At 39.3% G+C, this 70,178-nt stretch overlaps 6 protein-coding genes across 10 annotated transcripts; 3 read left to right on the top strand and 3 right to left on the bottom strand.

The window, feature by feature from the left end:
• Window positions 1-1,280: 1,280 nt before the first annotated feature.
• Window positions 1,281-21,902, top strand: LOC102711905 (endoplasmic reticulum metallopeptidase 1). The gene is made up of 21 exons (XM_006658422.3): window positions 1,281-1,587; window positions 1,680-1,765; window positions 2,779-2,880; window positions 3,714-3,820; window positions 3,916-4,016; window positions 4,589-4,676; window positions 5,902-5,990; window positions 7,274-7,413; window positions 7,497-7,656; window positions 7,805-7,940; window positions 9,164-9,260; window positions 11,895-11,973; window positions 12,636-12,695; window positions 16,115-16,233; window positions 17,021-17,145; window positions 17,399-17,620; window positions 18,642-18,802; window positions 19,617-19,774; window positions 19,874-19,956; window positions 20,043-20,128; window positions 21,527-21,902. Exons 1-21 carry the CDS (start codon window positions 1,309-1,311, stop codon window positions 21,668-21,670), a joined length of 2,622 nt encoding a protein of 873 aa, XP_006658485.2. The 5' UTR covers window positions 1,281-1,308; the 3' UTR covers window positions 21,671-21,902.
• Window positions 21,903-28,018: 6,116 nt separating this feature from the next.
• LOC102710799 (nuclear pore complex protein NUP54) lies at window positions 28,019-33,204 on the bottom strand. Its single transcript, XM_006657561.3, has 9 exons — window positions 32,683-33,204; window positions 32,538-32,591; window positions 32,385-32,444; window positions 32,174-32,284; window positions 29,847-29,912; window positions 29,685-29,771; window positions 29,480-29,581; window positions 29,199-29,348; window positions 28,019-28,858 (listed from the first exon to the last, which is right to left on the bottom strand). The coding sequence occupies exons 1-9, from the start codon at window positions 33,103-33,105 to the stop codon at window positions 28,721-28,723; spliced, it is 1,191 nt and encodes a 396-aa protein (XP_006657624.2). The 5' UTR covers window positions 33,106-33,204; the 3' UTR covers window positions 28,019-28,720.
• A 6,000-nt stretch (window positions 33,205-39,204) lies between these two features.
• Window positions 39,205-44,609, top strand: LOC102710511 (UPF0235 protein At5g63440). Of its 2 annotated transcripts, none has more exons than XM_006657560.3 (7): window positions 39,205-39,537; window positions 41,227-41,341; window positions 43,329-43,482; window positions 43,565-43,661; window positions 43,795-43,883; window positions 44,038-44,106; window positions 44,191-44,609. In XM_006657560.3, exons 1-7 carry the CDS (start codon window positions 39,423-39,425, stop codon window positions 44,248-44,250), a joined length of 699 nt encoding a protein of 232 aa, XP_006657623.1. In that variant the 5' UTR covers window positions 39,205-39,422; the 3' UTR covers window positions 44,251-44,609. The 2 variants fall into 2 exon arrangements, with proteins under 2 accessions (XP_006657623.1, XP_015694905.1); XM_015839419.2 differs by having other exon boundaries at window positions 39,209-39,537; window positions 41,241-41,341.
• Window positions 44,610-45,835: 1,226 nt separating this feature from the next.
• LOC102710222 (S-adenosylmethionine carrier 1, chloroplastic/mitochondrial-like) lies at window positions 45,836-50,096 on the top strand. 3 transcript variants are annotated; one of them, XM_040526010.1, is made up of 12 exons: window positions 45,836-45,995; window positions 46,151-46,253; window positions 46,680-46,762; window positions 47,125-47,201; window positions 47,626-47,716; window positions 47,848-47,901; window positions 47,975-48,070; window positions 48,166-48,255; window positions 48,799-48,850; window positions 49,229-49,290; window positions 49,377-49,457; window positions 49,659-50,096. In XM_040526010.1, the coding sequence occupies exons 2-12, from the start codon at window positions 46,175-46,177 to the stop codon at window positions 49,782-49,784; spliced, it is 891 nt and encodes a 296-aa protein (XP_040381944.1). In that variant the 5' UTR covers window positions 45,836-45,995; window positions 46,151-46,174; the 3' UTR covers window positions 49,785-50,096. The 3 variants fall into 3 exon arrangements, with proteins under 3 accessions (XP_040381944.1, XP_006657622.1, XP_040381945.1); XM_006657559.3 differs by having other exon boundaries at window positions 45,837-45,995; window positions 46,146-46,253; XM_040526011.1 differs by having other exon boundaries at window positions 45,837-45,995; window positions 46,146-46,224; window positions 49,659-50,053.
• A 2,662-nt stretch (window positions 50,097-52,758) lies between these two features.
• Window positions 52,759-58,955, bottom strand: LOC102711636 (uncharacterized protein At4g15970-like). Of its 2 annotated transcripts, none has more exons than XM_015839464.2 (3): window positions 58,422-58,955; window positions 54,211-54,591; window positions 52,759-53,525 (listed from the first exon to the last, which is right to left on the bottom strand). In XM_015839464.2, the coding sequence occupies exons 1-3, from the start codon at window positions 58,761-58,763 to the stop codon at window positions 53,040-53,042; spliced, it is 1,209 nt and encodes a 402-aa protein (XP_015694950.2). In that variant the 5' UTR covers window positions 58,764-58,955; the 3' UTR covers window positions 52,759-53,039. The 2 variants fall into 2 exon arrangements, with proteins under 2 accessions (XP_015694950.2, XP_015694951.2); XM_015839465.2 differs by having other exon boundaries at window positions 54,211-54,588.
• A 5,678-nt stretch (window positions 58,956-64,633) lies between these two features.
• Window positions 64,634-66,787, bottom strand: LOC102711364 (pentatricopeptide repeat-containing protein At1g71490). Its single transcript, XM_006658420.3, has one exon. It carries the CDS (start codon window positions 66,750-66,752, stop codon window positions 64,656-64,658), a length of 2,097 nt encoding a protein of 698 aa, XP_006658483.2. The 5' UTR covers window positions 66,753-66,787; the 3' UTR covers window positions 64,634-64,655.
• Window positions 66,788-70,178: the final 3,391 nt, after the last annotated feature.

Here is a 70,178-nt window from a genome sequence, read left to right as displayed (position 1 = left end):
ACGTAGATCGCTTAAAGTGGTCGAAGAGATTAACCCAAGATACAGAAGTAACTCAAACTGAATTGATACGATAACTAGCAACCGTACAAGCCAATCAGAAGATCGGACTGAACCGAGACAATTCTAATCTAGGCGATACGATTACCGTGGCCAGCGAAACGTAGCACTTACCCCTCCGTCGGAGATCGAGACGATGCAGCCCCGCGTTAGGTGTCAAGTTCCGCCGGTGTTGAAACCTCGATGAAGAGGATGGCGATGAGCCGAAATTAATTGATCTATATTATGAGAAGTAGATGATTTACAATGATCCCGGACATATATATTTATACCCTCGGGGTGAATAGTATTATGTCGAACACAACAAACAACTCCTAATATATAAAAGGAAATAACAAACTCTATCTCTAACACGACACATGTCTCCTAATAGATAAAAAGAAATAACAAGTCTCGATCGGACTTTAGCTCTCTTAGAGATAAAGGAAAAAATCCTAAACTAACTCTAACTACTAGATAAAATTACGTCGCCAAGCCTTGGTTTTCACGGTTCCTTCTTGAATTCGGACTCTTCTGGATAAGATTTTCATCTGTTGATTGCGCTTTCCTTGATTGAACCCACTAAGGTAATTTTTCAAATTTTGGTGTTAACAGGTGGTTGGGCGCTGGCGCTTCATCTGTCGCAGAGTGGGCCCCATCCCAAGTGGTCCGAGTGCCGAGGCGGTAGTGGCGGCCTGACCCCTCCGGCGCCTGTCCACTAAGATGTATTCCGGGCCCGACCTCTCGAAGCCGCACAACTTTGTTGGGGCCCGACCTCCCCTTTTAGTTGGTGGGCCCACAGTCGCCTCACGCCACCCAGGATTAGTGGATACCCCGGGTCCACTTCTTCGATAGAATTAGAGTGGATTTGGATTGGATTAATGTATATTAACAGGCTTATCTGTACTTGGTATCATGTGATTATGATTCAGCTCTCACATACAGCGTCCGTGATCTCTGAAACTGCGTTCCACAAAACCCCTGGGCCCTTCGGACTTTGGCGCTGCACGTTCATACACGGCTTTTCTCAGTCCCAAGCCGGCTGGCTAGCCGGTGGCCGGCCAGCTCCGATTTTCCTCCTCGAGTCAACAAACGCACGCGACGAGCCTACAAAAACAAATCGAAAGCAAGCCGCCACCAACTCCTGAACCAAACCCCACCACCTCACCCGACGACACCCCAAATCAAACAGTATACTAGACTAGACACGGGCCACCGCACCACCCCCAAGGCCCCAACACCCCAATCACAAACCCGCACCTCCCCCGAATAATGATTCCTCCTCCCTCCCCCCGGGCAACGGCCGCCGTCACGACGATCCCCGCCCCGCCGCCGACGATGGGGAACCCCGCGCCGCGCCGGCGGGCGGAGCCCGCGCTCGTGCTGCTCGCCCTGGCCGCGCTCTACAGCGCCATGTCCCTCGTCGCCTACCGCGTCATCCACATGCGCCACGTCGCGCCGCTGCCCGCCGACGCGCCGCCGGGGGAGTTCTCCGAGGGCCGCGTGCTCCACCACCTCCGCCACCTCTCAGTCGACATCCCCGGCCGCCAGGTCCTGCCTCCTCCTCCTGCCTCCGTCCTTCCGCGCCCTTCGCTTGCGGCTTTGCGTCAACGAGTGTAGTTGCTGTGTCGTCGTTGTTGCAGGAGGGGAGCCCTGGGCTGGAGGCCGCGGCGCAGTACATCAAGGGGCAGCTCGAGGAGCTCGCCGCGCGCGCGGGGCCGGAGTACAGGTGAGTACGGATGAAAACCCCAGTTCCTTTTCTTCTCCGCATGTTTATGATGGCTTTTAATCTACAATCTCCAGGTATTTCTGGAATTGTGGCAATGGCTACTGGCGTTGCGTTTTTTTTTGTTCTTCTGGAGGGTTGATTTATGATTGCAAACGACACGATGAAAGTATACTAGGATGTGCGTTCGTGGGGTACTGGGCCCGTGCTTGCTCCCTTCTCACATGCACAATGAGATTACACCAATTAATGTTGCACTGAGAACGTTTTGCCTTTTAGCCTTTAAGCATTATTATGAATGACATCCATATCGGGACCTCATTTTGTCTGTCTCTCTGTGCCTCTGTGGGACAGTGAGAGGCTGAGGCGATTTGTCCTGGAACAGAAAAGTACGGAGATATGTGGTCCAAGTATAACACAACTAATAGTAGGAACCGTTTCATTCTGGCTTGAGTTACCGCAGGAGCTCTCTTTAATGGCCTTCTGTAGGAATGCTGTCAGCTTTTACCATCTTTGTGGTATTGCATTACCACACTGGGACCAGACCTAGCAGTGGCCTGTATCTTGGGTTGTATATTTAAATATACTTACGTGGGCCTTCTGGTCAATGGAAGTGGCCTGTGCATTGAATATTTCATATATTCTCCATTTTTAACAATTTTAGTTTGTCAAAAGTAAACCTCCAGTGTAATAGACGATGAATTAATGATGTGTCCAGTATTTTGACCCTCTGGGCTCAATTATAATCAACAATAGTATTTTTCTTCTTTGTGAATTTCTAAAATCATGTTAGATTCATGTACCCAAAGATGTGTCATGCTAAAACCACAATTTCATACGGCTTCAAAGTTCATTTAATCATACAATTATTGTTAATTTACATGTGTCACTAATCACTTTCAACCACTGGAAAAAATCACTCTGGTGCAGGATCTATGCAGCTGTAAGAACAAGTTTTATTTGATTTTTTTCTATCTATCATCATTTATTGATATTGCCTTTTCTTTTGCTCGCAGAATAGAGGTTGAGGAAACACTTGTTAGTGGTTCATTCAGTATGATGTTTTTGCGCCACAGAGTAACTCTAGCCTACAGGAATCACAAGAATATTGTTATGAGGTACTCCAAAAAAACATATAATTTTATTTTCTCCTAAGTTACAGTATTATTTCCTTTTTAATAATTAATATCATGACTTATGCTCCATGCAAAACTATGGATATGGTCATATGAATTCAATCAAACATAAAACTATTAAATCACAGTCACACCTTTGCTTAACAGTTCTTAGAGGATGTTCAACATTTATGTCTGTATGGTCATCTTCTTCAGGGACAGTCACTACAACTGGGAATAAAACCCAGGGGGTTCAACACAAACATTTAACAGGAACCACAGCATGGTTCATTTAATTAGATCATTTTGGGGAAACACCAGCAGAAACACACTGCTTTTTGGAAGAGTGTAATACCAGCCTTACTGAGCAGGATGCACTCCCTCCTGTTATGTGACATTTTGTGTCTAGCACAGTAAATGTAAATATTCATTTGCCACCACAATTTTTCAACCAATAAACTACGACATGCCAATGAAGCAATTAATAGTCCACAGGCTCATTTACTGGCAATGAATAGTCCACAGGATCATTTAGTGGTCTGATTTTTTGAACAACTACAATTTTTTCTTTCAGTAAAGGTATCCAACATCATATATATCTAGGCAAAGCTGGTTATATGGATGGTTGCCCATGGTACTTGTCCACACTCCAAACTCTTCTAAAGTTCCTTTGAGATATTGAAACCTTGCCTCTCACATCCATGGGCCACTCAGATTTGGTGTTGAAAATGACATCTGTTTAATATGACCATCGTACTTTGTTGGTTTTGGACATAATTTTCACATGAACTATAATTTAAACAAATTATCATCTAAGATATAATAATTAATTACAGGATTTCATCAAATGTTTCAGAAGATCAGGATCTAGCCTTTTTGGTGAATGGACATTTTGACAGTCCTCTTGGATCTCCTGGTGCAGCTGACTGTGGTTCTTGTGTTGGTGAGTACAATGTCTTTCTTTGTTAGAAGAAATATGATTCTTAATAAGCAATCTGTCATTGGGCATGATTTATATTCGGAATATTCGTTGTTCAGCATCTATGCTTGAGTTATCACGGCTCATCGTTGATTCTCGGTGGGTTCCTTCTCAACCAGTGATTTTCCTTTTCAATGGAGCCGAAGAACTTTTCCTTTTGGTATGTGACTGCTAATTATCATGCAAATATTAAACTATGTGTGCAATGCCAATGTATATGATTCATAAACAGAAAATAATTTGTGTGACTTTGTTGTTCTGGCAAAAGATGTCCTGTGATTGCTTAGCTGGATAGTATTTGAAATGGTCCATACAAGGATGGTGATTTTCAATTTGATGAACCTTAGTATGGAGCTAATTTGGTCCAATAACAGACTAAATGACACTTTTGATCCTTGTTAGTTGACCATCTTTTATCAATTCATCTATTGCAGAGAAGGATTTTCGCATGAACATTATATAAATGTTGGTATTGTTGTGTGGTGCCATGACCTCTGATATCTTCAGTGCTTTTTTGGTCCTACTTTATCATTACACAACGGGCAGCTCTCCTGCCCCTATGTTTCTGAAAAAGGAAATGTGAAAAAGACATTTTCTTTGTATGTGTTAGAAACTGTAAAATGTTGATAGAAGGAAAAGAAGAATACCCGTGTCATTTTGTTATCTGTTAATTGTTCATGGAATATACCCAAGGAACTTATCTGCTCATATCCTTTGATGCTGCTTAATCAGGGTTCACATGGTTTCATAAAGACACATAGATGGAACAACACAATTGGTGCTTTCATTAATATTGAAGCTTCTGGAAGTGGTGGTGCTGGTATTTTTTTAATACTTATATGTTAGATTGTGTTTTTGTTCAAGTAGAGGTGAAAATCTAAACCAGGTTTTATCTCATATGATAGTCTTATTAAATGAAATATTTTTTATTGTTTGATATTATGGTTCTATGTCAATAAATCATCTTACTGTACCTCAGTAATTCAGTTGGTGATATTTAGCAAATGTTAGTTTCAGTTCACGTATTCTTAGAAGTTAGAAGTAGATTGCCTAGACGAGGTGTTCATGTCTCTACATGGCAGCGATGTGTTCGTCTCTGTGCTGCAATAACCTATTCATCACTATTCTGCAGCACTTATACATAGATGATTAAATATCGTTCACTAGTTTAACTGCTGATTAATCAACTGTTGCCTTTTTAGGTTATTAGTTATCACCTTCATGTTGTGTCTATAGTGGAAAATTCTCTATACAAATGGTACATTACATCCTTGAACAAGTAAACCTATTCATTTGGGTGCCCTCCAGAAATTAGCAAGTTTCGTGAGTAGTCTTTTCTTTTTATAAATTCCCAGATAACTCACAATAAACTTATTTATGAAAGCGAACTTATATTTTCTGTGAAAAAAGAAAACACATTCTCCTTAATCTGTATTGTTTTGGGAAGTGGCCATGTTCAGAATGAAGAAAATCTCAACATTAATGTAGGCATATGGCATCTTATTTTAAGAATCCTAATTACATGAAATGTTTTCTTATGTTGATATGTAACTTTATTTGAATTAAAAGCCCACAAAAGTATGCACTTGTGCCATTTCAAGGATTTCAAACTAGTTGCTGTGCATTAGTGGTTCTGAACTAAAACTCTAAAAGGATTTGCAGAATAGTTTAAGAAGCAAAGTGCTACTTACTCCGTTTCACAGCATAAGACTTTCTATGCTTGCCTAGATTTGCAGAATAGTTTAAGAAGTAAAGTGCTACTTACTCCGTTTCACAGCATAAGACTTTCTATGCTTGCCTAGATTCATATGGATGCTAATAAATCTAGACATATATACAAATCATATACATTCATCAATGGATGAATGTAGGCATGGCTAAAAGGTCTTATAATATGAAACGGAGGTAGTAGTTATTTATATCCATGATATCTCCAACAATCATAAGTACTACTATTTGAATGCTCTTATTGTATTGTTGATTGACTTGTATATGTTGATTCCACTCTGAAATCTGATCCAGTGCGCTTGTCTTATGGCAACCAGATTTAGTTTGCCAATCTGGACCTGGATCTTGGCCTTCTCGTATTTATGCTCAGACTGCGAAGTATCCTATGGCAAACAGTGTTGCTCAGGTTCTTTCTTGTGGGCTTTAATTCCTTGTGTGAATTCTGGATAATTATTTACTTTACTTTTTTCAAAAAATAAACCATTTGCTTGTTTTAGATTAGTTGCATGGTTCCATGGGCCAGTTTGACCTAGCTTCAGAAAATCAGTTAATTCAAGGCAACAAATTATTGTGTTTATAAGCCCCTAGTCCTACTAACTATTACTATAGTAGGAGCTTTCAATCTTGTAATAAATATCCTGTGGGTGCTGTGGAAGCGTCACAATGAGAATATCACTGGCCAATGTTCATCGAGGCAACAACTATGTGATCTGACCTACCAAGAATTTAGAAAAGAAAAAAAAGTTATCGTGGTAATGATATCTGATTTAGTGATTTTAGAAAACTTTAAACAGTAGAGACATAGACAAGTTGTGTTTTCAAAATTTCAAAATCTTTCCTTTTAAATTACTTTTACAATGGCATAGGAATACTGGCATGATTTGTATCTATAAATGTTGTCATGCCATATCAGCTTACTGGTAACAACAACAAACATATTCCATGTTTTACAGATGCACACCATTAGGGTTTAGGGTATGCTCCATGCACTAAAGTAAGAAAATATAAACAATTTAAATTTGTTCAGATACAGATTACTCATTTCCATGGCTTGCTTTTGTTTCCAATTCCCATGTATATGGACTGTTAAGTTGCCATTGTGTCAAAATATGCTGGCTATGCTAATGTGTAGAGTATAAATCTGTATTTTGTGGTAGTTTTGTCGAAGTATCTTTAGTTCTGTGAAATTTACTCTTAACATATTAGAATAAAATCCCAGCCTTGTGCATTACAAACTCCTTGGTTGTTATGTTTGGGATGTGCCATGTATGTATTTTCCTAGATATATCATGTATGACAACATGAACCCATTCTTTGACAATGGAAAAAATGTAACCATAAATATTGATCTAAATGCTCTGTTAGTAGGTGCTAAGCAACACTTATTTAGGTGCAGAGAACAGTTCTGTTATGTGATCTAAACAAAATTTTAGGCTGTTAGGCTCTAAATATCTTTAACAAAAATCTAGTTATGGTAAAACCAGAAATGCAAACAACCCTTCTGCCATCTGGTGTCCGATGGATATGATTCCTCTTGCTAAGTATTAATGTACACTACACTTGCTATTGGTCCACACTTTTGATGGATCTGGATAACTTATGTGCTATTGAGCTTTAATGGTGTTGCAACTAGTCAATTTTACTTTGTGGGTTTACCTTCTAAGTTTTGATTGTACTTCCTATATGCAGGATATGTTTGGAATAATCCCAGGTGACACAGATTACAGGATATTTGCTGAAGACATTACGAACATTCCAGGACTTGATATTATCTTTGTTCTAGGTGGTTATTTTTACCATACTTCATATGATACCGTGGACAACTTGCTGTATGTACTAAACTATGCCATGATAATATTTCCAATATTTCACATGAAATAGCATAATTATGGAACATCATGTTCTCTTTCAGTCCTGGAAGTATTCAAGCACGTGGGGAAAATTTATTCAACCTAGTGAAGGCTTTTACAAATTCTCCCATGTTGAAAGGGCATGTGCGATCTAATGAAGCTTCTATGCCTAAAATGGATGATTTGAGAGCTATCTTTTTTGATTACTTGACTTGGTTCATGGTATGCTGACTTTGTATTCTTGAAATTTGCAGGAAATCAATAGTTTTGTGTAGCTACTAGATATTATATACAATATTAAAGGATAAATATGTTACTTTTGTCTTTATTTGTTCATGACCATAATAACATCCTTTATTTTTAAATCTAGGTTATTTATCCTCGTGATATCTCTTTGGTTCTTCATAGTCTTCCAGTAGTCATTTTCCTACTTGCACCACTATTCCTGAAATTTCCAAACATTACCTTGACGTCATGGTTTCTGACTGTTCTGGATTTAATGAGAGGTATGTTGTTGCACATCCATCAATTTCTGCAAATGGTATATATGCTTTACATTGTACTTCCTAGAATGCTGCTACTGTAATGAAACCTTTGATGTTGTACTTATATTTGGTGCTCAATAGCCAAGTTGGGTCATAACCTCGGTGGTACTTATTTCAATGCAACTTGGCCATGCTTGCCTGTGCTTCATGTTTGCTTTTTTATGCTTTGTAGGGCAAGGGTCTGTTGACCGCATTTGTTTGATCTCTGAAATGGGAGTAATAGTGTACCGTATTATTTTCAACAATACCTGCATGGACCATCAAGGGTTCAAGGCATATATTTTTTGAGAGTTTTAATATGATTTGGAACCTTGTGTGTGGATTCATCTTGAGAAGTACTTAAATACTCCCTCTGTCCCAAATGTAACCATCTCTAGAGCTAGGCACGGGGATTAAAAAAGTAGATGGGAATGATTGGAGGAAGGTTGTGATTGGTTAAAAGAATGTAGGTGAAAAATTAGATGGTGAATGGTTGTGATTGGTTGAAATGATGAGGTAGGTGGAGAAATAGCTTTCATTTTGGGACAAAGGGTGGGTGGTAGAAATAGTTTCATTTTGGGATGGAGGGAATAGTGTAATTGTATTGGTTTTGACAAACATATCTCATTAGAAATGAGTTGTCAAAGTTATATTTGCAGGGTGAGTTTTGGCCCAATAGGTCGGTATTAAATATATGATTTTGAAGTTGAGGGTGCATTTTGTACCTTTGTGATAGTTAGGGAGCATAAAATGGATTTATTCATGTAATAAACACAAGTTTTAGAAAACTTTTGATGCTATGAAGATAATCTTTTATCGATTGATGCGCGTAGGATTTTTTTGGCTTATGGTAGTAATTATTGCTGATACTATATTTGGCAAGTTTTAGAGGCAGCCCTTTTGCGTTTTGTGAAGCTATAAGGAATTAATCAATTTTTGCACGATATACATGCATAACCTTGTTTGGGGTTAAATGGGGATGAAATTTGTGCAGTTCTTTTGGACTCCTTCTAATTACTTGTAAAATATACAGGATCCACTTTCAGGCACAAATTCTGACACAATGGAGCTATTTATCTTCTATATTTTGTTCATTTATGCTAATAGATATGAGTGCAATTGTATTTTCTGCTAGGCAATTTATACTATACTTTGCATATGGTATTGGCTGGCCAACCATAATATCATCTTGCATGTGCTCTCAGGAATGTTGGTTCATGCATTTGGTGTCATCCTTGCAATATTCATTCCTGCTGTGGCTGCAGCATTAAGATTGCTATTCACGAAAAATGCAATGAATTGGTAAGGATTTGATCTCTCTTAATTACTAAATGTAATGTTTGTTCATTTTACTAGTTCTTTGAACTGCCCTTGCAAACAATTTGTTGACTGTTAAAGGTGGGCTAAGCATTCCCCTCGTAGAAATTAAGATTTCGATAGCTATACTGCTACCTGATGAAGTATCTATTCATTCTCCATGCTCCATATTTCGCTGTTACTAACATGAATTCATAATAAGCTACTGTTAGTTGCATCACTATTAGATGGTGGCAATGCCAGGATTTCACCAGGGGTTGCAGACTGAAGTACAGAAGTACATAACCTATCTAAATACTGAAATCGTTCTAATGACTAGGACCGAAGTTGGTCAGTGGAATGGGCTAGCTATTGTCACATTTCAAAAAGTATATATAAATTAAATCTAAAGCTCGATGCTTGCAAATAAAATTTCAGTTACAGTAGACAAGATAATTGTAAAATATGAATAAAAAATTAAGTCTTAAGTCCGCAGCTCACGTTCAACCTAATAATGGAATTTAACATTGGAAGAGGAACAGTAGTCACATCATGGATTTTAGAGTTGTGATTGTTAATTGATATAATAACAAGCTACATCACTCCATTGATTTTGTACTCTCAATTTGAGGTGTTTTTATGTTTTGATAAATATTTTATACCGTATTCGTTCTACTAATTCATATTTGCTCCATATCTGTATTGGACAATATTCGATTCCATTTTTGTATCCGGGGTTTCAGATTCCTATTCCCCAGAAAATATGAAAATGAATACAGTAGAGCAAGATTTCTCCCGTTTCTGATCTGTTTTCATCCCTAGTGCCTGGCTGTGGGTTGAAGCCCAGGACCTGAGCGACTGAGCACCATTGGCTGACCAATGAGCATCATCCTGGTCCCTGGCTTGCTGTTTGCGCCGATGGACATCTCCCTTGAGGGGAGCAATGTTGAGTAGAGTTATTTGGCCTAGCGGGCTCAGATTTGCTGGTTGGAAGTTTATGTGTTCTGTGGTGTAGGCTGTTAGGTTGGATTAGACTGTAGTAGGCCTCAGTGAGATGTTCCTTATTTGTTTATCTCAGTTGGGCTTTATGTATACATGTGTGTATACATGTAGTGTTTCTCAATTATTCCCTCTGTTTCATATTATAAATCACTTTGTATTTGCACCAAGTTAAATCTCAACAAGTTTGACCAAATTTATAGAAAAATATAACAACATTGTCAACACAAAATAAATATACTATAAAAATATATTCAAAGGTGGATTTAATGAAACTAATTTGGTGTTGTGCATATTAGTACATTTTTCTGTAAAGTTGGTCAAACTTGAAGAGGTTTGACTTAGAACAAACCGAAAGTGACCTATAATATGAAACGAAGGGAGTAGCAACATTGTAAAAGTTTTGTGGGTGCAACTGTACCCTGTCCATCCACTCTAATTCTGCCACTACTACATAGACATAGATGTCAGGAAAAGCTATGATGGGACTCTCAAAGCAAACTGGACAGCAGGGCAGAGTAGTGGATCAAAGAGATTAGTAGAAAGTAGATTATTGGAGTCAATATCTGGCAATGAAGACAGGCTGCTACCGGACCAGCTGTTTTCTATAAAAGTAAGGAGGCAAGGAGCTGAGAACCCAGGAGGATGAAGGAAATCCGTGGTTGCTGGAGGCAGACTGATGGAGAACAAGCTTGCCTGGCAGTGACTAGTGCTGTTGCTAGATGCTACTTGATAGGACATAATGTGATGCCGTCATGCTTCACCTGCTGATCTGTTGAGGATTTTCGATGGGGACTTCTTGATCTGCTACTGCTAGGGTTTTGCATTTAGCAGTTATTACCTCTCCCATATGAATCTGACCATGGGCCATCTAGTTAGGCATCTTGCCATCGGTGTTTAGCCACACTGACATGATTGGTTGTGTGGTCAGTTGACTAGGCTGCGAAAATTGCAAGCCCTAGTTACATATGGTGATTGCTGGCTGGAAACCAATTTATGGCTGCTGGATTACTTAATTGTAACGACAGAGTCCATAGCATAGGGCAAATAGTTGTCTTGTTGCTGGTTCAACCAAATGAACTGTGGTATGAAAAAAAAAATGTATGCCATATATTCCCTTCAAGTCACATACACACAAAAAAAGAATGGTGGTGTGGTCAACTGAGATGCTATTTATCCTGTAGACTTTTGTTCGAACCCTTCCATTATGTTTTTGGGTATATTTTCTTTAGTGATTTCTGTGGGCCTCCAAAGGAGTGTATTGGGCCTTGATTTGGCCCATTTGTTTTTTAAATCAAAAGTTCATGACCAATTTCCAGACTTCCTGTCCCTTTTTGCCAGCAGACTAGACAGCTCATTTATCCAGATTTTTTTCTGATAAAACCAGTGGCCTGGAGTAATGTGATATTGCAAACATTCGTCATTATTGCATTATCCATAACGAGCTGAGTTACACGATCTTTGTACTTGAATAATTTTTATTGATCAGGTCTCTGAACTAATAAAATGTTATCCTAAGTTCCTCTTTTCTTTGTGCTACTACCTGAAAACCTTTGAAGTGAGTTGTTCCTGTTTATTCTATTTAGTTAAATGTACATCCAATCAAATGTGCTTACATTGTTCTTTGTTGTTTGCGTGCAGGTTTGCTCACCCTTATTTGGCATTCCTTATGTTTGTTCCAACTTCATTAGCTGGTCTATTTCTCCCAAGGATTATATGGGTATTTTTTTTCTTAGTCATAACAAGTAGCCATGTACCCTTTGTTATCAGTTTCCCCCTTCTTTTCTCTGCATGATTGAAAACTTGAAAACGTGGTAGTTTTAAAAGTTTCATTACTTCTGATAACATAAAGAAATGGTTCAGCTATATGGATATATGTGCATTGTTTGTTCCAATAGAAAAGTTTGTTTGGCTTCCTAATAGAAAAATGGCAGTTGCGTGCTATTCTGCCCATCAAATAATAAGAAGAATTTCATAATATACTTCATATGCAGATTGTTACGGTAAGGGTTAGGATTTTAGTGAGGTCAGATCTGTCTTCCTCCTTTTGCAAACTCCAATTCATCATTTTTTTTCTGAAAAATGTTTGATTGTTCTTAAAACTTCTAAATGTGATGTATCTCTAATTACGAATGATATATCAGTATAATTGGCTGTGGTTTGAGGTTGCATATATATGACTTACCAACATTGGATAGCCTGTCTTGTGAATATCTTGTATTCTATTCATTACAGACAGGTTTTTGAAATAGACCAATCTAATCTGTTTCTTTATCTTACGTGTAGAATATGTTTTTTACTTAGTTTATGTCTGTTGGTTTTGCATCCAGTGAATTGAAATCTATGAGACTAATATTTTTGTAATTATCTGTTCAATTCTAGGGATTATCAGAGCAAACACACTTTTGGGGTGCTTTTGGATTATATTCCTTTATTACTTTGGTAAGTTCTGAACATCTTTCTTCTTTTTATAACCTTGCCTAACACTGTTACATAACATTTTTTTAAAAAGATGAATCTTGGCATTTGGCAATATATTTGGACCTGAATGATTTACTAGTAGTATGCTTGAGGAAGCTCATCAATTTACTGTTTATTTTAGAAAGCTATGCTTTTTAACCAAGCACTATTATACTGATCACACCTCGTGGATCTGATGTCCAATTTGGTTCTAACCAGTCCTGTTGTCTGTTCAAATTTTGTTGCCCACACTTAAAATTGAGGCGCACACATTTATAGCCCATTGGACAGTTACTAACTTACATCTTATGTAAGGTGAAGTCTGGAGCTCAATGCGTTTTCTATTGAAAATAATTTTTTATAGCCCTTTGGACAGTTAATGACTTACCACCATTATTCGTCAGTGGAATACATAAGAACACAATTTTGTAATATAAGGAGAGTAAACTGCATGGTTTGTATGGGAACCTGTGAGGTAGGCGCATATAGCTGGATGTAGGTAACAGAACTTGAGAATTATTCATTTCAGTCATTGATCTGTTAATTAATGCATCCTGGGTCAAAATATCAATCCATGGCAGTGGAAGGCATAAATAGTGCTGACTAGCATAACACATTGGGAATAGAGTGGTAATTAAATGGTACAATAGCTCATATACTACTGTTACTTGTTGCTACTCTTGCTTGAGCCTGCCAATGGGTACCCTTACCCATTCCCCAAACCCAAACCCACAAGACATGGGTAGAATTTGCTTTACCCATTAGGAACGAGTAAAGTATGGGTACACCCAGTTAATAGTAGGGTATGGGCAATGTTTTTCTAGATGCGCGTCTAATACGTCTAGAGGGCGTCTAGACACAAGATGTCAGGCTAACGTCCGGTTTAGGCCCTAGTCACTGCTCTAGACGTTAATCGTGTCTAGACGGTCGTAGCCAGTCCAAAACGATTTCGACTAGGGTTCTAGACAAGCATGGGACACGTTTAGATGGTGCAATATGCGTCTAGACCTGTCTTGATGATGCACGAATATTGGCATGGTGAGCACAAGACTTTTTTCCATCATGCCCAAGTCAACATAAAAATATTAGGGTTATGAGCAAGTGGAAGAGAATGATGATTAGCCTCTACATTTAATCAAGTTATCATGAACCTGCAATTATTGGTTTATTATTTACTTATTAAGATTGTTTTTATGTTTGTCACTTTGGATGAGACTTGAGAACTAAGAAATATGATCGATGTAACCATTTATCATGTATTTTTTATGTATCTATCCAGAGTGCACATCATCTAGACGGCGTCTAATTCGTCTAATGCGTCAAATACGTCCAATGCGTCTAAACGTCGCCTAGACTATCTAGACGCTAGACATTGCCTCATCATCTAATTTTGTCTTGTGTCTAGAAAAACATTGGGTATGTGCAGGGGAAGTTGAGGATTCCCAGTTGATTCTTACCTCTATTTTATTAATTTGTACATCTCTTTGATTTTTCTCAAATCTGGTGAAATAGATAAGCTGGAAAAGAGATAGAAAAGCCATGGCATCCCTGACAACCATAAGCTCCAGCATATTTGCACCCTTCTCAGGCAGTGGCGGCAGGCATCCATGGGGGAGAGGTCCCGAGACATATGTAGTTGTCACAGTCAGAGATGTGATCTGCCTCTGTGCATGCAGCCTTGCCACAAAGATGTGATTGTTTGCCTGTTAGCGTGTGCATGGCTGCTCTCCACATGATTGACACGGTGTTGAACTCCAAATCGTCTTTTCATATAATGGAAGCTTTTTATTGATCCAAGTCAAAATTGCACCATTGTCTGCATAGGTAGCGCTAGATGCGATGTCGCAACACTTTGCTTGTGGACAAACAGGTTGGAGCTGGACACAACTCCAGATCTTGGCAATGGGAAAACTCATGTTCATTGCTAGCTCACTTTGCTAGTTTCCCTTTCCTTTCTTGATAGATTTTTGTTTGTTGGACACTGTTTTGTTTTTTTTTTACCAAAATACCAAATGGATATGTCTAATTTTTATTACAAATTGGTGATGGGAATATTGATTACAAGACGTAGCACAGTGTGCTGGGAGCTTACAACCAAAACAGCCCGCCACAGGGTGTACTGAGCCCTAGTGACTAGACCCACACATGCTAGCAGAACAGTCTGGCAACCTCACAAGTTGGTTGTGCCTCAATGCCATCCTGTGTGTGTGTATAGGCTGGGATTTTGAATAAAGGACAAGCCCAATCACATGGATAGGCAGGATGTGGATTTTGTTTTGCCAATGATTTGTTGAAAGTTTGTTTGGGGAGCATGGCTACTCGAGGTAGTTTGTGTGGGAGACGAGAGTGGGGGACATCTTGGTTCAATAAGTTGGTTCTTTTTCTCCCTAGCTTCCATCTAGCACATTTTTCTGCTGGGATATTTAATCAGCACCCTTGAGGCCTTGACTCCTAATGGATTTTTTAGCGTGTTCCAAAAGGCTGTGCCTAGGCAGCGCCTAGGCACGCTTAATCGCTAGGCAGAGGGGCAACGCCTCACCTAGGGGGATAGGTGGAGGTTAGGTGGAAGGCATTGCTGGAGGAGAATCCTGTGCCACTGGTTGGGGAGTCCTGCTGCCGGTCAAGGTCCAGCACTGCCGGAACAGGGTCCTGCACCATCAGGTGGGGAGTCGTGCCGGAGGGAGAATGGGGAAACCATTGCCTCGCGCCAAGAGGGATGGCGGAGGTTAGCCACTGGAGGAGGACAGGGGAAGCTAAGGTGGACGGGAGAGTAGCGCTGGCACCATAGCTGCTTGACTCGATCTAGAGAGGTGATGCTGTTTGCTGAGGGGGACTGATTCCATCCGTGGGATGAGGATAAGGGATTTTTCAATTTGGACTTTTTTCTGTTTAAATACGACGATAAGGCCTTCATTTAATTGATTTCTTCTATATCACGCCTGAAGTTATTTATTTTCATTAAAGACTATTCTTTTTATTTCTATAGCAATTGCTTATTTCCACATAGCAAATTATACATATTAACATACACAATTGAAAATGCCTAGGCACGCCTAAGCTCTAGGCTGTGGGTTACCACCTAATTAGCGCCTAGCGCTTTTTGTAACCTTGTTTTTTAGTTGTAGTCTTGTACAAATATGTGGTAAATGATGTCTATATACCACAGTAAAACCTTATTTGAAGTAATATAAAAATCATTACATGCTTCATGTATATAACCACAATCAGTTCAGCCATGAATATACATGAAAAAGGCACATATTTACATATTCAATGAAATTTAGCTGCTTTGGTCTTACATATGACTTCAAACTTCTTTTTTTTTTTTGACATATTATTTCGTATTAATTAGTTTGTTGGTTATACTGGCTTTGTGCTTAGGTTTTTTTGGTTTTGTGCAGGTTTACATGCTAGCTGGTCTGAGTGGAGGTTTTCTAACATTCTTCATTTCCATGTCGATGCTTCTTGGGCATTTTATCTATAGCATTAGTCGGAAGCACTGGAACAAAGAATCACCAAAGTAACCATACTATCTTAAACTGATCAACTGTTATTGACTTATGTTTATCGCAATGCTAATGTAAATAGTCTAAAAGTTTCTGTACCTTATTTGAATGTGTTAATGCATCTTAACTGAATACTTAAAATAAGAATATCACTAGCTGGCATGCAGTTTTCTTGAAATTAAATGGTATAAAAAACGATTTAGCCACTTATCGAGTGATGGACTTTGGTATGGTAGGTATTTCCTAGAATAGGGCTGTAGGCAGGTTGTTGCGAAGTTGATGATGTCAGACTTTCTTCTTCATCTTGGAAGGTTTTTAGTAACACTGGGATTGATTATTGGGCAGAGTTTCTTGATTGTTTTTTCTGAAGATTTTGTCAATATTCTGATGAATGGACTTGGAATAGCTTGTACTTTTTTAGAATCAATTATCAATGACTGCCACTTTGTAATAATTGATAGTTGATGACATAACCAAATATTATACCTCAGTCCATTTGGGGGTACCCATGTACCCCATGTTGTGTAGTCTGGCTGGATTGGTCCATATGGAGATTTTAGATAGGTACATAACAGCATATAAACCCATGTATTCACCTCTGGTTGTGTAGTGTGGTCTTATTGGTCCAGATGAAGATTTTAGATATGCTCAAAACAGCATATAAACCCATGTCACCTCTGGTTAATCCTTTTACATGAATCAAGCATAAAAGCATAAGTGGGTCTCATGTATATCTGCAACTTACAGTATTATTTATTTCTTAATTTATTCAATTCTTAATGCTTTAACTATAATGTACAGGTTGTTGGTTGGTTATGTGGTACCTATGATTCCATGTCTCCTTTACGGTCTTTACTATGGCGGGTTCCTTATCCAGTTCTTGATTGAGAAGATGGGAATGATGGGATCTCTCCCGAAACCACATGGTTTGTATGGTTTCCTTGTTTGTATGCACTTATCGCTTTCAGAAAGTGCGCACTAGTTCAATATGATATTTGCATGAATTGGCCAGGCAGGATAACCACTGATTTACTTTAATGCTATTGGAACTTTAGCTGATTTTATAAACTTAAATAAACTGTTGTCCATTTGACATGCTACACAGATGGATATCACTAATAATTGGAATCAGCTATTATTAGTTATTAACGAAATTATTATAAAACATTTTTCCTGCAGGATATTTTGTAGCTGATATCCTTGTTGGCTCAGTGATTGGATTGGTCGTGGGATGGTGTTTTGGTCCAGTAACACCTATTGCTAGTCGATGGTTGGCCAAAACCTCCATCCTACATGGCTTGCTACAAATTACAGTGGTTGGTTTGGCGATCTCATCACAACTGTTTCCTTACAGCACTGGAGCACCAAAAAGAGTTGTTCTTCAACACACCTTTGTTACAGGTTTGTTTCTTTGGACTGTTGGGATGGGAAATCTGTCCTAGTTAGGATAATTAAAACTGAATAATTAGAAATGGAACAGGCGTTTCATTTTGAATGGCGTATTGCTTATGAACATACAGGGACATAAATATTTGTTTGATCATTGGACTAACTTTAGGACGTACTCCACTTTCAACTCTAATTAAATTCCACTTGTAATCAAGCTGGTCATCTTTTGGCTTAGAGGAAGAATAAGAGAAACGGCTTATTGATGATTAAAAATAATTTATTGGTAAAACTTTTTTATATAATATTATCAATCTAAAATCAAAGGATGAAAAATGAACTACGATGAATAACCTCAAAATCAACTCAAAATTTCAGTTTTAAAATTCAAATTTTGGCTTATAAGCATAAACATAAGCTAAAAGATGAGAGTGCAAATTCGTAAACCAATTTTCATTTCTTTTCCGTTTAGAAATTGTCGGTAGTACTCCACGTTTCCCAAATAGCCCACATGGATAATCATTGGAACTTGAATCTGTAATTGAATGAGTCGAATGACAGGGGCTATTAAACTGGAGCAAATAGCATCCAAAAGGGTAGACATGTCAAAACAAGCTCTTATTAGAACCTTGATCTTTGTTTGGGAGGTTAAAACAACATAAAAGAATAACGGAGGGAGTAAGTATCCATGACCTGTTTATGTTTTACACGTAAAAGTTGTTATCTTCTGGACTCAATGTTCTTGCAACTTATTGGCTGTAGACTGTTCTGAGTTTTTTACATCAATATTTTCGTGCTTAACATAAATGGCTCTGTTGTGAGCGAAGAATTATATGTTGTTAGCTCTATACACTACATCATTTATCTTAGGATATATCATCGCATTCATCTTGAAAAATGTTCATTTTTTTGGATTTTCAGATGCTAATAGTATTGTGGAGTCATTATATGTTGTTAGCTCTATACACTACATCATTTATCTTAGGATATATCATCGCATTCATCTTGAAAAATGTTCATTTTTTTGGATTTTCAGATGCTAATAGTATTGTGGAGTCACACTATGGTTTCTCTGTGGTTGATGCTAATTCATTGGAGTTTGTTTTCAATAATGCACCTGAGGCAGCAAAATGGCTGAAGGATAACTCAGAATTATCTTTTGAAGAAACATATTACTCTGACAGAAGTTCATGGTTGGTAAGTATCAACCAACTTAAATAATTTAACATCCTGGCTAGTTCTTGCATGTCCTCAACTTGATATGTCCTTGATTTCCTTCCTCATTGTATTGATTCTTGCCAACAAAAGAACTGTTGCTTAAAGCATATTGTGCCTGTCCCTTTATTTTCTTTTGCAAAGTTATCATCGCAAACATTGAACAAACTTATCCCTTTAATGACATTTTTTGAGATGGGAATTTTTTTTCCCATCAATAAGTCTGACCATTGAAACAAGACATGAAAGAGGAAAAATGTTCTTATTGATCTATGGACACCAAACATGAGTATAGTCATCTCTGGTCTTACTGCTGCATGCCAGGCCCTTTGTTCCATGTCATGAGTATGTGGGCATGAGGGAACATTTGTGGAGTGAGCATGAGCAGGCCATAGCAACATGGAGATGGGAAACGAGGTGGAGTGAGAGAGAGGAAAGGTGCACTAGTACATAGATTGGAAGGGGAGTGAGAAGTACGATGAGGAAGATGTGTAGACTACTGGCTGGACTAGGTCTGAAGATTAGTGATTACTGTGATTGACATCACGTGTTCCTAAAATTGGTTTAGAAAGGTTTTTCTTCTTTTGTTTATAATGTGTGGATCATACGAGTTCATAACATTTGGTAATGGTTCCTATTTATCATGCCTAAACTGCTGCATGGGCCTGGCCCATGCCCATACCAGATCACTAAATACATAGAGAACTGACCTAACAAGGATAGTTTCCATGTCTAGTGAACAGGTCACTCATTTATTTTGTTGTGCATGAATCAGAGCTGACTTTGCTTTTTTTAGGCTCTATATCCTGTCAATTTCTTGTTCTCTGGGAGCTTAAAGTTCCCTTCAGAAAATGAAGAAATTAGAAAGCATTACCAGCATTTCCCACAGATGGTTACTCAGAAGACCTTCATAAATAATGGGCACCGGAGGGTGCATCTTGAGCTCTCACTTGGGTAAGCATTTTGTTACTATTGGCAAAGTTTGGTTCTTAAGAAAGCTTGTAATATGTTTTTCATGCTTATTACATTTTGGTTTTGTTGTATGTGTCTCAGGTCATTGTCAGAGATTTGGACCTCTGTGCTTAATATTACTGGACCACTATCAAATTGGTCCTTTTCTGATATGACACTTCCAGGTACTTGGACTAATTGTTTCCCGGCAATTGTTTTTGGTTGTTTCAGTTAAAACATTCTAACACGTCATTTTGCTTGTCTTTGTCAGCTCCTCAAAGTTTTAGCGGTGGACCACCATCATATATTTGCAGACTTAGTGGAGAAAGCCACGATAATTGGTCTTTCTGGTTAGAGGTAATGACATCGATCATAAAACATTATTGGAAGCACTAATGGTACTTATTGGTTTGGTATTTAATCTTGTTTGTTCTTGTATATAATCACTGAACCTGTAGTTACCTACATATGCTATCACATGGTAATTTAACTGCAATTTGTTTTAACTTGCCAACCATCTTACACTCCCATACCGAGGGATAAAGAATAGTCGATAGGTTGGTTTCACTGAGACATGCATTGCTATACGAGAAGTCGCAAAAGAGTACGGATTGCAAGACTGAGGAGGTCTTTCATTATTTTAGTTGATCTTCTGATTTACTCTCTCTGCTTCACCGTATTGTCAATTGATGAGTTAGTCTATGCAACAGATATAACATATACATTGCTATACTTCATGGAAATTTATTATATAGAGAGGAGGTAGTGAGAATTCTGATTTTCAGTTGTGCTATGGATTATAGTTTTCTGTAGTTCATTTTTGTGGTTTTCTAAACTTTTCTAAATAGGTGGTTTGATAAGCTTTAGGGGTAGATGGTACGGTACGTCAGCTAAGAAAGTTCTGAAATAGGAGTGTCATATAAGCAAACATTTTCAAACAGAAGTAAGATAAATTAATTTTCATGTCAAATATCATTTGGTGATGTGACTCCGTTGCATAAATCAACAAAGTAATTGTAATATTTTAATATACCACCTCCGTCTAAAACTATATAAGGCATATATTGTTTCGGTAGAACAAGGCTTTGAGTAAATTACTTTACCAACATATTCTCTTTGTTTCACACCACAAGACTTTTTAGTTTTTTATAGTTTCATATTGATGCTAATGAATCTGGGTATGTATACGTCGATCCAGAATATAAACAATGGTAGAAAGTATTATAGTATAGAACAGGGGAATATCATCTATGTGGTATGAAAGCATAACATAAGTGCATAATTTTGTCCGAAAATTATGTGTGCTATTAATAAAGTAATTGTTGCTTAAAATCTTATATCACCATTTTTTCGCTTCTGCTTATGCTTATAAGCTAAAATTTAAATTTTCAACCTTAAATTTAAAGTTTATTTTGGGGTTTTCATTGTAGCTTATTTTTCAATCTTTACTTTTAGATCGCTAAAAACATATACAAAAGTTATATTCATTTTTTTTGCAGATATGTCGTTTGACTTTTTTCTTAAAAAACGAAAAGATGACCCCCCCCCCCCTCCATCCTAAGAAAACTAATTCTCATATTTTACTAAACTTATTCATTTTCCTCGCCAAAAATTGGTCCTATGACATGGTGGTGGTTAAAAATTATATTATTAATTGCACTATTGGTTGTCATGTTTTTGTCAAAGTCTGTCGTGCTTTCCATTGTTTCTTATATTTTGGTTGGGCATCACACTCATTAATATGCATCTTTACAGGCCAACTCATCTGAACCTTTGAGAATTGATATAGCGGTGCTTGACCAGCATCTCCTTGATAGCACAAGGACACTGAAGAGCCTGTTCCCAAGCTGGGCAGACATTACAGCCTTCACAACATTTTTCTCGACATATCATTTATAAACTTTGTATTGCGATGTGGGACGGTTGTAAATATGTTTATTTAGGAAAACAAAAATTAAAACAGCCAATTCTATACATTGAGTTTTGTGGTTCTTTCCGACCCGATTAGCGTGTTTGTAATATCACTGTAACAATATCAATATATACGCTTCAAGCCTACAAAGGTGGCTTTTGTTCATTTACATTTTGCAACAATTTCATCCGGTATCAAATTGTAATTTCCTTCTAGATATGATGTACCGAAACAGTTAAATTTAGTAAAAAAATAGTTTTTAAGAAATAAAATATATATATATATGAGAAAATTTTAAAAACAAAGGAAAGATGTTGGGAAATCTATATTATAAAAAAGAATAATGATTCTGTCTATCCCTTTTGTCCGTCGTTTCGGCGCCTAACCATGACCGAGTCGGTTACCAATCGTCGCGGCATCTGTTTTTGTGTTTTATTGTGTTGTATTAATCTATAAATAAATATTGCGCTCAACTACGTCTGTGTCCTGGTGGGGTGGAAGAGGTGTTGGTCTCATACAAGAGATTGTGGGTTCGATCCCCCGTTGAGATGTTTTGTATTTTAACTTCTCGTACTTCTCGTTCCAGCGGTAGCCATCCGTTTCACCGTGTGCGTGCACATCGTCAATCTGTAAAGTGAGTCAATTTACCTTTATTTATTTTTTAGAAAAACTGGAATTGCAAATTTGATTTTTTTTTTTGCAATAGCTTCAGGGTTCTGCTTTTTTAAAAAACAAACCAAACAGATGTTTGGCCTGAATCGAACTTAAAATCCACAATCAATTCATATCAGTTTTGATTTTACCGTTATAGAATTGCATAATTTATTTTTGAAACTTATTTTCAAAGTTTATTTTAGTGCGCACAATTAAAATTAACTTCACGCAATGTAACACATGGGCATTTTTGTTTTATATATATAACTATTGTAAATATTAAAAGTAATTCTACGTGACTTCTGTTGCAGTTGTCAAAAATAAGCAAATAAAGCTGGTTAACTCATATGGTTAGAGTGATGTCCGTTATATAAAAAAAAACATCAGTTTTATGTTCTTTAATAAGTATTTTTTTATGTTTCTTTACACATTCTCATTTTTATGCGTTTTTCTACACAATCTCTTTTTTTGTGTTTTTCTACATATAATTATTTATGTAGAAACTTTTCATATGTTTTCTACTCATTCTCATTTTTATGTGTTTTTCTATGTATTTTAATTTTTTTGTGTTTTCTCTACTCAAATTTTAATTTGGTTGCATCAAATAAAAATTTAAAGGGAGTAGTAATTAGAGGAATTGGTTGAAAATCATATAATAGGGTTCAATGTAGCATCTCAAACCAACTATATATGGATTACAATTTACTATTCATAACTCGATATGCAATTATTTTTAAAATTTATTTAATTTAAATAATTAAAATTAACTTGACTTGGTGCAACGCACTGGCATTTTTTAGTCTTTAAAAAGCTTTATCATGTTAATAAAATATAACGTGTCACTCATTAGTACAGCAATATAAACTTATGCCCAAAGAAAATGACAGATTGACAAGTGATCTTACTGTTTTATAAGTAATGTACAAGATTTCCTTCAAAACTCCAAGACAAAGTTCAATTGTTCAAACTTCAACCCTAGCTTATAATCTGGATAAATAAAAAGGCAACATTAACAAATAACAATGACATAAATCATAGTATCATACTACTATTCTATTCTGATACCTATGCTTGGAAACAAATCAAAAGTAATTGGATATTTGGATTATAAAGAAGATGAAAAAAAATACAAGAAAGATAAATAACTGAATGAAGAGTAGATCAATCATCAGTAGAGGATGACAAGATAGCAATGCCGGCAACGGCCAACAACATATCGGCGACGGCGAGGAGTTCGACGACGCCACCGGCCACCCCGGCCCCGTAGGCAAGCGCATGCGCGGCGTGGAAATTAGAAAAAGAATACGATGCGTCTGCATCCGGGAGAGCGAATCCGACTGCCCACCGAAAAATATGCTACTCATCAGTTATTGATTTGAAACAGCCTATGGTCGCTTGTGACTTATGAGTATGCCACCGGTTATTTTAATTGTTTAGGGGGTTAATCGGACCGAAAGAAAGTTTAATACTCCAGGGTGCTAGACAGATTCTCAATTAAAGTTTAAGGGGTATCTAGACCATTTTTCCACCTGTATTTTGTTGTTGATGGCATCGAGCCAAACTTTACTTTTGTTGTTGCAATGTTTTCTTACTGTGCGTATGTTACATTGTTGTTAATGGTGTTGCCAAAATTTGCCGCTTTTTACTTTTTTTAAAGACTAGAAAAATACCATTGCGTTGCACCAAGTCAAGTTAATTTTAATTATTTAAATTAAATAAATTTTAAAAATAATTGCATATCGAGTTATGAATAGTAAATTGTAATCCATATATAGTTGGTTTGAGATGCTACATTGAACCCTGTTATATGATTTTCAGCCAATTCCTCTAATTACTACTCCCAATAAATTTTTATTTGATGCAACCAAATTAAAATTTGAGTAGAGAAAACACAAAAAAATTCAAATTATACAGAAAACACATAAAAATGAGAATGAGTAGAAAACATATGAAAAGTTTCTACATAAATAATTATATGTAGAAAAACACAAAAAAAGAGATTGTGTAGAAAAACGCATAAAAATGAGAATGTGTAAAGAAACATAAAAAAAATACTTATTAAAGAACATAAAACTGATGTTTTTTTATTTAACGGACATCACTCTAACCATATGAGCTAACAAGCTTTATTTGCTTATTTTTGACAACTGCAACAGAAGTCACGTAGAATTACTTTTAATATTTATAATAGTTATATATATAAAACAAAAATGTCCATGTGTTACATTGCGTGAAGTTAATTTTAATTGTGCGCACTAAAATAAACTTTGAAAATAAGTTTCAAAAATAAATTATGCAATTCTATAACGGTAAAATCAAAACTGATATGAATTGATTGTGGATTTTAAGTTCGATTTAGGCCAAACATCTGTTTGGTTTGTTTTTTAAAAAAGCAGAACCCTGAAGCTATTGCAAAAAAAATCAAATTTGCAATTCCAGTTTTTCTAAAAAATAAATAAAGGTAAATTGACTCACTTTACAGATTGACGATGTGCACGCACACGGTGAAACGGATGGCTACCGCTGGAAAAAGAAGTTAAAATACAAAACATCTCAACGGGGGATTGAACCCACAATCTCTTGTATGACGCCAACACATCTTCCGCCCCACCGGGACACAGACGTAGTTGAGCATGATATTTATTTATAGATTAATACAACACGATAAAACACGGAAACAGACGCCGCGGCGATCGGTGACCGACTCGGTCGTGGTTAGGCGCCGAAACGACGGACGAAAGGTATAGGCAGAATCATTATTCTTTTTTATAATAGTATAGATATAGATATAGATAGGTTATGGATAAGTATCTAAAAAGGAAAGCGCTAGATAGCGTAGCAGTATGGTATTCATGTCTATAACCAGATGACCATAGTTGGGAGAAGGGGATTGAATTTGATCCGGGTATGAGAAAAGAGATTGATGATTACCATCCAAATCGAAGAGATAGGCTCAGAAGGATATACATGCAAAAAGGGCATTGACAACCATGCCCGTTCAATTTTTTCTATCACAAAAATTTTAGGTAAAATTGAAAATTGAAAATTGGGTCGGGTGCCTCTGACCACATCCATTGGGCTTCACCATCGTCATCGTCGCGGATCATTGGCATACAAATAACGACCGAGACGACCATGCACCGACGAAACATGATAGATACACGACGGCACGTAGACACACCAACATGGGCAGCCCATTTGCGGTATGTTGGTGCGTTGCGCCACAATTCGCGGTATCATGTTCCATCAGGCCACCACCATTCCCTCCGACAACCGATCCAGAAAATCAGCGCCTTCTCATAAAAAGCCAGAAAAAAATAGTGTATTCCTTCCCAAAATCAATGCATAAAGATAGGGCAGGGGGGACATGGCGCTTTTCCACTCCGTGTCACCACCCCGGCTGTCACACCCGGAGTTTTGTCCTAAGCCTAAAATCGTAAAAAGAAATTCGTAAATAATAATTGGCTTAATTAACTCTGGAAAAATCCCTCTAAAAGAACTTAATTTAATTAAATCGGGGTTCGCAAATCGACTAACTGGATTTAAACTCAACTTGCAGAAGTATAAAATTTGGTCAAACAAATTAATTTAAAACTCGGCAAAAGTGGGGCTTTCCTTTTTTCCTCATTTTTCCTTCCTTTTTTCTCAAATTGGGCCGAAGTCCAATTTTTCTCCCCTTCCTTTTCTTTTTCCTTTTTCTATTTCCTCTCCTCCTTCCCGGGCCGGCCCAGCCGAGCCGGCCCATCTCCCCGCTCGGCCGGCCCAGCCGACCGGCCTCCTCTCCTCGCGCACGCGCCTCCCCACCGCCTGGGCCGTCGCCTCGGCCCAGCTCGCCCACGCCGTGCCCGTGAAGTCCGCTGCCGCCTCCCTCCTCCCTCGCGCCACTAACAGGTGGGGCCCACCTGTCAGTGACCGCGCCCGCGCCAGCTCGCCCGCGCCGGCCGAATCCGAGCCCGCGCCGCGCCGCCGCCGCGTCGCAACCGCCGCCGCCGAGTCCTTGCCGCGCCCGACTCGGTCTCCAACCACCGCCCCGCCCTAGCCGTCCTCCCCGCGCTATAAATGCCCACCGCCGCCGCGCCGTCGCCCACTTTTCCCTCTCCGCCCGAAGCTCCCGCAGCCGCCGCTCCTCGCCGCCGCCGTTCGATCTCGCTGCCGGACGCCCTCGCCGCCGTCCAGCCACGTCACCACCTCCGCCCCGTCGTCACCGACTGGTTGCCGCCCCTGTCATCGCCGGTGAGCATCCCCAGCGCCGCGCATCCTCTCGCCACCCGGTCACCGTCGCCGATCGATCTCCACCGCCATCGCCGATCGACCGCGCCTACCCGCGTCATCACCTCCGCCTCGACCTCGCCGACTCACCCGCACGGTCGTCGTCGCCTTCGCGACGCCGTCACCAAGCCGCCGCCACCCGCGCCCTTACGCGCCCGCGCTCGTCGCACGGTCATCGTCGCCGCGCCAGTCCGTCGCCGCCACTTTGCCCGGCTGCGCCGCGTGCGCCACCGTCTCGGTCGTGCGCCGTGCGCCGTCGCCGTGCGTCGCCGCTGTGCCGCGCGCCGTCGCCGTGTGTCGCCGCTGTCGCCGCCGCCAGCTGCCGCCGTCGGCTGAGCCGCTCTCCCTGCTCCCCTGCTCTCTCTCCCTCTGACCGACGGGTCCCACCCGTCAGCCGCCGCCGCGCCCCTCCTCCCTCTCTCCTCCCGTGGGACCCAACAGTCAGTCTCTCCTCTCCCCTCTCTCCCACCGACAGCTGGATCCCACCCGTCAGCGCCTCCTCTCTCCTCGCTGACGTCAGCAGCCCCATTAATTGCGCAATAATTGATTTAGGACTTTTCTGTTTAGTTAAAAACCCAGAAAACTTCTAAAATTCATAAGTAATTCATCTAGTCTCCGTTTAGGTCCATTCAAATTTCATTAAATTCATAAAATTGTCAAGAATCCATTAAAAATACTTTCTTTTGCTGTTTCAGTAGAGTTTGTGTCTGTTTTATTTATTTTTGTGCTTTATCGCTTAGATTCGGACCCCGCCGAAGAGCTAGTTTACTTCGAGATCGTCGCCGAAGTTCCCCAGGGGCCAGAGCAAGGCAAGTGGCACTCATCTTTGATCATATTGATCATATTGATCAAAATATATTTGCTACATACCACATATATATAGGTGGGATCACAAAGTCATTTACAATATTTAATGATCAACTAATGGTGAACTAACGGAGTATATAAGAGATGAGGTAAAATTCAGGGATATACGGATATTGAAGGGGTTGACCAAATTTTCATGGGTATGTAGCGAATTTTTTTACTTAAATACATCTATCACAATTTAGCAATAATAGTAAAAACTCATAAGTAATTAACAAAATGTGGAACAATTAACCATTTCATTATTCGATAATCACCCTATTAAAACTTATGCTGCATTGCCATATACTAACGCTATTATTAACCAGGTGTGAGACCTATCGCCTGTTGACAGGCCCCCTATCATCCAGCCTGCTATCACCTTCGACAGAAGTATATTTTAGCGATTTCATGTACCTAGCCTCTAATCTTGCAATTTTTCATTAAAATAATATTATTTCTCCAAAAAATTCTCTCCAATGTATTTATATCGTTACGATTTCATACCATATAAGAATATAGGTGCAAAGCGATGAAAAATAATGCATATTTTTCCCGTATGCAACGACCGAAGAAAAATAACGCATATTTTAACTTCTTTTCCCGTATGAACCACCAAAATAACAAACTCAATTACAGAATCCACCCTCCACATGTAATGCCGATGCCTTCTCTTGCTTCTTCTACAATTCTAGCTTGTCCTGTATCACACACACACACACACACACACACACACACACACACACACACACAAAGGTGCACCAAACTGCAAGGCAATAGTAGATACGATTTGCAGGAATTTTCAGAATCACATACTGGAATATTTGGAGGTGGCTTGGCCGATCATATTGGATAGTCTGACGCAGGAAATCATCTAAAGCAATCTAAAATGTTATACAAGTGTTAAATCCAGGCAGTCAAACTCTGAGAAGCTAACTAGTCAACGAGGGCTTAGAAATGTTATTTTCCCATCACCAGAACCAGGTGCCCGTATGATTTACGCTAATGCCAATATCTTACGATGTGGTCACACTGGTCAGAAATGTTCTTTTCCCATCACCAAAAGTGGCCCTGCCCACACTGCCAAACATAAACCACCAATACTACTATGGCATTAGCCCAGGAATGTGGTTTAATTTCCAAACAATGCTCGTTTTAGACCTTTTGCAACGCTAGCAATTCAGGTTAAACGTCCGTCTCACTGCCATCTTCTTGACGCACAGATCATTCATCAAAGGTTGGATCTCCTGCTTTACATATCAAAGGTTCTACATCTTCAATGCCATTCTCCCAACACTGTCATCCGCCATGTCCGTGTCTTCTGAAAGTATGATTTCCAAGTCTCGTGTATCTCTTTTCATCACATTGCCCAACTTGGCAACAGCCTCCGTCTGTTGTTGCAAGGCCTGTAATAAAGCAGGAAGTTACAGCTTCTGAGATGACAAAGGCCGTGTTCTTTTGAGGGGTGGTAAGTTAACTTACACCGGTGCGAAAAACATAGTAATAGATTAGTACATGATTTATTAATTATTAATTATTAAAAAATATAAAATAGATTAATATGATTTTTAAAACAACTTTCCTATAGAATTTTTTTGCAAAATATACATCGTTTAGTAGTTCGGGAAGCGTGCGCGCGAAAAACAAAGGGATTAAGTTAACTTATCGCCAGCCGAGCGCGGCCAAAGGCATGCCAATGTAAGAAAAAGACACGAAGGAACAAAATCAATCCCACACACAAGTTACCTCAAGAAGGTCAGCAACACTCTGTTCGTCAACTTTGGCCGAGCTAGGAATATAGATAGGGCCACCGGCACCACCAGTGCTAGCAAGAAGGCGGGAAGTTGAAAGAAGATTATAAACTCTCTTGTGCAGATCACCAGTAGGCCCTTTTAGCTGTACACAGAGGATTCAGTGTAAATGAACAGCCAAACGTAGAAATAATACAAGGGCAAAAGAAAACTAACCTGCTTTGTTATAGCAGACAGTTGTTCGTAGAAATAATACAAGGGCAAAAGAAAACTAACCTGCTTTGTTATAGCAGACAGTCGTTCATATAGATCAGCTTCCTCCTTCGTTAGTGGTATGCGATAACCTCGATTCTCTAATGCCTCCACTATTCTCATTATCTTTATAGCAGTTCAGAAATGACAATAGTTAGAAAAATTGGCATGAAGAGCAGCAAACTGCCACCACCGTTTTGAATAAATGAACATAGAGTAGAACTGTCACCCTCAAGAGGCGTCTCTCAGTAACCAACTCTTGCTGCTTCAGCCGTTGGATCCATGGATATGTGTCAGCTTGGAAATGCCTTTGCAACTATAAATAAATTTATTACGCAAAAAAAATGATTCTTGTAACGTGCAGACAAAATATACTTGTATGAAGTGGTACCTTTTTAACGTTGGAGTGGGTCATGCTCAATCTGTCTGCATCTGAGACAAGAACTTCATCTTGAAGCTGTGAACAGAGAGACAAGGGCTAGAGTCAATAGGTCTGGTCAATGAGACTCTTTAACAGAATGGCAATGCACAACTATTAGAGAATAGTGCCTGTGACTAAAATAATGTTGCTCCTTCCTTTTCAAACAAGAATAAAAGCAAATGGAGGTGGTTAGAAACACCCAAACAGAACTGAATGGACAGCAATGTATGACTTGGCATACAGCAGATGCAGGAAGACAAAGTATATGATTTTGCATGGCAACACTTCATCATATCTCCAGATGCTGAAAGCACCAAAAACAATCAAATCAGCCAAAATCTTTTATGTACTGCTGGTAGCTCAAATAAATCATTTGTCATTTGAATTCATAAATCTAGGTTTATCTCCAACCACACATCGCATCTAATTGTGGTATAAAGAAGTCACCCAGATATAGCAGTACAGCACCAAAAATTTCATATTGTTCAAGGTTTTCACAAGCATCCAAATAAAAAACATAGCACAAATATTGATTCAAATTTGAAGACCATGCAAAAACAAACTGCACCCTCAAAATTGAACAGATACTACTTTAAAGCAGTGATCCAGTTTATCGACATAAAACGATTTGTGAGAACTATAATGCTGCACGCACAAATTAGCAACGATGGATTAGGGCCACGACTATCCTGAATTAGAGTACCAACTGGCCGATGTGCCACACATTTGAAATTAATCATGAAGAAAAGGTACTTAACCAGCCATTGTGCCTACAATTGTGCTTGCTACAATTTTTTAGTTCCAAGGGGTAGAATGCTTTTTGATGACTTAACATGTCAGTGCCAGTAAGGAGCTAAATCCAGTTCATCAAAACAACATGTAGACTTGTAGAAAAGTTAAAAATCAATAAAAAGGAGGATAACATCATGACCATGATACATACAACTTTAAGCTATTAAAAAGTTAATAGTTTTTTTTCTCTCTTCTTTTTTTCACTCCCCACCAGGCCACCACTACAACTTGTAGGACAATCACTGGATGGAGGAAAAGTGTGTAAACACATCTATGCTCTACATAGTTGGAACCCACTTAATGTACTTATTGCTATAAATAAGGCACCACATGAAGGCACATCACCACATCTTTTACACGCTGAGATTGTGATTAGGTTCCCATATTAACACCTAATGTTACTAGCCTACATGAATCATTCTTTAGGCTGTTCAACTAGAAATTTCTCAGCGAAATTTACAACTTTTGATCCATATATTGCAGTTTTGAAACTGCAGTGTACAAATCAATGTTTTGCAGGAACGTGCAGGGTGTCATCTAGTAAACTAGATATAGCACCAGTCACTCTCATGAAAACTATGAGAAAAAAATCTTATGCACGGGTAATCTTGAAATCCCATACCATACTCCCAAATTAATCTGGTGAATTACACATGTAATTTTTAGTTAGCGCAAAGTTATGCCCTATTGAAAAATATGTATACAATCAGAAAATATATTATAAGTAATAACAAATAGAAATGCATTATACATGCATTAAAAGCATTGACCTTTTTTAATTCAGGTCACCAGCTTGCTGCACATTCAGGGGGTATAAGGATATAACACAGCAAGTATAATTTCTGAAATAGTTTAGCAGAGTACTACCAAATACATTAGGGCATAAATTTTGTGCTTCAATTTTCAACATACTTGTCCAAAAAAATCAGGAATAACAAAAAAGTCAATGATTGCATTAAAAATTGATGAGACAACAAATGATTTAGTTCATCACAAACAATCCACTATAAATATTATACTTGATTAATGAATATAGACCTCATTACACTGAGATATACAGTTTTTCAAGGTTTCAGAAAATAAAATGACTAATTCATATTGCTGCATTGATATTTTATGAAACACATTTCCCACATAAAGAAATCAAACTTTTTTATTTAATACTGGGTAGAAAAGGGGTACACTTGAACTTTCAAATGAAACAAAGACCTCAACTGAAAAGCACAAAACATTTTCTAGGTGAAACATAATAGTGTGTTCAACTTGCTGAGGTAACTTAGACATCTGCAAGAACAAATTTTACCCTACCTTGTCTAAAAACCATGGCAGTCTCACTTGTATTGGGAAAATACGTGCAGTTATAGGTTCATATATTAGAATTTCCGATCAACTTTACTGGTAAAAACTTGCATATATTCTGTAGCAACATACTATATTGAGGAAACAGAAAATAAGTGATGTATCTTAAAAGATAAGAATTTCAATGAATCTAGAAAATGCCAAACCTTAAGCCGAAATGAAAGATCCTTAAATCCCTGAACGAGTTGAGGCCATAGCCTCTCTCTATCCGAACTATCCATGCCTTCAAGCTTCCCCATTGCTTCAGCCCACATAATCTGCATCCCATCAGTAGCAAACACACATTTAACACATCCAACCGTACACACCACAAAAACCAATTAATAAGTTAATAAACTGTTTTATTTCATTCCTTACATCAGATGCCGCAACTGGCTTCACCCTTTGGGAAGGCTCTATAACGCTAAACAACAGATGCTGCCCACATAATGAGACAACCACGTCAACCAAATCACATCAATCCAACACTCGCAGAGCATAAATCACAGCATAGCTAGGCGATAATCTCACCCTGAAAGCATAACGAGGGTTTCCAGGGTCTTCCTTGTACGCATCCACGATAGCCTTGAGACATCCAAGAACACACCAAATTATGAAACCGTTGCGGTGTTTCAAACAATTACAGAAGGCCAAGATTGCTCTTAGGGTTGCGGACCTGGATGTCACGGTCGGAGGGTGAGAGCGGCAGCGGCGCGACGGGGGCCATCTGGGTGGTGATCTGCCCGCCACCCCCACCGGTGAACCCGAACGGCGACGGGGACGGCGTCGCCATCTGCTGCTGCTGCTGCTGGAACCCAAACGGTGATGGCGACGGCGACGGCGCCACGCCGAACGCCGGGGTGGAAGAGGGCGCGCCGAACGCCGGGGTCGAGGACGGGGTCCCGAACGCGGGAGCGGTAGAAGGGGTGCCGAAGGGCGGGGTGGTCGAGGGGGCGCCGAACGCCGGCGTGGAGGAAGGGGTGCCGAAGGCGGGGGTGGTGGAGGGCGTGCCGAAGGAGGGGGTGGTGGAAGGGGCGCCGAATGCCGGGGTGGTGGAGGGGGTCCCGAATAGGGGCGAGGAACTCGGGGTCCCGAACATGGCGGTGGCGGGTACCGGCCGGCGGCGAGGGTTGGGGGGGTTTAGGGTTTTCTGTTCTCGGGGAGTGGAGATCGGAGAATTGTGGAGGTGGCCGAGCGGCGCGGGGGAGAAGTTCAGAAGTAGGAATGGCGACGAAAACGGCTAGGACAAGATGCAGAATACCTTTAACAGGTAAGTATTATTGAATACGAGGATACAGCGAATACAGTAATAAAAATTTATCATATTATAAAAATCCTCGAACCGAGCTTTTAATTTTTTTTCTAGAACAATATAATCAAAATTTTCAAATTTTAGCAACTTTAGAATTACAATCTTATGCCTAGATCAATTTGTCTATAATTACCTCAATACCCGGTAAAGTTAACATACATATCCCATACGTTATTACAATGTAAACACTGGGTCATCATATCTAAATGGAGTAGAGTCGCCTATTTTAACTTCAATAAAGCTAAAGCGTATGATTTTACTGAAATCATGATAGCCTTAAATTTGGCTTAAGGCCCATATGTGGCAAAGGGAGGTAGGCATAAGGAGAGCAAGAACAAACTTTATCATGACACCCAATGGCGGATTCAACATGGGGGCGGCGGGGCTCGAGCCCTCACTACCCCGTTAAATCTATTGGAGCTCCCGCGAAGACCCAACCTAAAATTTTATAGCAAAGATTAATAGAAAGGGGGCTGAAACTCTATCTAAAGTATGCAGACCACCTAATCTCGTTAGCTAGATCCGCCACTGATGACACCAAGTTTGCATGTGCACAACTGATCGGAGACCAATGTGGTTTCCATGTGTGCCACAACATGTGAACACTTCTAAGAGCAGTGAAAGATTGTGACCCTGTGGTTGTTGCTAATACCAAATAAGCTCATTTGAAGATCAACTATATTCTTCGAAACATTTTAATCCTCGATTTATTGAACAGAAAGGTAGAGCTGGCACGAAGATTGTTAACCATAAACTTGTGATGTACATATGAGCACAATACAGCGTGTCCTTGTTTTTGTGTTTCTGGGGTACGGATGCAATGTAATTTACTCTCATATGTACAATATTATGGCAGTTTGCTAAATTTTCGTCAATTTTGATCAATTACTACTTATGTTGGACTATTCAATTGGTTTCTCAAATTTAAATACGACAGGCTATATATGGAGGTTCACAACGACGTAATATATACAATGTATGAATTTGTGGCTTTTATGCATTTGCTGTGCAAAATTGTGGCATTTGAATTGTATATGTTGGGAATATGTTGAGATTGATCTGTGATTTTTACTGCCATATGTGAAGTTGGGCAATATATCAAGTTGGATAATATGTGAAGTTGGGCAATATTTGAGTATCTGTGACTTACATGTGACTTCCCTATGACTTACCTGAGTATATGTGAAGTTGTGCAATATGTGAAATTGTATATGTGACTTACCTGTGATTTTTACTGCCATGTATCTGTGTATTTTCAGAGGGCATGGCTAGCGAATCCTGAGACTAGCCAATTTTTAGCATTTATTTTTTTTCTGAATTTAACTCATCACTGACGGGTCAGAACTAAAATCCGTCATAGGTATTAACTCCTCTGACGTGTTCTCACTAACGAACTGTTAGAGGTGACTTGCCTATGATGGTCAATTACCTTTGGGCCCGTCATTGCGTGTTACATGTGACGGGTCCTAACTGCCCTAAGGGTACAGGTGATCAACACTTCTGACAAGCTAGCATTTATATACTTGTCGGAGGTGGGTGTCACCTCTGACGGCTTTACACCCGTCAAAGGTGACTCCACTCACCACTGACCATTGATCACTAACCATGCCCAAAGCCGTCAAAGTTGAGAGTTTGGTCCGTCGCAGGTGACCATGTCCAGTATATGTCATAATTCAGCCGATAGGGTATATTTCCACATGATGTCATGAAATTCCTGTAAAGTCGATTGTCTAACGCATCGGCTAGGGTCCTGTTAACGTCAGAATTTGATAATTTGTCGTTGAAGATTAAACTGTGATTAGAGACCAAATCAAACAGGAAAACAGGGCAATCGAATAGAAGACCAGGCGGAATACGACTCGGATTCAGCCGATGGAGTCCGGATCGGATAAGATTTAGAGTCCGATTGGGCCTAGAATGTTACAGATAGATTCGGTAATAATCAGAGTCCGTGTAATTTAATTTTATCTATTAGATAGAGTTAGTTTGGATTTTTTTCTTTATCTCTAAGAGAGTTAGAGTCCGATCGAGACTTGTGTGTTAGAGATAAAATCTGTCTAGGAGTTTGTTATTTCTTTTTATCTTCTAGGAGTTGTATGCCGTGTCCAACATGGTCTAGCCTCAACCCGAGGGTATAAATATGTATGCCCGGGGTCATTATAAAGGATCTACACATCAATTAGATCAACTTCTTTCAGCGCATCGCCACCCTCTTGTCCGAGGTTCTCAACTCCGGCGGAACTTGGCACCTGACGCGTGGCTGCATCGCTTCGATCTCCAGCGGAGGGGTAAGTCCATCGTTCCACCGGGCCACGGTAATCGTCCGACTAGATTAGAAATGTCTCGGTTCGGTCTGATTTTCTAATCTAGTTGCGCGATTGCTAGTTATCGTATCAGTTTCAACTTAGATCACTTTCGTGTTTTGAATTGATCTGGTCGACCACTTTGGGCGATCTATGTTGGTTTGATATTCACTATTTGACATATTCAATCTAGTACTGTCTCGGTTAGGTCCGATCTAGTAGGTTACGTTTGTCAAACGGTTTATATCAGATTGATATATTTTACTCATTGTTTTATCGGAGTACCAGCCGATAAGTCACCAATCATCGGCTCATTGGTTTGATAGCAATCTAGATCTGTTTAGTATCTACCCTGACATTGCTAGGTTTAATCTTGAACTATCTCGGTTTGGTCCGATCTTCTATGATTATCCTTAGCAATCTGGGCTAGGTATTTTATAGATTTTGGTTGTTTGTCCGTCGTCTATAGCCGATGATTTGAGCCGATCTACATGCTTATCATATTTACATCAATAGAGTAGTCGATTGCTTTACTGCATTATTTTTATACCAATCAGCTTGATTTAGTTAGATCGATAGTTATTTATGTTGCATCGGCTTATGAGAATTACATGCAAATTGGTTTTAGCCGATTATAACATATGATTCATTGTTTATTCCAAGTAATTCGTCAGTTTATTTATTAGCCTTATCGATCTTTATGTTTTCTATGATCATATCGTGCTCGACTGCATACTGTCTTGGCTAAGTCCAATGACTCCAATCTCTGCACGTCTAGTTCGATCTGGTTATAGGGGTTCGTTCGATCGACTGAGATTAATAAGTAATTAATTTGACGGATTACGTTGGTCTAATATTTATTTCAAGTCTATTTCTATTGGTGTTTCTAGCCGATACATGCTTTTTACAGCCGATCATTCATCCTATCGGCTAACGATTGTAGCATCAATATTCGATCGGCTGGATATTTTGTTACCTATCGGCTCGATAGCCGATCGGCTTGTTTTACTGTCTATCTTGTCAGTTGCAGGATCAAACTGACTGGCACGTCCGCGCACCTTCTAAAATTTAGGTCCTGCATTGGATCTATCTAAGATTGACTCCCAGGCCTTCATGTGTGACGCATCAACATTCAAATTTTGACGTCAACAGGTCCTGAAGCGATATCAGCTATCCGACCGATGGGGGCTTTAGGTTTAATAATTTTTCCTATCTTTTTCATATCTTGTCAGTTACAAGATCAAACTGACTGACATGTCTGGTTTCTAAGATTTAGGTCTTGCACTGAAGCATTCTGGGAAACAACTCTCAGGCCTTTGTGTGTGACACGTCAAATCACATTTTTTACGTCAACACATACCTAGGAGAGGACGACTACTGGGTGAATAAGGTGCCTAGCTAGGGAGGAGCACTTGATGGAGCAGTTCCCATAGAGGGGGCTACCCAATGGGAGGATGAAGCACTAAGAAGGAGTTCAGTCATGACAAATTGGGGCAGTTACAAATGGGTGTAAAATTGTTCCCATACATCAATCATGAATATAGAGTGTAAAGTTGAGCCCTTAAGACTAAGGCTATTTACCATGCAAGATCCTCCTATGAGAGATCAAAACCTACATGGCTACCACGTCCTCTTCCACAGTCCAAAGTGGCTTCAATTTTTGTATCATCCCATATCGCTCTCTATTTCAATCATCATATATTACAAATTTACATATAAGTCCAAAAATTTATGCTTAGCACCCTAAACTAGAAAAGCAGTATAAAATCCATCCCCTCTCGCTTTCTCCACTAGTCACTGACATCACCCCCATGACGGCACCACCTCTCCCCTCTCTACGATGGTGCCACCTCTTCCCTCTCCAAATTTCATTGCCGCTTCTCCCCTCGAGCTTCTACAATGCAAATCGAAAGTAATTGAGGTCGAGGGAGCTTTTCCAGTGGATAGAAATGAACGACAAGGGTGCTTGCACGGCGGTCGACAAGGTAAATCAAGCACCGTGCCCCCTCTCTAGTTGCCGCTTGTTTTATCTCTTCCAACAAGCTACGCGACAACAACTCTTCTAGTGGTCACCACACGATCAAGATCGAACTAGTGGCCTTAGTGACGACACTTGTTAGGCCAAAGCAAGGAAGAGGATGTCATGGAGGAAGAAGATGTGTGATAGGTCAACTTTGACAATAGCCCTACCGCTAGATCCAACTAGCACATGCTTCTTGGGCATCGATTAGGATACTTCAGTCAGCTTCTTCACTCATGGAAACACCATCAACCAGATTTTGTTTTCCTAGTCACTGTCGCCATCACTCCAGCCTCTAGGTGTGCCCCTCTTGACTAGGACAACGTTCTTGGTCACCGAACTCTATCTCTACCTCATGATGGAAGAAAGGAGGAGAGGGGGCCGACTGGGACTTAGGGTGTCCTCTCCCAAGGACATTGTGCTTCGCAGAAGACACACAGACTCTCTCGATTAAATCACTCAACCTTACACCTTCTCTCCTCCATGTCAAAATGTCTCCTACGTGGTGAGCTAAAACCACTTGCCATATAGGAAGATTGTAAATACCCTAAGGGGGTAATAATCATTTGGGGGGCTTGTTGGACCAATGTTTATAGCCTTACTAGTAAAAGTTGTTTGGCACTATGTTTAGGTCCCTGTTGAAAGGGAAATTTAATTATTTGCTACTCTTATGAATGACACTTCTTCAATTAGCATCTTTTACAAAAGTTCTTACATTTTTGTTACCAATGAGAGGAGTTGTCTCAATCTTTTGTTAATTTTGCCTACGTGGCATGTCAACTAGCATGTCCCTTCTTCCTCTCCGCTACCCCTCTTCATTAGCTCTGGCCAACTCCAACATCGAGGCATGCCCTTCGAAGCCATGTTCGTGCTCACTAGCTCCCTATCGACAATTACCATTGGGACAAGCCCTCCGCAACGTGCTCCTTGATGATAAGAATGTAAGAACTTTCGAAGAGTTGTAATTCTTAGGCCTTGTGCCACGTTGCTTTAGATCCCATATCTATGTTGGATTTGCAATTTGTAACCTAAAATAAATTGATATAAAGTTTTATATTTAATCAAGAACATAAACAAAATAATTTATCCACACATATATTTATAAATTTATATGGAGTTAGCAATACTTGGTTCTAAACATTCTTGAATCGAACGTCATACCAAATAGGCCTTAAGAGCATCCTAGCAGTACATCTATCTCATCCTTCATTCTAAAAATAGAGGATGAAAGGTACATATTGAGCTTTAAATAGATATAGAGGATGTCATATATAGATAATGTGCTGTAGTACAAAGAGATATGAAGTATGAAACTGTTTTTGATGATCATGCAGACGAAGATAAGATATGGATGACTAAAGTAGTTAAATTTGAGTTTTAGCCGATTTATGGTTTGTTTGGCACGGCCTAGCTGCAACTTCGGCTCTTTTATAGCCAAACCCAACCAAACATTTCTGGTAGCTAAAGCTCAAGCAAACAGTTCTAGCTTTAAAAAAAGGGAAAATTTGACTAAAAATGAGAGCGGAAAAATGCTAACGGGCCAAAAGGCCCCAAGAGACCTTCCTGAAAAATCCTGATCCCCGACCGGTGAGACGCCATTGCGCACGCGTCGCTGAGTCCACCTCGTCGCCGCTGCTACCGCCCCAACCTCCCTCCCGACCTCCGCCTCCCGCTCGGCCGTCGTCTCGCCCCTCCTCCTCGGCGGCGCCCGTCTCAGCAGCGGTGCTACATCTCTCGTGGCATATCGCCCCGCCGGCGGCCGCAGCAGCTGAGCGGAGAGGATGCCGAAGCGGACGACGCACACGTACTCCAGCGAGGACGCCCTGCCGGAGGGGCCCGAGTCCGACCTCTTCGTCTACTACTGCAAGCACTGCGCCTCCCATGTCCTCATCACCGGTCAGCTTCCCCCCGCCTCCCTCTCCCTTCTGAGAATTCCCCTTCTTGTTTTGCCGATGAGCTAAGGTGCTAAATTTTACCAGATCCGTGCTGTCTGTTGGATTAGTTCTAGGTTATTATACGACCCATGGCTGTTGATTTCTACAGAGGACGAATTCTTGAAGCATTAAATGGGCAAATTTTAGGGGTAGATTTTTGTTTAATTACTGCCTTCTGGTTACTCGTTGCAAATAATCAACAAGCATGACCAGCACAGTGAGCATAGGGTTTTTACCTTCCAGACCAGACATGTTCTTTGTGTGGGTTCTATCTTGCAGATTGTCATACTGCTTACAATGAGCACAAATTTGGTCTGATTTATCTGGATAAAGAGTATGTTGTATACAAATATACTTGAAATGATCAAATAAAATTGTAAAATTGTGATGTATGCATACTGTTTGATATGAATTCTAGACCTGATTCTCCTGCGAACTTGCAATATAGGCCCACAGGCAGTAGTGCATTTACCTGAGGTCTCCAGAATCAGTTTTTAGCGTTCTGCATCATTTGTGGTGTTGTTTTATGCTACAAAATGCAGGAGTCAGAACCAAAGGCTGGGCATTAGTCTTAGTGGTAATCTTGGCTTCCCCCTTGGCCTTTCTGTGAGCTTTCTGAGGAACAGTTCAATCTGAATGTCTCATGTTGATCTCTATCTCATGTTGCTTGTCCAGGTTTAAACCCAAAAAACTCTAGAGATGCAGAGTGTTTTCAAAGGTGACTGTATTTGTAACATTTGGTTTTTAGTTAGTAATTTGGTAGATTTTGTGGTTATGCTATTCACTGGAAACTGACCCCTAGTCCTTCTATGTCTAAGGAAGAGATAGTGCTTCATTTCTGTTAGGACACTAGGTGCAGCATACTTTTGGTCTTTTGGTAGCTCTATACCGCCAGAAAATTTCAAATTTCAACTGAAACCCTGTTCAATAAATTGGCTAAAAGCCTAAAACATCTTTTGGACTAAACTACAGTAAATGTTCAGGGAACAACCATTTTATGACAGGTAGAAATGAGTTGCAATATGGATTTTGCTTTGTGGCCAGAACGACTTTATATGCTTTGTACAATTTGCATGTTTGATCAAAATCATCAAAAAGTCTATAAAAAATAAACGAGGCGATGTGGTTTTATTAGAGAAAAAGAGAGAATTTGAACCATATATTAATCATCCAAGAGCAAAAACAATTGAGGTGATGTGGATTCATTATAAGAGATAAAACATTTAACTGCACATAGTATGGGCAACTATATAGATATATAGGTTTGGACTCTTCATATTTTTGATTTATCTAATCCATTTGGTTTGGCTCAGTGTGGTGGATTTGGATTCTGTTTCCTGATTTTCATTTCCTGGAGAATTGGCCAAAGCTACTATCTGCAAGCTTACTACTCTTGTTACAAAAATGTTGTTCGTAACTGTTGCAATTAGGATTTGCATGAATTCATTATGTTTTATATTTTCAAAGAAGGAAAGTAATGTCTTGTACTACTTAATTCATGTAAACTGTAAACGAAAGCTAAATGAACTTATGTATCTTTGACTAGACGGATATAAAAGTATTGTGATGTGGCATGTTGGTTCTTTCTAATTAGTTTGTCTCCTGCCAACTGTCTGGAATTTTCTTCAGTTCTGATGTGTTCTTTCTAAAGATACCCAATTGCAGAAAATGCCGAAGAGGAAGACTGACAGAGCATATGTATTAGACAAGAAAAAGCATCTATCAAGGCTAAATGTGAAGGAGGCAGGAAAGGTGCTGTTGAAACGGTATATTACCCATCCTTTGAATCTTTCCTTAGTCTTAGAGGAAAACACCATTCAGTTTCTTAGATACTCTTGCATTATCAATAAATAGCTATTAGGATGATGACCTGCGACATGCCTGAGATGGACCTCAACTTCTGATAACTTTGCCTGGTCTTAGTCTGTGAGGATTGTTGGGATTGTGCTCGCAAAATACAAAAATTTCTGGTAGAGAGTTAAAATGTTGAATACATTTGAAAATTTACATTTCCATTAAATCGTACCAAATACCACACCATAACCTCCTTTTCCTTTAAAAAAATGAAAAGAAAATGCTTGATTGCCATGTCTGAATTAGCTTGGTCCCGTCCTACTTTTGATGACTTGCACCTTATCTGTGTTAGTGTTGATTATGCCATGGCAGAGATTGCTTCTCACTAGATCTAGGGCCTGTTTAGGGGAGCTTTAGATTCTGAAAAGCAGCTGCTTAGTAGCCAGTTTCTGAGAATCTGGAAAAGCTCCTAAACCCAGCTTCTCCAGCTTCTGGATTCTTAGTTCATTTTTCAGAATCTGCAACTACAGATTCTCAGAAGCTGTGAACCGTTTGTGGCAGCTTCTAGCAGAAGCAGCTTTTGGGAAAAGCTGCAGCTGGGAGAAGCTCCCCCAAACAGGCCCCTAGTGTCACTCCGTCTGGGTACATTGGTCTGTTCAGTGCCTCTGCTGCCAGGCTTTTGAGCTCTTACCTGCCAATTGCCACCAATAGGCCTTATGTTATGTGTACTGTGATTGTGTTTTTTCACATATCGAGTTCAATTCCTGGTGATTACTAATCAATTATCAGCTATTATGAACTGCAAAATTTGGTGCTACAAGTTCTTTTTTAGAAGTACAGTTGTAACTTCTGAACACAGTATGTCCTTGTGCAGTTTTGCGTGACATATAGCACCATAACATAACAATAGCTTTTGTTACACACATTCTCCTCTCATTAATTTCTAACATCTTACAGGCATTATGTTTTGTTATCACAATTTGAACTTCTTATGTGCATATATATGCCACATCTGGTTCATTTTGGTTATTGCTATTGTATTTTTTAGGTTGCATTCCTAAGTACGGATGAATAAGAATTGGAAAGTAGCTCTAGCATATTTGTTTTCATATTTTTTTTAATCAGAATCGGAAACCCCTAATATGAGAACGGAATCATATATTGCCGAATACAAATATGGAGCGAATATGATAACGAATATTTATTGGAATTTGAAAGCCTCTTATAATGGACAACTCAAATCAGCGAAGAGTTATAAACTGTCTGTATATCAAAGAATAGATCAAGTTAATTTTAGCAATCGTATATACATATGGAGATATCATATAGACAAGTACAAACTAATAGTATTACTTGGCTTCATACAAAGAAACATCTAGTTACTATAAATATACTATATTATTGTAATAGAAGGTCATATTTAACAATTTCTTTTTCTTAAAGTAGGTCATCATAAATAATATGTCTCTTTAGTTTTTACTACCATGGATTTATGTTTTTTTTTCCCAAAATGAACAACTTTAAATTTAGAACTAACAAAAACGGAGTTGTCTCCATCTTAAAATCACAAATTAGTATTTTATAATTTAATTCTAAATAAAATAAGATATCAAACTTTAAAATTTTAAAAATGACAAATAAATTGGGCTAGATCTATGGGCATGAAGTATAAGATAGTATGGAATGGACCTTCTTTTGAAATTATCCGAATAAATATCTGGATGGTTTAGGACCGAATCCAAATTCTGTCGGATACTAGCCTTATTGTATTTGTTTCTGTTTCCGAGAAAAAAAATATCCGAATCCGTTTATGTTTCCGAGACTATCCAAAAAATATACGGCCAATACTATTTGTTTCTGAAACATCGTCTGGATCCTGGAAACTATCCGAACCGATTTCATCCCTACTCTGAAGTCCAAAATTTGATGATTCCCTAATATAAAGTATCTTGGATGCAGGGGAGAAGGAAAACTTGAAAAACAGTTCCGCATGAGTTGTTTGGGATGTGGCCTTTTTGTTTGTTATCGGTCAGAAGAGGAGTTGGAGGCAGCTCCTTTCATATATGTTGTTGATGGAGCACTGAGCTCAGTAGCGGCTGAGACAAATCCACATGTATTACCATGAGCCATAAGATCATTAGTCCTTTTAGTTCTATTATTCTGTTTTCTAAGCTAACAACACTTTGGGATGGCAGGATGCACCTGTACCACCTTGTATCACACAATTGGAAGGTGGCCTTGTCCAAGTTGCCATTGAAGTTGAAGACCGGGCACAACGTTCAGCAATAACAAGTATGTTATGTTGATCTAATTGGAGGAAACTTGTATTTAAAAATACATCTTGCAGAGTTTATGTTAATAAAGTTATTGCTTTTCTTGTTCACTCGCCAACCCATTGTGGTAACAAAACTGTATTTACTTTAAGGGGTGAATGCTGACGATGTTCGAGTAACAGTTGCTGCCCCTGCGGCTCGAGGGGAAGCAAACAATGAACTACTAGAGTTCATGGGCAAGGTGATTCTCTTATGGTACCCATAATCCTTGTCAACATGTGATCTACTTAGGTTCCACTATGCTACATCCACTTTGAGTTATGTTGAAATGTTTTAATGGTTCACAATAAGCATTCCAACCTTCTGAAGCAAACAAGTTTCATGCTATGAATCAGGTTCTTGGCTTAAGACTGAGTCAGATGACCCTTCAAAGAGGATGGAATAATAAGTCGAAGCTTCTGATTGTGAGTTATTGCTACTTAGTATTTTCTTTTCAGTTATTATTCATCCATGCTTATTGTTTGACAAAATACTTTGATCTTATTTAGGTTGAAGATTTGTCTGCACGGCAAGTGTATGAGAAGCTCCTAGAAGCTGTCCAGCCTTAGTAGGACCTTAAATTTGTGGCATCTCCTACTCCTAGGCTATTCATCGTAATACATTCTTATTTGAAGGAAAGAACATAGAATCTCCTTCTTGATTAGTTGAATACCTGAATACAACTCGTATGAGATGCCCCAAGGAGCAGAACCAGAAAAGGAGTTGAGTTGTTTCGGTTGTAATTTGTAAACGTGAGTGAGCATAGCCTAGATAAGATAACCGTTCCGGTAACGCTGTCTGTGTACCCTTTTTACGTGTGATACAAGCTGTACATCTTTATAACAATCTTCCAACGTTTTTGTATCAATTCGGAGTCCAACATTATGTCTCCTCTAGAATATAACATTATGACTCGCTTTTAAGTCTCCTTGCATGTCTGAAGTTAGCCAATCGGAGTTCTTTATTCAGTAGAGAATGGAGAACAATTTAGTCTTTATGCGTTGCTTCCAAAAGCAAGGAAACTGTGCAAAACTTTAACAACAATGAATTTGCCATGTTTTTATTGACGATGCTACTGGGAGCGATCGGTGACCCTCAGACGTTTTGTTAACCTTGGGATCCAGAACTTGTTCAAATGCAGTGTTTTTTACCTCCATCTTTCAAATCTAAACAAGCAATTGGTTATTATTCACTATTATTTTAAGTTATCATAAGAGAGGTTTTAGATTTAGTTTATAAGTTAAACCTATATTATTTTAGCAAATTAGTTCGATCGAATAAAATGAAGTTAACACTACCTCAGGTGGCTGAATTGGATTCGAGAACGCAACTAACTTGACACCGTTTTTCCAGCAACTGTGATAGACATGTTCATCATCCAAATACAGTAGCACATGTGTATATTGTCCTAAACATACCAATGCATATATTTTTATCATTAAGTAGGGTCATATTCTTAACACGCTCAAATTTAACTTATTGTGAAACAACCTCACTTGTGAGTATATAATGTGATCAATTGTTATATAAGTAATAGTCAGTCACATCACGTTGTGTCATGAAACCTTAAGAGATGAGTGAACATCAATGAATATCTGTAAGCAAGCTTGTCTTACCGACACGAGCATAACACAATGATGACTCATTTTTAATACCAAAACATATAGAACCATAACTACCTCATAGTTGACCTTTTGCCTTATTTATTTATTTATTTGCAAATTTATGTAAATTTAAATTACAATTAAAGTAAATTCAATAATAAATCAAATCATAATAAAATAAATAATAATTATATATATATATTTAATAAATGAACAGTCAAACATGTGTCACTAAATCGACAATATCATCAATTAAAAAATAAAGTTAGTTTTTGTTTTCACATATTCCAAAATGCATTCCTGGTTGAATGTAAAAGTCATATTATGTGATAGTATACTTTAGTAAAAATCTATCGGCATAACTTTTACACGATAATGAACTTTTAATTTTATAATTAATGGTTAGTGAATATCTTCAAAGTTCGAATTATATACATACAAAATCAAAAAAATATGATAGGCTAGCACTGTATCAATTTTTTTTTCCGTTGTACTAACACAAGCATTTTCTCCAGTGTCATTATACTAATAACCCCAGCCCTTTTGTATTGAACGTAGGCAGATCAGTCTCCTCACCCTAGTACGCGGCGGCGACAACCGGCCGGCGAGCTCCCCCTCCGCGCTCTCCCTTGCGGCGGCCTCCTCCTCTCCTCTCGCCGCCTCCACTGATCGCCCGCGAGCAGGGGCTCTGTCGTCCTTCGTCCTCACCGGTGAGCATCCATCCATCCATCCACATTGTCTTTTCTCTTCTGGAATGTGCATCATGAACCCTAGATAGCTTCTCTTCTAGATTTGGCTTAACTTTCCTTAATAGTAACCTTAATGGAGACTAATAAAAGTTTTTTTTTGTTCCCAAAAAGTGTAGGGGTAGGGGTTCAACTGAACCCCCATGTCCCACGATAGAGCCACCCCTGCCATGGGAGAAGGTGCAAATGGGAGGTCGTTCAATTTTCTCGAAGTTCTTTTTGGTATTAAGGCTCCCCCTTCTCCTCTTTACTGTGTGATTGAATTCGAGATCCACTTGGATTGGAACACTGGATGATGTATCATGCATGCTTTGTTTTTGTGATGGATTGTGCTGCATGTGTGTGATTGAATTCGAGATCCACTTGGATTGGAACACTGGATGATGTATCATGCATGCTTGTTTTTGTGATGGATTGTGTTATTTTACTTGAGCATTAGTTCTTGCTGTGCTCACGAGAAAAAAAAAATGTACTAGTACGTGTGGCTCAATGAAGCTTATTGTCGATGCAATTTAGTTCATTTCAAGTTTTGTGGCACCAAATTCGCGTAATACCACCAAGAGGTGCCAATAGCCAGTAGCTCGGTGTAACACCAAATTCGAGAACTTTTTTTTTGCTGAATTTGCTTAATAAATTTTGTAATTTCAGAGGGTGTAATAGCTGGAGGTGCTGCTGGTGTTGTTGTCGAGACAGCTTTATATCCTATTGATACAATAAAAACAAGGCTTCAGGTATGTTAACTGTATATCTTATTCTGCAATTTGTTCATTAGGCATCTCAAAAAAAGTCTTATTAGGTAGTTTACTAAGTATCTTGCTTTATTTTTATGTTCCGTTGTTACTGAAAGTATTATCGACCATCACACCTCCAAATTTATTTCTGATCAATGTTTAGATATTGTTCATATTTGAAATATGGTCACACTGCCCATCATAATCTAATTATTCATTTGTTCTTGAGCTAATGATTCACTGAACTTCCTTTCAGTGCCTACACCTTTCATTTTATTAAAAAAAATCATAATTTCCCAACTAACTCATAAACTCATAGATGTGTTTCGTGCCTTTGTAAGAAAGTTCTCTCTTTCTTATAGGCTGCAAAAGGTGGAAGTAAAATTCAATGGGAAGGCTTGTATGCTGGGTTAGGTGGAAATATTGCTGGTGTTCTCCCGTGAGTATATAATGAAGAATAACGGGTTTCTTATGCTAGTCCACAATCAATTATCAATATTGCCTGTTCTCATCTGTTTCAAGCAGCCAGATGTTTAATTTTAGAGCAATTTTACAGTCCTTGAGAAGTTACCAGGAGGTACCAAAATTTTAGTGTAAAATTTTGGTACCTCTCGGCACCCACTCAAGGACTGTAAAATTACTCTTAATTTTAATCCACACTGCATCAGTTCTTTTCACTTCTATACCATGTTGACATAAATAATACATAGTAATTATTTAAGACCTGAATTCCTTGATTGACCTGTCTTCCAAATAGATATTGCTATTTATACTTGACCAGAATATCTGAGACACTTACAATTTATTGTGCAAATATCTTTTTGATTATGTGCTTTAACTAGCCAATACTTTTTTTCCTACAGAGCTTCTGCAATCTTTATAGGAGTATATGAGCCAACCAAGAGAAAACTTCTAGAAGTATTTCCTGAAAACTTGAGTGCTTTGGCTCATTTGGTAAGTTAACACAGACATATTCGTAGTAATTTTATTTCTGAAGTGAAAGGAATATATTAGTGAATAACTGTTAAGAGGTTCTCTGCAATAAAGTCATACTGCTTTTTCTTGTCTCCTGAAGTATGCTACAGACTGCAGGGGCAATTGGAGGTGCTGTATCTTCACTTATTCGTGTTCCCACAGAGGTCTGCACATTTGTTTTAGTATTTCACACTTCCTTGAATTTTTCATGTTTAAATTATATTTCACTAAATTTAGGTGGTTAAACAAAGGATGCAAATGAGTCAATTCAAGACTGCACCTGATGCTGTTCGCCTCATTATTCATAAGGAACGACTTAGAGGTCTTTATGCTGTATGTATCTTTGAGTTTATACTTTATAGTATACCACTTCCCTAATTTTATGTTTTGCTCAACCAATCGTCACTCTTGCTTCATTTGATTTTCAGGGCTATGGTTCCTTTCTTCTGCGAGATCTGCCATTTGATGCTCTTCAGTTCTGCATATATGAGCAGCTTCGAATTGGCTATAAACTGGCGGTATTTATTTCATTTATCCCTGTTCTTTAGGAGGAAGCCTATTCTCATTCTGATGTAAATTCAACTATCAATTATGTTTCTGTGAAAATGCCTGCCTGACAAGTGACAATCTCAGGCTTCACAGTCCTAGTCCTACATGGCTACTTCTCACATTAGTAACTCCCGGTTTTCTGCCATGTGTCCAACACACCAGCATAGTTCTTTTGATTTGTACTGTATTGTGTTTATCAGGCGTATTCATGCCACCCCAAAAACCATGACGAGTCAAAGTTCACAACTCTCATTATTCCTCTTCTTGTCATTTAAGTTGCTTTACTGCCTTGGAGGATATGGTTTCCTTAGTCAAGTTTTTTTTTTGTTAATTCCTGTTATTCAATAAATTAATGCCTTTTGTTTTCAATCAAAACTGAACTAGGAAGGTTATCTTTACTAATTATTATTACATAGCAATCATAGTTGAATTTGTCTATAACGTGTTCTATCTTTATGTAGAAACTGTCATGTTTTACTATCTGTTGTCTGTCTAATGATTTGTGCATCCAGGCAAAGAGAGACTTGAAAGATGGAGAGAATGCACTTATTGGTGCTTTTGCTGGTACACCTGAATTATCATTTCCTATTCACATTCTAATTGTTCTCATAATCTCACCTGACAGCTGATTGTCTGAACATATGAGCATCTACTACCTTTTCCTGACTTCCTGTATTACACTATACTGCATACACTTAAACCTATGTAGATGACTAGATACTACTGTATAGGGTAGCGTAGTCTTGCGAAATTTTATTTTCAAGAACACTGAGCTGAGACGAGAAAACCTAAAGGGTAGTTGGGTGAATGGTGACCATATGCTTAATCTGAATGCTTCCTGCTCTTAATATCTGTCGTACTAACTTAAGTTTGCTTTGTTAAAGCTATCCTGCTAACCCATCTGTTTCTAATATCTTTACTTGACCTGTTTCATATTGTCAGGCGCAATTACTGGGGCCATAACAACACCCCTTGATGTTCTGAAGACAAGATTGATGGTTCAGGTAGATATTCTAATGAAATCTTCAACATGCAGCCTTTTTCTTTGCATTACTGCTTATTTGAACTTCTGACTCTTATTTCAATTCAGGGACAGGCAAACCAATATAGGGGAATCATAAGCTGCGCTCAAACTATTCTAAGAGAGGAAGGTGCTGGTGCTTTCTTGAAGGTAAATTGTTGCTGTCAAATAGAAAATTCATCATGTTTGGTAAGACAAGCAGATGCTGAAAAAGAAACAAACTTCATTTTCAATTGCATTTAAAATATCATATCTGAATATTTTACCTTGGGATATGTTTCTCCCCTAATAAAGCAAATATTGGAGTATGAACAAAACTGAAACGCTTGATTGATATTTCTCTACTGGCAGGGTATTGAGCCAAGGGTATTATGGATTGGCATTGGTGGATCCATCTTCTTTGGTGTTCTGGAGAAAACGAAGTCGATTCTAGCTGAGAGGAACAACCGGACAGACAGTAAACTAAGAAAACTGTGAAAGGAGGATGATTTTTTCATTGCTGCTGCTATAATGCTATTTTCCCAGGATGACTACAGATAGTTTGCCCGACCAATTAGTTCTAGGAGCTCCTATTCATATCCTTGCCAATCCCATCCAAATCATGTTTTTTTTGCTAGAGTGCATGGGGTTAAAGTTCTATTTCTTTTATTAAAAACAGTGTTGGAAGCTTGTTTTATACTTGAGCTAAAAAGATAATTTTCTGGAAGGGCAACGCTTACTATTCGAATTAATATATTCTGTCAGCAAATCAAAACTGAGGTTGCACGTCTAGTAGTAGTATAGTTTACTTGCATTCAGTGAGTACATTACTGAAGTTGTGTTTAGTCTTTGTTATAACTGAGCGGGCAACATTCAGGTGGCAACAGGGTGGGCAAGTAAGTAACTTAGTGCTGAGCTTAGAAAATATCAGAGCATATAAATGCAATGGCGCCGGCCAAATTATCATAGGCAACATCACCGAGAGAGTGCTTAGGCGATAGGCTACAGAAAAGGGGAATTTTTATTTTTGAAGCTTGGCTGCTTGGACCTTAAGCCAAAAAGTGCAGCCCATTTGGGCCACATTTGGCATAAGCTAACTTGCCTGACGTGGAAAGCACAGCTTGATTAATTAATTATAAAAAATTAGAAAATATACTAATATGATTTTCATGAAAAACGAGAGAATCTAGAAAGACTGAGTTGTGTGCGTACTAAAGAAAAATTCCAGCCCATTCTATGATAATCACAAATTTTTCAAATTTGAAGTTGTTGCTGATTATCTAGCGCGTGCTGGTGGCACGGCGATCCAGCGAGGTGAGGTCCACGTTCGTGCGACCAAAACTTTTAGCTCCAGCTTGAAACATTTTAAAGTAAAAGATAAGATGTTCACCAAGTTTCTATCGCTCGTGTGCCGAATAGTTTAACCCATGGAATTAACCTGTTGCAACGCGCCTGGATCAATTATCAAATTCTGGTGTAACACTCCTATTTTAGACCAAAATAAAGTGAGTTCTCCTTTCACGAACAGACGAAGTAAAATACATTAGAATTGTAACAGCCGTCAGTTACAATTCTATATCCGTCAAGACAGATCCTGAGTAGCATCACATCACCAGACAATTAATTATCTATGTAACATGAAGAATACAATTAATATATATTGCCGTACATAACATGAGTAGCTAATCTCCATTTCTAGCTAAATAAATTGATAAACTAAGAGCCTAGTTGGATTGGGGGACTTAGTCCCTATACTTTTTTCTTAAAGTTCTTCACTAGAGACTAAAATTTTAAGAGCCTATGCAAAAAAAAAAAAGTCCCTCCTATTTGAGACAAAAGAGGCTTTTTTCTTGAAGTCTCGGAGACTTTTTTTTTAATCCAAACAAGGTCTAATTATATACTAGCAATATATATTAATCCGTTGGTCTAAACGTTCAAAGTGCCATGAACGCGAACCCTAGCTCGAGGCTGCCGGCCATCGCTCGTCGCGAAGGCTGCAAGAAGCGAAGCTGGATGCAAGAGCGTCGGCGAGACCAAGACGACCCTGCGACTGATCTGGCTCTGGCGACGACTCCTTGTCGCTTTCCACCATGTCGTTGTCAGCGACAGCTAGTGTCCTCGGCGGCGGCGGGCTTCTCCTTCCTGGCGGCGACGGCGGTGGCAGCGACGAAGCCGCTACGACGGAGCTCCTTCCAGCGGCGCCTCATGATGCGGGAGGTGCGGCCGTACACCGCGCGGCCGATCTCCTTCCAGCGGTCGCCGAGGCGGCAGTGGAGGCGCAGGAGCTCGTCGTCGTCGCGGGCGGTGGTAGAGGTCGCGGGTGAGGTGGTGGCGCCACCTGTCGCGGCAGGACCTGGCGGAGCGGCGGGGCATGCTCCTGGCGATCCGGCTCCAGCGGCGGAAGCCGTTCTCCTTGGCGAGCCGCTGCAGCAGCGCGTCCTCCTCGGGCGTCCACGCCGGCGGAAGCTTCAGGCGGACGACGAACCTCGGGCGCGGCACTGTCGGAGCCGGCGGCGATGACACCATGTTCACCTCCGGGTCCATCTCGACGACTCGATCCAGAAGAGCTAGAGCTATGAAATCGATCGAGAAGAGAGGTAGGATTCTGAAGAATCGCACGTTTCAGCGATCGATCGATCGATCGACGAGGAGGAAATTGCTTGCTGCGTGGACTGCATATATAGCGCTAGCTGGTTTGTTCATTCGCAGTCGGAGTAGGAGTGCTTCTTGCCACTGCATGCGTCCGGGGCGAGCAAAACCTACGTGCAACCTCCAACAAAAGGCGATGACATTCAATTCGTTTCCGACACGGTATTTAAGAAGTCAATTAGTATTTCAGGGAAATGGTATTTGTAATCGTGCTTCTGCCAGAATTTTAAAGCCAAATTCGAATTTGCGGAACTCAATTGGTAGATTATACCTAAATGCCGCCCACAACATCATCTTCCTTGCAAAATGGTATTGCAATCTATTTTTTTTACGTTGTTGACTTTTAGTTGTTTATTTGGACCATTCATCTTATTTAAAAAATACATAATTATGAATTATTTTTTAATGATTTGATTTGTAACTAAATGCACTTTAATAAATTTACATATTTGAACATAAACTTTGAATAAGACAAACAATAGATCCAAAATTCAACGGCGTCAAATAAAAAGTCAGACGGAATACAAGATAATGCTGGATTCGCCCAAGAGTTAGGAACTTAATTTCTACTCCCCTCTCCACAAATAAGACCATTTTTGTTTCATCTTGTTTGTCCCATAACAACGTTATAACTATCATTGCAATGGAGGTTAGGAAATTAGGAAACAAACATACTGGAAGTAGATAGAGTGGGAGACAATTTCATTTGGATTTAATAGTCTTTTGTTTTTATATTTTTATGCCTGCGATATGTGAAAAACAGGGATATGTGAATACTCAGCTTGGCTAGACTGGTAGTCTGGTACGAAAATACAGTCCGATGGATCGTTCAATTATCGGTAATTCTCATTATAATAACGCATTAATTACTTAATGAGTTAACATGATACAAAATGGATACACAACAAACAAGGAATGCCTCCGATGCACCCTAGACAGAGCAGCTAGTCGAGTAAATCTCTCATGCATCATGGGACAAACTATATACACACAGCAACCAAAAGCAAAAGGAATAATGAACTCAATAGCCTACCCCCTCATCTCCCAACCAAAAAAAAAACACTCAGCCCCACCCTTAATTCCCCGACGGATCCGTCACCCAAATCAGTGGATGCACCTCCCCGGCACCCTCCACGAGAGACGCGCCGTGTCCCCGGCGGCGACCCTCGCTCGGTAGGCCTTCCAGTCGTCGAGCACGTTCCTGAGGTCAAACAGCTTGTTCCGCAGGCCGACGCAGCAGTTGGCGTGCATGGTGACGACCCTGCCGAGGTCGTCGCCGTGCTGGCAGAAGCCGCCGAAGCGGGCGGTGTCGAGGAACCGCACCCTGGCGCCGACGTGCGGCGGCACCCCTTCCTTGACGATCCGGTCGAAGACGAACTGCTCGTGCTTCCCCGGGAACCGCGCGCGCGAGGCCTGCCAGTGCTGGTAGAACCTGACGGAGCTGGCGGTGGCACGGACGTAGAGGAGCCCGCCGTTGGGGTAGTTCCCCGGCGAGTCCGGGTCGCCGACGAAGAAGTCGGAGGACATGACCACCTGCGCGTCGGGGGAGATGTGCGGGAAGGGGCTCCGGAACCACAGGATGTCCACGTCCTGTTCAATGCCAACAAACAACCTCGTCTTTTTAATTTTTCTTATGCTTATAAACTAAAATTTAAAATTTTAACCTGGTTTTAAAGTTTTTTACAAGAGTTTATTTTCAAACGTTTTCTCTTATATCGGTAAGAACATATAAATAAAAATATAACCCACGAATTATTTTTTTACAAATACCCTGTTTGGTATTTTCTAAAAAAAACCAAACAATGGACTTAAAAAGTGTAGAGCTGTAGAACAAAAATTTCACGTGAACACATTTGGTTTGCCTCTCGTTATCTCTGCTTGTTAATTTAGCGGCCATAGCTAAACATTGTAAACTTGAAACATAATTTTGGAGTGTTTGTTTTTTCATCTTTCTCTATTTTTCAACGTAGCTTTTAAAACCCCTAACAATATTGATTCAAAAAATTTATCCATAAAGTAATTTTGTTTTCTTTCTTTATTTCTTCACGGCTTATAATCCAAATGGTTAGAGCCATTTATCTCAAAAAAAAAAACATCCCCTTTTACTTGAAATGTTCATTTCTTTTTTTACATTTTATGGCCAAGATATATATGAATTTTGAATGTTTCCTCAGAGATCTAAAATTAAAATCATTTACAGCAACATAGCAAAAAGTCATAGAAAATATATATGTCATCAGGAACGAAGAGAAAAACGATGGATCAGCATATATACCGTGAAGAGGAAGGTGTAGCCGAGCTCGAGGATGGTCTGCTGCAGCCTGTTCCTCCGCCACATCATCTCCAGGTAGTCGCCCTTCATGTAGGTCTGCTCGGCGCCGAAGTCCATGCCGTCCACCCGGAACCAGTAGCAGAAGGGGTGGACGGCGCGGCAGCGCTGGAAGGCCCCGCCGTCCATGGCCACCACCAGCAGGTGCCGCACCAGCTGCGCCGTGCCCTCGCCGTGCCTGAAGCTCTCCAGGAACAGGTCCAGGAACGACCCGGGCGCCGCCCACGCCTCGTTTATCGCCGTCATCAGCACCGTCCGGTCCGCCGTCGCCGCTCGCCGGAGCAGCTCGCCCAGGTCGTCCTGGTGCCCAGACGACGTGTCCTGCTGCTGCCCAGTTGTTTGTTCGTTCATGTTAGTGTATAGAGGACTTTTACGGTGCTCCAACTTACCTCTCTAGAGGTAAGAGCTCAAATGCATCTCAGCCATTGATAATTATCATTTTCTCAGATAAAAATATTTTATTTATCTCAATTAAAAGATCACCGTGAAAGAAGGAAAAGAAACTGACTCTGCTAATTATTCTTTCCAAACTTAATGTGTAATTAGTCGTGCATGGCAATAATTAGGGATACAAATTTGGCAGTAGCTGATCGCAATTTTTAATAGTTTTACATGTAATTAAGTTTAACATGTCAACGTTGTCATATTTGAGACCACACTAAAATATAAACTGGATACCACAAAATTAAATTGAATTTCATAAGCACCTTTGTAGACACTATTATTTTTTCACAGCGGTTTACAGTTAAATTCTGCGTGTAATATTCTATCTAATTTCACATGTTTGAAGTATTATTGGTGCCTTTGATTTTACACGTGCGAAATTGAAACATGATATTTCAAGTTAACAAAATATAGATGTAAGTTCAATTTATAAATATTTACTTACCTTATTAACCTGGTTGTTCTTAATAGCATATGCAACATAAATACATTATTTCCTTGTAATGAAGTATTACCTCTAGCAAGATAAGAGACTGTATCATCCGTTGGATCAAACACCAATTAATGAAAGGTTCAAATATACTTGGAGCACCTTAAAAATTTTCCTAGTGTATATATACGGTATATGGCAGCTGTGTACGTACATCCGGTTCAGATGCAGAGGAGAGGCCCCGGATTTAATCCGTTTTCCTAAAAAATGCTAATGGGTGCCGAACGGCATATATGTAAACGAAAAGTAATTTATGAATAAAAAATTTATATACATATTCCTAAGGATCTAAAAGTAAAGGCCGGAAAATAAACTTTGATGAAAAAACTCTAAATTCAACTCTAAATTTAAGATTAAAAATTCAAATTTGGCTTATAAGCATAAGCGGAAAAAGATGTGATGAATATATCCTTACATAGTGTTGTTTAGATGAAAATTAATTACTAGCTCCGTTTTAAAATATATGCATTTCTAGATTGCTTAGCATAGACTAAAGAGACATCAAAAAATTCTCTTTTAGTCATTTTAGTAGTTAGTATTTGAATTTTGAATTAATTAGACTATCTTTCTAAGTATCTGATTGGCTCTGGAATACTTAGGATGATTGAAATTATAGGACTCATTGTAGAAATACTTATATATGGTATAAAATTTAAATTATAAAAATGCTTACATTTTGAAATAGATAAAGTAATAAATAAGGCAGATGAAAGCGACATACTGGAATATGGCCTTATTGCAGGATTTTTGGAGAAATTACATGGGAACTAAAGAGACCTAGCTTATGTGGCTACTTTTACTTCTTGGAAAGCACGCCTTTGCTTCTTTTATCAAAAATAGTTTCTGTGAAAAATTCAGTAAAATGTTGAAGCCCTGGTGAACTTCAGGTCCTTGTGCAGTTGTAGTGTTGTTGAGGAAACAACTACAAAAAAGAACGTCAGGTACGTAGAGAATTTTCTAAAAAAAAAAAGGTGCTCTCTTCGTTTCAAACTAGTTTATTATTCTAATAAAGTTTACACCCCAAGAATATATGGTTTATTATTCTAATAAAGTTTACACCCCAAGAATATATGGCAAATTACACGAAAGTGGTCATCTTTTGGTGTTTGATGGAAAAATCAAACGATTTATAAATAAAATTTTCATATATGTGTATTTTGGGATATAAAATCAAAGACTGAAAATAAATTTTAATAAAGAAACTCTAAAATTAACTATAAATCTAAAGTTGAAAATTTAAAAAATATTAAATTTTAACTCATAAGCATAAACAGAAGCTAAAACGGAGAAAATACGTATACAACACAGCGAAAGCGACATTGTAATAGTTCAAAGTATATTTCAATTCCCTGGAAAACTACGTCTTATTGGCCTTATATATTTGTTTACTTGAACGGTGGGACCAAGTAAGTAGGTCTTACTGGTTAAATATATTAATAAAAAACATTTAGTACGTACGTTGCCTAGTGTACTAATGACCTTTATCAAAGTTCAATCAATGAAATTTCTAATGTGGCATGGGATTAATTAATTCGTATCCTTGTACTATATTAAAATATTCAGCTTGTTAGTTCACTGGTATAAATGTATAGTCCGTCGCGTTGACATCCAGTTTACTTGTACTTTTTACATACAAATAACGTAAGTAAACTAAACAATTAGCTTCCTCATCTTTTCGCTTATACTTATACATCAAAATTTATTTTTTCAATCTTAAATTTAGAATTAATTTTGCAGTTTTTCATCGTAGTTTATTTTCAGTCTTGTATTTTAGATGGTATGAACACGTATATAAAAATTCCATTCAAATTATTTTTTGTTTGTAAAAATATTGTTTCACTTATTTATAGAATGAGCAAAAACATGTGCACCAAAACTTTCGAACAAATTCCTTGCAAAATTTGAAGGAAAGCATGGACGCAACACCGATTGACTGGGAAAATGAATAACAATTTCCAAATTCATATCACCCATATCTAGGGAAATGGTTAGCTGAGACTTATCTCAAAATTGATTTAGCTCAAAGGGGTTCAATTCATACTCCTTTTATTTCATATTATAAAATATTATATATTCATCTTAAATTAAACTTATTCGAGTTTAACTAGATTTATAGAAAAAAATAACATTTCTAACACAATAAAAAATACATTTAATAGTGGATTTAATTAAAGTAGTTTGATTTAGGACCAGTCCAAAACTTCTTAAAAATTAAAGAAAGTAACTAATAAATGGTCAACTCATTGTAGGTCAAATGACTGAATGAGCATGCGTACAAGGAATATAAAAATAATTTAGAATCCAGGGTTATGTGGTGCAGTATTCAGCAAAACTGAGTAACATGGAAATCCATTGGGACACAGGGAATAGTTTTCTCAATTTAATCAGTACCACTAACGATCACTTACTAATTAATTAGCATAATTATTGGGCTAACTAGCTCCACGTGCTAATATAGCTGGTAAAACGGCCGGTCTATACGTTGCATCATCCAGTTTGTGCAATATTTTTCACATTGAGGGCGTCATATATTCTGATCCAGAATTTCGTCAACTTACAAACATACTTTTCTAGCCAGTAAGGTTAACTGTGCTAGCTGGTCCAGAGTATCTTTGAGGCAGGCTATCAACAACATATATTTTATTTCCACAAATATATCATAATTAACATGCAGAAAATAATTTGATAAAAAAGAAGGGGATAAATTAGTTGAAGTGTCAACTTGATGCAAGCATGATAGGTGGTCCTTCAATTATGGAAATGGATGCAGCTAAAATAAATAAATAATCCCTTGAACTTGATGATGAAGGTACATAAGCTTAATTGCCACTGAAGCAATAGACTGTTTCTACATATACAAATGGGACTTTTTGTCAATTAGCCATGTGTATGGTCCAGCAGTGACGAAATGGAAGTCGCACAGGTCGACCAAGTAGCTAATTAACAAATTGAAATGATATATCTGTATCGGATTATTAGGTTGATGGTTACCATCCTGAGTGATTTGGATTGTTTAGCAAACACTAATTGCAACGTGTGTGCAAGTGATTAAGCAACATTGCAGTGTGTAATTTCTAGCTAATAGTCACTTCGTAAGAGCTAAACATGCTAAAACGAAGAGAAAACAACAAGTTTTAGTTTGTAAACACAACTTTTTCTTTTAAAAAAAATGTTTGAATGATTTTGTTTTTTCAAGGAAAAAGGAGACGGGAGGCACACGGACCTGTTGGCTGGTAGGCATGACGATCTTCTGCTGGTTTTGCTGATGCTGCTCCGCCGCGCCGTCGCCATCGCCGCCGCCGCGCGCAGCCGCCTCGTTCGTCTGCTTCTCCTCCCTCGGAGCAGCTCTCTCCACTTCTTGCTTGGTCGGGCGGCGGGTCCCCCGTTCGGCGTTGACGACCTTCGAGGCCACGGCCGTCCCCTGCTCCTGCGCCCACCGCGGCGGCGACAACGACGACGGCGACCTGGGCTGCCCGGGGCCAAGGTCGCGGCAGACGGAGGTGTAGAGCAGGAAGAAGACCGTGGCGAGCGCCGCGCCGAGCAGGAGCGAGGTGGCGGACTTCATGGCCCTCCCACTCCCGCCTCCGCGCGATCAAGAAAAGAACCGAAGAGGCGAAGACCAAGCGGCTCGATCAAGAAGAAGGAGAAGACGACACTGTGGCGGCGGCGGCGGCGGCGGCGTGCAGTGGCGGCATGGGCGAGGAAGAAGGCTCGGGGTGGCGGCGAGAGGAAATGGGAATGGATTGATTGGGGGGAGAGGGAGATACAAAGGAGAGAGGTCGCCGTCGTCGGGGTGCGTGTGCGTGTGGAGGTGGTCGCCTTGGATTGCGCTGTCCGTCGCGTGGAAATTGGAAAAACTCTGCACCGTGGGTTTGGTAGGTTTGGCGCCGGTTTTCTTTTTTTAATTCTTATATCTAAACCATTTTAGTTTTGAATTTTAAAACTAATGTAAGACAGATATTTCCATACATGATCTTTTCGACACGCCGTAATGTTAATGCCATGCGATCGTGCTAATGAAGTAAGTTTTGAAAAGTATTTATTTTTTAGATTAAAAATAAAAAAATTTAAAAATATATAAAAAGCGACATGCGTGTGTAAGAAATTGTGAAGGGATGTCGGTCAACCTAGTAAAAAAACTAGAAAAACCTAGACCGAACGTCGACCCATTCTAGCCGTCGGTTCATCGGGTCTTCTGTCAACCTGTCGATGTTTTCTTTACTAATATTATATTTAATTTATATTATTTTAATATACAACCATCGTAAATTGATAAACATGTATAAATAAAACATTATACTACCTATGTCCCACAATAACTTTCTTTTTCGATTTCGGTGCTCCAACATTTGATCATTTGTCTTATTTTAAAATTTTATTAAAAAACTTAAAAAAATTAATCACGCATAAAGTGTTACCATCTAGTAACAATAAAAATATTAATCACAAAAAAATTTAAATAAGACGAAGAGTCAAAACATTATATCTAAAAACTGAAAAATAAACTTAATATAAGACAGAGATCTATCGGTACGTGACCATAATATCAAATAATAATTGTAATACGTTAACCTAATAAGTTCATAATATAATACTATAATAAATACTATAATAAGCTCATAATACAAAACTGTGGTGGGACAAGTTAAAAAACCGTTTGATTCCGAAAAACTAGTACAGTGTTTTACTGGTTTGATTGCAGGAACGGTTTTTAGCAAAACCTAGCCATCAACGTTGCCGGTTTGGGTTTTTTGGGTTAACCATGGTCCCGTACAGATTTTTTTACTATGCTGCCAATGCCAGGGAATCTGATCGGTGGGGTTTGGCCCCGCCCTCTGTTATTGAGCATCTCCAGTATGTCCAGTATTTGTCCCTGAAACTTACTAAAAAATAGTCCAAAAATCAATCTTCTGCATTGTCCAATCCTAATAAGCTAGATTTGGAGGCCTTTTCGATGTTCCCAGTCACTCGAACCCGTAAAAATAGGAGGACTATTGGAGTTGATGAAGATTTAGGCCTTGTTAGTTTCCCTGTTAACAGCATATTCCCTTATTTTTCACGCGCACACATCCGAACTACTAAACGGTATGTTTTTTTCGAAAAATTTCTATAAAAAAGTTACTTTAAAAATTTAGATTAATCTATTTTTATATTTAATAATTAATTATATACCAATCTATTACCGTATTTTCCGTGCCGGTTATCCCCTAGGGAGAGAATTATTTTGGGACAGTTCCCAGTAAACAAATTTGGAACTTAATTATTGGCTTTCTCAGGGAGACACCCTAAGTCTGAGACCTTCTCCCTTAGCCTAAAATTAAAATTAAATTATAAAACTTAATTTGAAATTATTTTATGGGTTTTTATTGTAATTTCTTTTTACAATGATGCACAAGTCGCTAACGACGTATAATTATTAATTACTTTTTATGCTGTTACGGGAGGTCATCTTTTGGTTTTTTATCAAAAAAACATGAAATGATATATTTATAAATAAAATAAAATTTATGAATAAAATTTTTATATGTGTGTTTCTAGTGATTTAAAAGTAAAAAGTAAAAATAAACTATAATAAAAATACTAAAATTAATTCTAAATTTATTATTGAAAATTTAAATTTTGTCCTAGCGAAAAGATAGTATGACGTTGCGTAGCATATTGTTAGTAATTGGTCAATGATGGGGCCCTTCATTACTCTGTTCTGCTTAAGTACAGATTAATCGAAAGTGCTCTTTCCTGGCTTGATGCCCCCGATCATCTGCTGTCACTCCTCGAGCTACGCATTTTTTTGTCTGTAGCCACACTCGTGACACGTTTACTTTAGGTATTTTGTTGTCCGTAGACCTGCGACACGCTTACATATTCACCGATGGTCTTATTACTGCTCCTTCGTATTTAAATGTGTACCACTTTAACTTTTAGACAAAGTTTGATCCTTCGTTGTATTTATTTTTAAAATATTATATATTTTGTTATGATTTATTTTATTATATAAGTACTTCACAATATATATTTTGAAATATTTACACTAATATTTTTAATAAGATAAATGGTCAGATATCGCGTCCAAAGACTAAAGTGTCGTATGTTAGAATATGGAGGTAACACATGTAGGTTGTGATTACTTTAAAAAAAAGTGCGGCAAGATTTCTGTTGGACTAACTATATTACTTGCGCAAATTTTTCCGACAAACAGTTATTTTTTAAATATATATTTACATGATAAATTGCAGATCTTACAGCGTAAACCGCACTTACTCACACTGTAATCTCTTGGAGTCAAGATAGCATCTCCTTGTTTCCATGTGTTCCCCAGCCACAGCAATTTGCATCGACGCCGTTCCGTTCTCCGGTTCACCAAGCTATCAACACTCCATTGCTTTGGGGCTTCGAAGCACGATGAATTTCATCGATTTCGTAGGACTTTGGACTTTGTTATTGTTCCTCACATGCACGGGAAATTGGGAGCGTGGGCGGCATAATTAACTGGTGTTTAGGAAGGTTACATTTGGACTTCGTGACTGACCTTAATTAGTTTAAACATGTCGCAATATAGCCCTCCTTTAGACATATTTGGAGAGGAGCTTCGGACAATCAGAGTTTCTCATAGAATCTCCAAAAGTCAAAAGTTCTCTTAAATAACACTTGGCTTCTGAGAATTTAGAGTTGCATAATCTAGAAATAAACTAGTTGGGAAACCCCAAGTTTTTCAGATTCTGAGAAATTAGCTTCCTACCGGCTTTTTTTTTAATCTTAAACTCGTCAAAGCATATAATGCTGTACCCGGACTGTACCATATAAATAGCTCAATTTTAAGAGAATATTAGGAGGATCTGAGTGTTATACGATTAGTTAATGAGAGGGGATTAGGAATCCAATCTAATGCACGGTTCTGGTCTGTAGCAGTAGTAGGGATAGTCTCTGATCAAGGCCATGTGGGCCGCAGAGTTAGCCACCTTGTTATTTGTGGAACAATTGGCATATGGTTGGTAACTAGTCTGTTGATATGAGACATATTCTATTTTATAGTCAATGTGATGAGAAATTCTAACATAGTACCCTTCATATTGTCTTACACATGCATTGGCGTTATCTTACTTTTGAGTTCAAGAAAGAAAAAGCTTTACCACTAACCTTAACCTTGTAAAAATATTGGCAAAATAAGGCGCATCACATAATTTCTATGTAACTATCGCACCCTAACTACACAAGTTAAGGCTCCTTTAGAACTTGGAAACTCAAAACAAATGAATAGAAAAAAAATAAACATAAATTAAGTGGCATGGTTTACAATAAAAACGGATTCAAATGACGGAAGATGCCACAAGTGGGAATGAAAGAGAGAATACACCAATAGAGACTAAATAAATATGTAGTGAAAAGGATATCCTAACCTTCTTCCTGATGTTCACTAGTGCCAAAATGTGATAGAATCTACAAGTGTCTGGGCCGTCTGGCTTCTAGGTGATCCCAGTGCTGTGCGCTTGTGACTAACCGCTCCACTACCTGTCTTCATCTATCACTCATGTAGAGATGTAGAAGCTTCAAGTTTCTATCCTTCCAGGAAATTTGGCAGTTGGCACGCACCAACATGATTATCAGCTGATCTAGCAATCTGTGGTGTCGTCGTGGCTCAAGCTGCCGATGCTAACATAGAGACACCAGAAACACGATACCACATTTTTCTTCTTATGGATTTCTCTCATGCGTTTATCTTATGGCTTTTTGCCAAGCCACGCTCCCTGGCCTGTCAAGACCATTGTTCACTACATGACATTTTTCCAATGAGGTAGTATTTTGACACAACGGGTACAGTGGCATAGTAGATCTGGAAATAAGATGTGATTGTCATTTTAAAAAGAAGTATTAAAAGCAGTTCAAAAAAGAAATCCCCTAGCTCTCATGGGATTGCCCCAGAAAAATTTCCCTACATGAAGAGTAACAAAGGGAAATGAGCTATCATTAGTTCCAGCCTGGATCGAAATTGAGCAACACGACAACTTATTGACATGTACCTATGTACCGTTAGTATAATAATAATAATAATACTAACAACAACAATAATAATAATAATAATAGGGATAAAATATATTTATAAAAGTTTGAACAATATAATATATAGATTGACGTGCAATCAACTACCTAATCATCTTTTCAATTAACAGGACAAAACTTAATCCAGCATATCTGCATGATTAATTTTCACAGATTTCATAACTGCCTCCTCTTCGATCAAGCAAAAATTCTCAGTAGTATCCTTCCAGAGATGTTTCAATAATTCTGGAAATTATGAGGCTGGTAAAACTGGCACTTGGGTGACAAGGCTAAACTGCCCTAGATTGTATCAATAATCCGCAGTGAAGGGGAATCAAACCTAAGTAGCAAAAGTAATGGAAACTATCAACAATAACCAAGAGACATTAAGAATACTGGTAAAAAAGGTTAAGATCATTGAGCATAAAACGTGAGCACAATGATGTGTGTGCAAAGCAAGAAAACATTAACAACGACACTCCAAAGAGGTGTTCCCAGCACCAGAATTCCTATATCAGTACATCCAATCAAGTTTATCAGATCATATGTTCACTGAAATTGAATTTTAACAGGAGATTGCTGTACCAAAATTACTAGTCTGGAACCAATTGTGTACTGGGAAAGATTGCAACATTGTATTCGTCTAGAAGAAAACAGAAATGTTGTAAATGTCCCTGAATTGGATATCTATGCAGGGTATCGTTTTCACGAAATTAGGACCAATCTAATCAAGCAGATTACTAGATTAGATGCATTTTGTCACCTCTCAGCCAATTATATGGTACACTGACTTGCTAGTTGCTAGCGTAGTTTTTCTCAAAAGTTTGACTAGCTTCAAGCCCTCAAATAAAAAATTAGGCAAACCACATCAAATTAAATTACAGGAATAAAAGTGCTCAAATGAATTTGGGAAAAAAAAACTCCTCTTTATCTATCAATATTAAATGAATTTTGTAACAACTTCCTTCTGATATATGGCCATGTGTTGAATTAATTTTAATATAATGAGTGACTGGTACTGTCTACTAGAAAGATTAGGCTGAATGGAAAGTGTAACCATGGCATACCATTGTGTATTAAAAGATGAAAACCAATAAACACATTGATGTAAAATCATCTCTGTTTCAAGATGGTATCTACGAAGTATCAATTGCCAAAAACAAACATTCCTGTGGGCAATTGACTTGGGCGCACTATTTTGCAGTTTCAAAAGGCAATGCAAGCAATTGACATGTCTGTTAGAAACCCACACATGTTGCAGAGTCATGTTGTAGCAATTATCTCCAGAATTTGTCCATATATCTATGTGCTGTCATTTCATTTTTTGATCTGTCTAACTCATTGAACCATCTCATACCGGAGTTCACTGTGACCTCTGCTGATGAAAGCAATAGCATTTTCTTCATGTCCTACCACTACATGTTTACTCTATGTTTTCCTCTAATATGTCTATATCACTGATATTCCTCATTTCCTGAGATAGTTCATCTAAAACCTCATAGATCTCTGGTGCTAGTGGGTTTGACCTATCTCCAACTAAAAAAGGGGTGAACCCATTGCCAAGATCAACCCATGCTAACCCAGGTGCTTTTGTGACACCTAAGTCACGCATTAGTTTCCTGACTGTTGCTAGTTCATCCCAGCAACCGGCAGCTGCATACATGTTAGCAATCAGAACATAGTGCCCAGAATTCTCTGTCCTCATCTCTAAAAGTCTCCTTGCTGCCCTTTCACCAATTTCTATGTTGCCTCTATCATGACAAGCCCCAACTAATGCTGCCCACATCGTCGACGTTGGAGGAAAAGGGGTACGGCCAAGCATTTCCTCTGCTTTTTCCAATAATCCAGCACGTGCATATAGGTCAATCATGCAAGAATAATGCTCCATCTGGGGCTTAATACCATATGAACGGACCATCTTGTCAAAAATCTCTTCTCCTTCAGGAACAAGTCCAGAATGGCTACAAGCAGAGAGTACAGTGACCATGATTATATGATCAGGCTTGATCCCGCTATCAATCATCTGCTCAAAAAGTTGAAGTGCAAGTGTTCCTTTACCTTGCATTCCATATCCTGCTATCATTGAAGTGTAAGATATCGTATCACGGTCATCCATGCTATCAAAGACATTCTGTGCTACAAACAGTCTCCCTGATTTGGAATACATGTCAATAAGAGAGTTCCATAACAACCGATACCCTTTGAAATCATGCTTAATAATGTGACTGTGAACTTCCTGCCCATGTTGCAGATTTGCAACACGGGCACAGAGAGCAAGATAGGTAACAACAGTAACATAATTAGGTTGCACACCTCTGCATACCATTTCACGGAATATACTAGAAGCCTCTTCTGCACAATCTGACAGTGCAAAGCTAGATAGCATTGTATTCCAAGTCACCACCCCAGGGCACTCCAGCATCCTGAACAACATGCGAGCACACTCCATATCCTTGCACCTAGCATACATCGTGATCAATGCATTGCTAACACTCTCAACTTGGTCACAGCATATGCGCACAGCCAACCCATGGATCTCCTTACCAAGCCTCAACCACCCAACCCGTGAGCAAGCATTCAAACCAATCACCAGTGTTACATAATCCACCTCTGCACCACCTCTAACCATCTCCCTGATAAGCTCTACCGCTGCCCTGTGATCTCGCATCTGAATATACCCCCCAGCAATTGTGTTCCACGTCACAGAGTTCACCTCTGCCCCCTCATCTCGCATCCTCTGAAACAGCTCCACAGCCTGCGGCCAATGCCTAGCAGCTGCATAGCTTGATATAATCGAGTTCCATGATACCACATCCCTCTGGGCCATACCGTCGAACACCTCGCGTGCAGAGGCGAGATCCCCACACTTGGCATACATTGACATCAGCGCATTCTGGAAAAACAAATGGCGGTCCATCCCAGCGCCAGCGGCGTGCATATGCACGGTCCGGCCGAACACGAGGTCTCTGGCCTCGGCGCAGGCGCGGAGGACGGAGGGGTAGGTGAAGACGTCCGGGAGCACGCCGTTCTTGCCCATTTCATGGTAGGTTGCCAGGGCCTGCTGCGGGAGTCCATGGCGGAGGAAGGCGGAGATGAGGACGTTGTAGGGGAGCGGGACCGTGGAGTCGGCGGCGACGGCGGAGGCGGAGGGGAGCAGGGAAGGGTGGGAGGTGTAGACGGAGAGGAGGCGCGGTAGGAGGAAGGGGTGGCGGGAGAGGCCAAGGGAGAGGGAGAGCGCGTGGAGCTGGACGCCGAGGCGGAGGTGGGAGCGGTGGTGGAGGAGGAGGGCGGCGACGGGGCGGAGGAGGAGGTGGGAGGTGCCCGCGGCGGCGGGGAGGAGGTGGCGGAGGCGGGAGAAGGCGAGTAGTGGGAAGGGGAGGAGGCGGAGCGCGGAGGAGGTGGAGAGAGAACCGAGGAGGGAATGGAAGGAGTCCCCGTTGTCGCCAGGCTCGGCCTGTGCCGGCGGCGGCGGCGGCGACGGCGACCGTGGTAAGAACGCCGCCGCGGCGGGCTTGGGCATCCGGGCCTTTTGAAATCGGAGAACTAATGAACGAACGGCCGTGATGTTCTCCGACTTCTCAAATGGAGGGCATTCGAAGTGAAGTTCACTCCAACATCTGGACTAAAATCTGAAATCTGATTTGTCCATGATACACGGTGGTCTCACTGGTCACAACTCACGAGTGGCTTTAATTTTTCTTTCTAGTCTCTAAGGCTAATCTCAATAGAAGTTTTATGGATAATAAATAGGTTGTCATATATATATTTTTGATGACGTGACAATGTATTAATAAAGAGAGATGAAATTAGTTTTATGGGGATAAAATATTATATGCACTGTTATCTAGACAGCTTGTGTCTTTCATGTAACCTAGGAAACAACAATAGATAAAACTATGCATTGAGATAGGGATATTTTATCCTAGTTTCACTTTTTAGATGACATGTCACTCTAGCTAATCGTGTCCATGAAACTTGCATTGACGATGGCCTAAGGGCACCTCCAGTACAGTGTTAAACAGATGTGCTTAAATATGTTCTTAAGTATAGTGCTAAGCTAACGCTGCTTTTAAGTACCTTCCCAAGCACTTAACATTGGAGGTGCCCTAACAGCTTCGCCCAGATTAGGCAGGCTACCCTCTTGGAATTTTTTTATTTTTTAAACCTTTTAAATATATAATTTTATTACTAAATCTCAGAGAAGAATATTTTCGCCGTATAAACCTTTTAGTCACGTCACCAACATTGACGTGGCAAGATAACGCTGTCATGCAGAGTATTTGGCGTGGCAGGCTTGCCACGCCGGTGTCGGTGGCGTGGCAAGCCTGCCATACCAAATACTCTGTGTGACCGTGTTATCTTGCCACGCCACTAACACTGGTATGGCCAAAAGATTCATACAGTGAAAATACCTTTCCTTGAGGTTTAGTAATAAAATTATTTATTAAAATGGTTTAAAAAATTAAAAAAAATTCACCCTATTATGTCATGATAGATCGAACAACCGATCAATCTATACTTGGACAGACCCAACTCTTTCTTGCCTACTCTCGCTTGTGTGCCTAGGAGACGATAAAGCTATTATGCGGTCTATTCACTAGAGCTCATGCCTGCCAATTAAATTTACAAGTGAGTTAATTCCTAAGTAATTCTTTTCATAGTTTTGAAAATAGGTTACTATCTAATGATGTTATCATGCTTAGGAACATTGGAGGGTATTATGAAATACTTGAAGAGAATTCTAGAGTTGGAGAAGATCATCAAAGATGTTTGTGTAAAGCAATAAGCCTAGTCCAACCCTAGTTCGAGTATTTCTCGGCCTCTAGGACCAACATGCACTAAAACAAATGACTAGGATGAGTACATGAAAGAGTATATCAAGGTTTAGATAGGGTGAATAGGCGATTAAAAATAAACCTAAAAAGCGAAAGTTGAAATCTTCGGAAGTTCCGGTTAGAGCTTCGGAACTTCCGGTCTTTGGAAGTTCCGGTGATCTTCGAAACTTCCGACAACACTAGATCTAGAATAAGAAATGAGTATCTAGCCAACCAAAATACAAACAAGTAAACTACCTCCAAGCTTTGTACAATCAGCAACTAGAGTACACGCGGCAACCAAAAGCAATGCTCAAATCACAAGTTAGAGAGATTTCACCAATTACCCGCCCGCCAACTTGAAGACTACGGGTAGAATTCTCTACCCGTACCCGTACCCACAGGTAAAATTTGATACCCGTACCCGTCGGGTATCGGGTGGGTATCGGGTACTCGTCGGGTCGACCATTTCATATGTTAAAAGCATATCAAAATAGTCATTCCAACATATACAACAAACTAAATATACTGCTTATAATACAATATTACATCACACATGAAAAGTTCAATAAATACAACATATTGCTCATAATATTAAAAGTTCAAAGTTTTTAGTTAAAAGAGAGCACATCACAAATATTATTACATGAATAACATAATAAGTTTTTAGATAAAATTCAATATATGGGTTATGTTCGGGTACTCGGCGGGTTACCCACAGGTAGGGAAAAATACCCATACCCATACCTGAGTCGATTCGGGTCGGGTACGGGTACTACCCGCAGGTAAAAAATTGTACCCGTACCCGTCCCTGTCGGGCCGAGTACTTGGCGGATACCCGATACCCGTACCCGAATTGCCATCCCTACTAAAGACTCCTTTAGAACTTCTGTAAATTCTAGCACAACTTTAAAAAGATAACAAAAGATGTACTTCAAACATATTTTCGAGCACCGGATTCATTCCTAGAATTCATTTGCACATCACTCTTTATAGTACGACATTTCTAGTTAACTCAAACTTGAAAATAAACACACGCCAACACAAAATATACCAATTTTCTTCTCTTTTCAACGTGGGTGGTGCAACAACAATCTTTCTCATGAGTACTCGACGTTCCTTCACAATCTCACACAATTCATTAGTCCTCATCATTTGCTTGTCATTAATTACCAAAATAAATTAGGGGCCTAGATGCACTTTCAGTACATATTATGTTTTTGATGATCCACATATGCATGAAAAGATAGTTTTACAATCTATCCAATGGCGTTGGTCTAACATTAAAATCACATCGGAGTTAACGAGAATTTTCGAAACAAATTAGCGTCTAGAATGTGCCAAAGTGATGTCCTTACGTCGTTTGGGCCGTTGGGTCGTGTAACATCATAGAGCCCATTAAGGGGTGCGTCCTAGAGGCACCACACCCTCAAACACTATATTTAGTCACCATCCCCATGTTAGGTTTTTGGGGTTATGCTTATACATTAAGCTGACATCACAGTTTCACCGATAGAATGTGTCGAAGGGTAAACTCCTCGAGAGGGGAACCATAGGGCCCCTCATTGGGTTCAGACTAAGGGTGAGGGTGAGAACGTGGGGACTAAGAGAAAGTAAGAGAGATGACGGGGGTCGGGCCCCCTTGAGAACGACATGAACATGATTGAGTTATACAAGTTCAGGCCACTTAAAAGCATAATACCCTATTCCCATGTGTGGTTGCTTGGGGCGTAAGAAATTACAGGTGGTTTGGTTGGCAGCACATCTTATTGAGAGACTATTGGTTGTCTTGGAAGGAAGCTCCTTCCTCTTCCTAGGCAAGGTCCTTCTTTTATACTTCAAGGGCTATCGTCTTCTAAGAAAAGGAAAACATTATTTTACGGGTAATTAATGCCCGTCAAGTCTACCAACGTGTAGAGCGGCACACGCCTCACCACACCATGGGCTGCGTCCTGTTGCGACGTGAGTGAAAAATCCCGTCTAATTCTTCATTAAATGCTGAAGACTTCCGGCTGCTTGGTCCCACCGTGTGGCGACATGAAAGCGAATGATCCGATGTAGATATGGCGCAGGTCCAATTTTAAGAGTGGGGCAAAAAGACCTCTTATTAATGGTCGATGAGACGGGGCCGA

This window comes from Oryza brachyantha, chromosome 7 (assembly GCF_000231095.2).
Source record: "Oryza brachyantha chromosome 7, ObraRS2, whole genome shotgun sequence".
In the NCBI taxonomy this organism is placed as follows: Eukaryota; Viridiplantae; Streptophyta; class Magnoliopsida; order Poales; family Poaceae; genus Oryza; species Oryza brachyantha.
The sequence above is the reverse complement of the archived record's forward strand: the minus strand, read 5'-3'. Positions and strand labels throughout refer to the sequence as shown.

What these genes read in the sequence shown, in the direction of transcription:
- LOC102711636 (XM_015839464.2), bottom strand. Translation starts at nt 58,763, where the DNA reads ATGAAGTCCGCCACCTCGCTCCTGCTCGGCGCGGCGCTCGCCACGGTC. An exon ending in TCATGCCTACCAGCCAACAG is followed by an intron (nt 54,592 to 58,421) that starts GTCCGTGTGCCT and finishes ACAACTGGGCAG; the next exon opens with CAGCAGGACACGTCGTCTGG. An exon ending in GCTACACCTTCCTCTTCACG is followed by an intron (nt 53,526 to 54,210) that starts GTATATATGCTG and finishes GGCATTGAACAG; the next exon opens with GACGTGGACATCCTGTGGTT.
- LOC102710511 (XM_006657560.3), top strand. Translation starts at nt 39,423, where the DNA reads ATGCCGAAGCGGACGACGCACACGTACTCCAGCGAGGACGCCCTGCCG. An exon ending in GGAAAGGTGCTGTTGAAACG is followed by an intron (nt 41,342 to 43,328) that starts GTATATTACCCA and finishes TCTTGGATGCAG; the next exon opens with GGGAGAAGGAAAACTTGAAA. An exon ending in ACAACGTTCAGCAATAACAA is followed by an intron (nt 43,662 to 43,794) that starts GTATGTTATGTT and finishes ATTTACTTTAAG; the next exon opens with GGGTGAATGCTGACGATGTT.
- LOC102710222 (XM_040526010.1), top strand. Translation starts at nt 46,175, where the DNA reads ATGTCCCACGATAGAGCCACCCCTGCCATGGGAGAAGGTGCAAATGGG. An exon ending in TTATTCGTGTTCCCACAGAG is followed by an intron (nt 47,902 to 47,974) that starts GTCTGCACATTT and finishes CACTAAATTTAG; the next exon opens with GTGGTTAAACAAAGGATGCA. An exon ending in GAATTGGCTATAAACTGGCG is followed by an intron (nt 48,256 to 48,798) that starts GTATTTATTTCA and finishes TTGTGCATCCAG; the next exon opens with GCAAAGAGAGACTTGAAAGA.
- LOC102711905 (XM_006658422.3), top strand. Translation starts at nt 1,309, where the DNA reads ATGATTCCTCCTCCCTCCCCCCGGGCAACGGCCGCCGTCACGACGATC. An exon ending in CGCGCGGGGCCGGAGTACAG is followed by an intron (nt 1,766 to 2,778) that starts GTGAGTACGGAT and finishes TTTTGCTCGCAG; the next exon opens with AATAGAGGTTGAGGAAACAC. An exon ending in TGTTCTGGATTTAATGAGAG is followed by an intron (nt 7,941 to 9,163) that starts GTATGTTGTTGC and finishes ATGTGCTCTCAG; the next exon opens with GAATGTTGGTTCATGCATTT.
- LOC102711364 (XM_006658420.3), bottom strand. Translation starts at nt 66,752, where the DNA reads ATGCCCAAGCCCGCCGCGGCGGCGTTCTTACCACGGTCGCCGTCGCCG.
- LOC102710799 (XM_006657561.3), bottom strand. Translation starts at nt 33,105, where the DNA reads ATGTTCGGGACCCCGAGTTCCTCGCCCCTATTCGGGACCCCCTCCACC. An exon ending in CCTCCGACCGTGACATCCAG is followed by an intron (nt 32,592 to 32,682) that starts GTCCGCAACCCT and finishes GGATGTCTCAAG; the next exon opens with GCTATCGTGGATGCGTACAA. An exon ending in TGTCTGCTATAACAAAGCAG is followed by an intron (nt 29,349 to 29,479) that starts GTTAGTTTTCTT and finishes CTCTGTGTACAG; the next exon opens with CTAAAAGGGCCTACTGGTGA.